Source organism: Nicotiana sylvestris, chromosome 1, assembly GCF_000393655.2.
Source record: "Nicotiana sylvestris chromosome 1, ASM39365v2, whole genome shotgun sequence".
Classification (NCBI taxonomy): Eukaryota; Viridiplantae; Streptophyta; class Magnoliopsida; order Solanales; family Solanaceae; genus Nicotiana; species Nicotiana sylvestris.
This window is the reverse complement of record NC_091057.1, coordinates 89,052,269-89,124,357: the sequence shown is the minus strand read 5'-3', so window position 1 is coordinate 89,124,357 and position 72,089 is coordinate 89,052,269. Positions and strand designations below refer to the sequence as shown.

General features: G+C 40.1%; 1 protein-coding gene across 1 annotated transcript; it reads left to right on the top strand.

The window, feature by feature from the left end:
- Positions 1–30,061: 30,061 nt before the first annotated feature.
- Positions 30,062–41,231, top strand: LOC138872124 (uncharacterized). Its single transcript, XM_070150169.1, has 3 exons — positions 30,062–30,515; positions 40,675–41,016; positions 41,143–41,231. The coding sequence occupies exons 1-3, from the start codon at positions 30,062–30,064 to the stop codon at positions 41,229–41,231; spliced, it is 885 nt and encodes a 294-aa protein (XP_070006270.1).
- The last annotated feature ends 30,858 nt before the right edge of the window (positions 41,232–72,089 follow it).

Here is a 72,089-nt window from a genome sequence, read left to right as displayed (position 1 = left end):
TCTTGTGATAATTGCATGCATCTTGTTTGCTCATTAGCTTGTCCAAACTACACTGCTTGATTACTGTCTCACCCAGCATGTCTAAACTCTGCTTGTTCTATATGTGATTCGTATCTCTAAACTATGAATGTAGTGCTTGCCTAGTTTGTTCATTTAAGTCTTACCTACTCTACTTTACTAATGAGATCTTGCTAAGTCATCTAACCCTTCAAGGTAACTCTAGTTTTGTGTTTGGTCATGTCTAAGGTATATGTGTTCTCAACATGTATTTGCTGTAATCTTTGTAACTAACTTATCAATTCTACAAATTCTTGAGAAGTTTGTGCATTTGTTTGCTTATACACTAGGGTGTATTCTATGTGTCCCCAGCCCCTCCCTCCATGTGTGGAATCTGTTTGCCCCAAAGTGTTTTTCTGAAGCTATTTGTTCTGTGACACTGGTTCTGATGTCAAAAAAGGTTTTTCATGCTTTTCTCAAACTGTTTTAGCCTTGGTTTTCAAAAAATCTTTTCACCTCTAAGAATCCTCTCTATACTATTTATCAAAACTCTTTCAAATCATGTCAAGCACCCTCACTCATTCTTAGGTTATCAAGTCTTGCCCCTCTGATATGTGTATTGCTTAGAGGTCCCTGAGATCTCTTTGAAATCTGGCATATCAGGGCTGACACTTCCACACTGCAGATGAATCAGTCCTTATTTGAGAAACGTCTGGGTGTGAGCACTGCCCGGGATCCTTGAGGTCCTTAGGGAACTCTGACACACCTGGACATGAAATTGGCTATGAAACCTCTGAGCATTTGAGATAACTAAAGGCCTGGTACATCAGGATTTGCTTTGGGCCTACTTCAGGCTCCCTATAGCTTAATTTATATTTTGTTTATGTAATTTTTATTCGATCATTGATCTATAATAATTAATTGTAAACAAATATTGGGGTGACTAGTGAAATGAGAGGGTAGTTATATAGTACTGTGGGTAAAGCTGGGTAGATAACATGCCTATAGGGTTCACTTTGGTTCAAATATGTTTTGTTAACATGCCTATAGGGTTTGCTTTGGTTGAAATGTATTTGCTAGATAACCTGTCTATAGGGTTTTCTTTGGTTGAAATGAGTTCTGCCTACTTTACATTACATGATTAGATGCCATGCCTATAGGGAATGAAATAACTAAGGTCCAGTCTTCGTTACAACATATATTCAAGTCTGTCTCTTTAGAAATCATGCATATAGGTTTAATTGGTTGTCACACTGGATCAATCAGTATGCGTGTCTAATAAATAAAAGTTTTACTTATTAGAGATAGAATTCATGTCTATAGGGTATTACCATGTGAATTAAGTGCTAAAACTGGAACATCATATAGTGGTTTGGTAAATGTCACTAGAAAGAATGCCTATAGGAAAAAGAATTTCAAAATATTTCCTAGAATTGTGACTGCATATATGCACTTAGGCAAGTCTTATGGCGTTAAATAATTGTGAAACCAGTTCAGTTTATATGTGAAATTATCCCGGTTTAACAAGTTGTAAAAACCAGTATGCACACTAGTTAGGATCCTTCCACTTCCATTAAAAACAAACGCTGCATGTTCTGTTTTGTGATGTTCGTCTCGATATCATGTTCTTAGGGTTTCTGAACTTCTTCAAAAATATGTGTTTTAGATGTGTTGTTTGCTTGCCTATATACTTGCGGAGGTAAATTAGGATCCCTCTAATTGTTTGTCCCTACTTGCTTGTCCTACATGTTATTTTCTTGTCGCCTAGATTTTACCTTTTAAAAACCTTAGGTTGTCTAAAAGTGTCAAGAATTAGAGGTCCTAAAATTTTTCAGGAGCATAAGGAAGGGACGGGTAGCAGAACGCTTAGAGGTTGTTAATTAAAACTCGCTCATATAACCACTAAGAGGAGGGTAATGGGTAGTAAAAGGATATGATGACATGCGCGTTAATGTCACGTGTAGCCCCTCTCATTAAGAAGTGATTACCGAGCATTGCATGGGTATGATCCTATAGTCTAATCAACTTAGGACTTCCCTTTTCCCAATTCCTATATGTGTTTAAATTGCCGAAACTTCCTTTTCTTTACATATACATGCGTAAGTTGTCCAAACCTCTTTATCTTCATTACCTGAACTTCCTTGATTATATGTGCATTTAGATGGGGAAAGCCACTTTATTTGCAAATACTTGCTTACTTGTTAATTGACTAATTCATATAGTTTAAGTTCGGTCGGGCCCCACTGTTGTGGACCGCGAAGGGTCCCTAACACCTTCTCCTCAAGGTTATTTCGTGCCCTTACCTTAATCTCTGGTGATGCAAACTAGTTACATGAGTTAATCGCTCTAGGTGCCCTAATGTACCATAATCCGTTAGGTGGAGACTCTTCAAAACACCCAATTGCCAAAAGGAAACGAGTTGTTCCCCAATGAATGTCGAAACTCTAACTTCCTCGCAAAGCGGAAAAAAGGGGGCGTGACAGTATGGCGACTCTGCTGGGGATATTCTAGGCTCTCACCATCACGAACTTATTTTTGTGAATTAGTCCAAGCATGCTCTATCCCACGTACCCTTTCCCCTTATTTGAATTTAACTGTCTATTTTCAAGCATTTTTGATTTCTTTATTTTCCTGAAACTGACTTGTCTCTTTGTTTTCTTTTCTGTAACTGTCTTTCAATTATTTAAGTACGGCATTTATTATTTTTCTTACGTGCAAATACTTGACAACATGCTATTCATTGCTGCATAAATCATTCTCAACATCATATTCCACTCGTGCTTAATTAATCCTATAGCAACACTTGATGAGTGTTTGCTCTTTTCTTATATATCACCCTTTAAATTCAGAAAGGTGTATTTGCAGTAAAATTAGTCGATCAGCGGTGCGTTCGATGGTTTCGTGCCTTTTCCCCTCAAGTTGTCCGCTTGAGGGTCCCAGTCTAGACCTCTATATCAGTCTTACTCTGATTAATTGTACATGCATCATGATCATACCTAGTTGGGTTAATATGTTGTCTACATAATAACCCTTTAAGACAAGCCTTGACCAACAGTCCATCGAGTTTTGCATAATCCCAACAGACATAACCACGATTATGTGCATTAATTTGGAGAAATAAGTGCCAATATGCTAATTATTACTATATAAATAGACGAACCTGGAGAGAGAAAGGGCCTAACTCTCTCTTGTTTGCAGAAAATGAGGCACGAAGTCCCCAGATTCGGTATGGTCGGTAGTATTCCTCCACGTTTGATAGATTGGTGGAGATATCATCCCTCAAGTGACCAAAATTATGTGAAGAGAGTCTTGGGTAGTTTGCCATCACTATTGGATCTACCAAACAAGATGTTAATCGAGGCTGCCACTCTGTTTTAGGATAAGGAAAGGGCTGTGTTCCATTTTGGAGACATAGAAATGACTCCCCTTCTAGAAGAAATATGGGGATTTGCTGGGTTGCCTTGGGATAACCCTGGTCTGCTAGCACCTGAAAATCGTACCACCAGAGGGTTCCTTAAGATGATGTAGCTAAAGAAAAATGATGATTTAGAATGCCTAAAAAACTCCTACATACCTTTTGATTTCCTTTATGAAAGATACGGTCACAGCAACTCTTACCATATTTTCGATGATGAGTTCTCAATCACTTCTTTGGGTTGGCTCCATCGCAGGGTCTTCATGTTTATTGTATGCTTCTTGGGGATGCTGGTATTCCCAATCCAAGGGGATAAAATCCGTACTAGGCTATCCATGGTGGCCAAAACTCTAATGGACGGGATAGAGGGGAAGACATATACTATTGTCCTTATGATCATTGCGGATATATACCGGGCCTTGGAACGCAGTTAGAAGGGGTCCAGATTCTTTGAGGGTTGCAACTTGTTGTTACAAGTTTGACTGTTAGAACATCTCCAAAGGGGCCAATACCGCCAAGAGTTTCCACGAAGGCCGTGTGATGACCATATAGCCTTCCATCACCCTAAAAGAATGACTTACATGCCAGACATGTTCGATCAACCTAAGGATGTTGTTGGATGAGTGCAATTTTTCAACAAGCTGATTGATGACCAGGTTCAGTGGATCTTCGAGTGGTTCCCCACCGACGAGTTCATCATAAGATCCAGAGATGTCCTACATTTGGTGCTGATCGGGTTAACAGGGATATACCATTATGCTTCCCTTAGAGTTGTGAGACAGGCAGGTAGGAGACAAGTCATACCACAAGATGCTAAGATGAGCCACTTTAGAGTCGATTTCTAGGGTGATGCCATCCCATATAAGAATGATGTGCAACATATGTGGACTTTAAAGATCATTGTGGAGAAGGATTCCATCAAGTCGGACAGGTACCATGCGGGCCACTCATTCTTTTACCCCTCATGGTTGGATGATAATCTATCAGGAGTTTTTGAGCCAAGGGTTGGTCCGGGAATTAAGGTCATAGATGAGTTTACCGAAGCAGAAGTGAAGTACAACAAGCTACGGAAAAGAGTTTGAGAGTCTAAAGCTGAGCATATGGCACAACATAAGGCTGACATGGAAATTACTAACAAGTGGAAAGAAAGAGCATTTAAATCGAGTGAGAGGCTGGAATATCTGGAGTACAGTTTGATGGAATTGGAGGGTAAGATGAGGAAGAGGGTCACTGACTGCCAGAACGCTGAAGGAAATGAAGGAGGGCATCTGGCAAGGGCATTCCTACTGCTGAACCTACGCGAACTGGGAGAGTTGATCGACAATAGCATCTGATCTGGAGAAGGTCCTTCTGGGACCAAGTGGATTAGATTTATTGGCTTTCCTTTCAAATGTAACAAGGCCAAGTGCCATTAGCAACGTTATCCTATTTAGTTTCGTTTTGAGTTGTTTACTTTTACATTAGTGAAATGAGGCAATTATTGGCACTACATTTCTCCAAATTTATTTGTCGATAGGCCTACCTCGGGCACAATAAGGTTCCCAAATTAGGACGCAGATTTACATTCCCACAATATATGTTTAAATACTGCAAACAATTAAGAATCCTTACTGACTTTCTTACCTTTTGTTTTTCTTTATACTTTATTCCCATCCCCTAAGATTTGTTCTCTCATACTAGCATCATCAGTATATCACACCAGATCTAGAGGCCCACCACCTCCTCCTCATCCATGTAATAGGAAAAGCAAAGGGAAAGCTAAAATGGACGACATAAGTGGTATTCGAAAGGAGAATGTTGAGAACGCAGAAACTTTAGACGGTCAAAGTACTCCTGCACCAAATGATCTAGTCTTTAGGTTGGAACAAAAGATACTGGAGCTACAGGGAGAGCTTGAGTAGGTCCGTAACTTGGTAAACCTATCACTCACCCTGAATGTCCCCGACATCAACCAACAAAACAAAAAGAACCCAATACCTCCCCAAAACACACCAAACCAACATCCACAAAACCCTCCTGCGCCGCATCAATATGCAATCCCACCAAAAAATCTCAATCCCTTACCAATACCAACTCCACCACAACATCACCATCAACCAATTCAGTCCCACCAACCACCACTTATCATACCTCCCAGAACACACCACACCCCATTCCCGATCCTTAAAACTCAACCAATGACCATTACAACACCCAAGACCCTGGCACTGACCAAAACAAACTTATATACGTGGAAACCATACCTCACTCTACTCAAACAACTTCCTATACACCAGAATCTGTTGAGAAGGACCTGCTCATCAAGAACATGGCCGAAGAACTCAAGAAATTGACATGTCAGGTTCAGGGTGTCGAAGGAGGCAATGGAATAGAAGGTTTGAACTATGAAGACATATGCATACAGCCAGATGTAGAACTGCTAGAGGGTTACAAGCCTCCCAAGTTCGAGATGTTTGACGGTATAGGTGATCCCAGGGTTCACGTAAGGACCTATTGTGGCAAGCTTGTTGGGTTTGAAAATTATGAAAGGATCCAGATGAAATTCTTTATGAGAAGTCTTACGGGAGATGCTTTGTCCTGGTACATCAGCAAGGATCCTAAGAAATGGTCCAATTGGGTGAGTATGGCGACAGATTTCATGGACCGATTCAGGTTCAACACAGAAAATTCACCAGATGTTTTCTACATTCAGAACCTTAAGAAGAAGCCCACCGAGACTTTCCACGAGTATGCCACCTGTTGGAGGTCAGAAGCAGCCAAGGTCAGACCATCTTTGGACGAGGAACAGATGAACAATTTCTTTGTCAGAGAATAGGATCCACAATATTTTGAAAGGTTGATGGTTATCAAAAATCATAAATTCTCTGATATCATCAAACTCGAGGAAAGAATTGAAGAAGGCATCAAGAGCGGGATGGTAACAAACTTTGAGGCACTACATGCCACAAACAAGGCCTTACAATCAGGTGGCATATCAAATAAGAGAGACCTTTGGGCAGTAATGGTGGCTCAAGGCCCGAAATCTCCACTTACATATCAAACACCTCCACCCACATATCAAACACTTCTGCCCACATACCAAGCACCACCACCCACATACTAACCCTCATCTCCCAGATACTCTCAACTAGCCACTGCCTATCATACCTATAATTCCCAAGCATCTCATTTTTAGTCACTACAAATTCGCCAAAATTATCCAAGACCACGACCCAATTTTGACCGCAAACACCCAGATAATACACCGCTATTGCTGAACCCATTGACTAGTTGTATAAAAGGTTGAAATCCGTTGGTTATGTCACCCCTATTCCCATTGTGGCATTAGAGAATTCATCGCTATGGGTCAACCAAACAAAACCTGTGCATATCATTCTGGTACGAAAGGGCACACCATTGACGAGTATCGAACATTGAAAGACAAAATCCAGACACTGATTGACAACAAGTTTATAAAGGTGAAAGAAGCTACACCCAATGTCTGCAACAACCCTCTCCCGGATCATAGGGGTAGCGAGATACATGTGATAGAGATGGATGAATAATGGGATCCTGAGGGGTCAATCAAGCTCATTCGAGAAGGCGATGATTTTAAACCTACAGTCACACTTACTCCTATTGTAGTGCAGACTCAGTCACCGATTGAATTTGAGGTAACTGCATTAGTTTTATTTGAGGTAGAGGTAGCTCCACCTGCGGCCACCACTGTTCCATTTGAAGTGGAAATGTCCACACCTTTCATGGTAACAGTATCAATCACACCTCCTTTCGACTCAAAAGAAATACCCTGGGATTATATTGTCGAAGCTAGGCAAAAAAGGAAAGGCAAATATGGAGGAATCTGATGATGTTAAAAACTAGGACCGGGAGAATCTATGCACCTAAAAACTTGGGATGACCAAGTAAGGATGCCACTACCAAGCATCCCGTTATTGAAACGGGACCAGATGAACTTTGTAGGAAAGTACAAGCAAGGGAATATTCCATCATTGATCATTTGAACAAAACCCTAGCTCAGATATACATCTTATTACTGTTGCAAAATTCAAAGGCGCACAAGAATGCTTTGATGAAGGTGTTGAGTGAAGCTTATGTACCCAACAATATCACCTGTAGAGAGATGGCCAATATGGTGGGGCAACTGCTGGAAATTCATAAGATTTTCTTCCATGAAGATGAGCTACCGCTTGAGGGGTTGAATCACAATCGAGCATTGCATGTCACAGAGCAATTTGAAGACAAATTCATTGCCAGGGCCTTGATTAATGGGGGTTCAAGCATCAACATGTGTCCTTTAGATACTCTAAAAAGAATGGGCAAAGGTTTCCATGAAATACGGGCAAGAAGCATGAACGTGCAAGCCTTCGATGGGTCTTAAAGGTCCACGATTGGGGAGATTAATATTTGTCTGCAGATAGGGCCAACTTGGTTTGACGTTGAATTCCAAGTGCTCGACATATCAGACTCATACAATCTTCTGTTGGGCCAACCATGGATACATGCCGCTTGGGCTGTGGCTTCCATGCTACATCAAGCCATGAAATTCGAATGGAACCACCTGGAGGTGATCATTCACGGAGGTGGGAGTAACCCTATTTACACCAGTCAAACCCTCCCGGTTATTGGAAACATAAGAAGGTTAGGGGAAACCTATCATCATATCAAGCGTGTCAATGCCGTTGAGAAAGACAAATGGTGGAGTAGCAAAATAGAAAGTATACTGGCATGGTCTTGGTATGAACCCGGTAAAGGGCTTGGGAAGAATCTCCAGGGTATTACTAAATCGATACAGCTGAAACGTCATGGTAATACCTTCAGTCTCGGATACCAGTATATATGGAAAGAGTATAATGATTGGTCGCCTCCATAGCGTGGACCGTATTACCTTCTCAAGCAACCAGTGCCATATCTGGATCAAGCTTTTCACCAAACTGATACAATATGGGGAACTGCAGAAGAAGAAGCATTAGCTAGGCTGAGGAATTTGTTCCTGAAGGACGAAGACATGGATTTCAGTGCAATAATTGAGAAGGAGGAAGAATAAGGCCTCACTATTCAGACTGTGGAAAAGGGAGCTATTCTCAAGAAATAGACCACCACACCATCTCGGGTCCGCCGAGTCTCTGGGTAGCTTGGCAGATTAATTTTTATAGCCATTTTAAGCATCTAAAATTTGCAGTAATTTTATTTTTAAAGACTCACTTGTTTCAAAATAAATGTTCGATTCATCGAGTCGTACTCGTTTGGATGTTTTAAGTCTTAATCAAATGCATTGCTCTTTATTATTCATTATTATCTTCTACAATTTTTCTTTCTACAATGTTATTATTACTTTTCCTGATGAACCGGTGACTGTGACATTTAGTGAGGCAATGCAACATGAGGATAGTGATTCCGATGGAGAAGATGAGATACCTGAGGAAGTTGTCAGGGAGGTTGAAAACTTTGAGAATAAGCCTAAGTCCAATCTGCACGAAACCGAAGAAGTAAATTTGGGGAATGACGAGACTGTCAAGGAGACTCGCATCAACATTCACTTATCACCGATAGAGAAAGAGGAATACATTCGTTTCTAAAAGGAGTATGAGGAAATTTTTGCATGGTCATATGATGACATGACCAGTCTGAGCATGTCCATAGTGGCTCACAAGTTGCCTACCAATCCCATGTATCTGCCAATGGAGCAGAAACTCAGAAAGTTCAAACCAAATATGAGCCTGAAAATCTAGGAGGAAGTTACTAAGCAGATTAGAGCCAAAGTTCTCAGGGTTGTTGAGTACCCAACCTAGTTAGCCAACATTGTGCCAGTTCTGAAAAAAATTTGGAAAGTCAGAGTATGTGTTGACTATCGAAATTTAAACAAAGCAAGTCCTAAGGTTGACTTTCCACTACCAAACATACACATACTGATTGACAATTGCGCCAAGCATGAACTCCAATCCTTTGTGGATTGCTTCACAGGTTATCACCAGATTTGGATGGATGAAGAAGACGCAGATAACCATGGAGAGTATACTGTTACAAAAATGATGTCATTTAGTCTAATGAATGCTAGGGATAATTACATGAGGGCCATGACAATTATCTTGCATGATATGATACAAAAAGAAATAGATGTTGATGTGGACGACATCATTATCAAATCTAAAAGGGCCACGGATCACATAACGGACTTGAGAAAGTTCTTTGACAGATTAAGGAGGTACAACTTGAAGCTGAACCCCGCAAAGTGTGCATTCGGGGTTCTCGAAGGAAAGCTACTGGGATTCATTGTCAGTCACCGAGGAATCGAGCTGGACCCGTCTAAAGTTAAGGCTATTCAGGAGTTACCGCCACCTAGGAACAAAAGGGACGTGATGAGCTTCATAGGACGTCTCAACTATATCAGTCACTTCATAGCACAGTCCACAGTCATATGTGAACCCATATTCAAGATGCTGAGGAAGGATGCCGAAACAAGCTGGACTGAGGATTGTTAGAAGGCTTTTAACAAAATCAAGGAGTACCTGTCCACACCACCAGTCCTAGTCCCGCCGGAACCTAGGTGACCTTTTCTACTCTATCTATATGTATTAGATGAAGCTTTCGGATGTGTTTTGGGATAACATGCCAAGACAGGGAGAAAATAGAAAGTCATATATTACTTGAGTAAGAAGTTCACGCCTTACAAAGCACATTACTTTCTGTTGGAACGCACTTGTTGTGCTTTGACCTGGACGGCCCAAAAGTTGAGGCATTACTTTTGTGACTATACCACATGCCTCATATCCAGGATGGACCCTCTGAAGTACATATCTCAGAAACCCATGCCAACTGGAAAGTTAGCCAAATGGAAGATACTGTTAAGTAAGTTCAATATCGTCTATGTAACTCTAAAAGCGGTCAAAGGACAAGAATTAGCATATCATCTTGATGAAAATCTGGTGGGAGGAGAATACGAACCCTTGAAAAATATATTTTTCTGATGAAGAGGTGGCATTCGTAGGAGAGGATATTACCGAGGCATTCAACGGTTGGATGATGTTCTTCGACGAAGCTGCAAATTTCAAAGGAATGGGCATCAGAGTGGTTTTGGTATCAGAATCGGGTCAATATTATCCGGTATCTGCTAAACTCAGATTTCCCCACACCAACAATATGGAAAAGTGTGAAGCCTGCATACTAGGACTCAACATGACAATCAATATGAATATTCAGGAGCTGCTAGTAATCGGTGATTCAGATTTGCTTGTACACCAGGTATAAGGAGAGTGGGCCACCAAGAATTCCAAGATATTGCCATAGCTGCACAACGTATAGGAGTTGAGAAAGATGTTCACAAAGATAGAGTTCCGACATGTGCCCTGAATTCAAAATGAGTTTGCCGATGCATTGGCCACTTTGTCATCCATGATACATCATCCAGATAAGAATTTCATTGATCCTATCCCAGAGAGAATTCATATTTAGCAGGCATATTGTGCCCATGTTGAAGAAGAAATAGATGAAAAACCTTGGTTCCATGAAATCAAGGAGTATTTGGTGAAAAGGAGAATATCCGGAACATGCAAACCACACGCAAAAAGGCACACTCTGAAGATTGTCCAATCACTTCTTCTACAACGGATGAAACTTGTACAGAAGAACTCCTGATTTGGGATTGCTAAGATGTGTCGACACAAAAGAAGCTTCTAACCTACGTGAGGATATATATGCTGGGACCTGTGGCCCGCATATGAATGGTTTTGTCTTGGCCAAGAAGATACTCAGGGCCAGTTACTTTTGGATGACCATGGAGATGGATTGCGTCCAGTATGTCCGCAAATGCTACCAATGCCAATTGCATGCCGATATAATAAAAGTTCTGCCAAATGTGCTTAATGCAACAAGCTCACCTTGGCCTTTTGTCGCCTGGGGAATGGATGTCATCAGGCCTATCGATCACATTGCTTCCAATGGGCACAGGTTTGTTCTAGTAGCTATTAATTACTTCACAAAATGGGTATAGGCTACATTTTACAAAGCTGTAACCAAGAGAGTCGTCACAGAGTTTGTCAAAGATCGTATTGTTTGCCGATTCGAAGTTCCCGAGTCTATTGTAACTGATAATGTCGCCAATCTCAACAATTATCTGATGAAAGCCATGTGTGAGACTTTCAAAATCAAGAATAAGAATTCCACAGCCTACAGACCTCAAATGAATGGAGCCATAGAAGCTGCCAACAAAAACATCAAGAAGATACTAAGGAAGATGGTAGAAAACCACAAACAATGGCACGAGAAGCTACCATTTGATTTATTGGGATACTGCACTATAGTTCGCACATCAATCGGGGCAACTCCTTACATGCTGGCTTATGGTACTGAAGCTAGCATCCAAGCCGAGGTATAGATTCTTTCTTTAAGGATCATACAGGAAGCCAAACCCAAAGATGCAGAATAGATAAGGAACTGCTATGAACAATTGGCCCTTATAGATGGGAAAAAAATGAATGCAGTATGTCACGGTCAGCTTTATTAGAACAAAATGTCCAGAGCTTTCAACAAAAGGGTCAAACCAAGACAATTTGCACCAGGATAACTGGTGCTGAAGAAGATCTTCCCACATCAAGATAAAGCCAAAGGGAAATTCTCTCCCAACTGGCAAGGTCCTTACATGGTTCACAGGGTACTAACAAGAGGAGCACTCATACTTGCAGAAATAGATGGAGAAATTTGGCTAAAACCAATCAATTCGGACGCAGCCAAGAGATAGTATGCTTAGACTGTTTACATTTCCTCGTTTGATGTAATTGAACTATGCTTGACCTGATTCCCATTTAAGAGGGGATACGTAGGCACGCTATGGGTTCGGTCATATCATAATAATATTTCCATTTCCCCCAAGATTAGAAATGTGGGAAGATTTTTTATGAGGACCCTCAAAATTCTAAAGCAAGTCCAGCCGATGCCAACATATGCCAGACAGTCAGAAATCAGTTAAGAAACTTGGGCAGAATTTTGAGAAGGATTCTCAAAATTCTAAAGAACGTTCAACAAAACTCGTTACTCGCAAACGGTGGAAGAATCATCTACCAAACTGTGGCAGAATTTTGAGGAGGGACCTCAAAATTCTAACACGAGAAGCTGTGATGTCTTTGAAATATGTTACAGTCACTAGTTCATCTGAAATTACTTGATATTTCAATATATTTCTAAACAACTCTATTTTATCAATAATTGCATATTTTCGAAAACTCGGTTGCCATAATAGTCAGGTGTTACCCTAGGGACACTCAAACTAGGCCTCTAAAACGGAGCATAGCAAGGACAGCAGACAAAGACGCGAACCAACCTCTCCCATACAAAACTTACAATTTTTCATCGAGCATAGGTACATCTGACGTAATGGTATCATCCGTAACTATATACACGTAACAAGATCACTATCAATCGGGCCGCTAGACACCGAACGTATCCCTAGCTAAGAAATAACCTACCCTTATTTGCCATTTGTTCTTTGCATGGGACTAAGCCCTGTCCTGCGTCCTGCATGAGGCTAATCTCTGCCTCCAAATCTACATGAGGCTAATCCCTGTCTCCATATTTGCATGAGGCTAATCCATGTCTCTATATTTGCATGAGGCTAATCCCTGCCTCCATATTTACATGAGGATAATCCCTACCTCCATATTTGCATGAGGATAATCCTTGTCTCCATATCTCCAAGAGGCTAATCCTTGCCTCCATATCTACATGAGGCTAATCCCTGCCTCCATACTTGCACGAGGCTAATTCTTGCCTCTATACTTGCATGAGGCTAATCCTTGCCTCCATACTTGCATGAGGTTAATCCCTGCCTCCATATTTGCATGAGGCTAATCCCTGCCTCCATATTTGCATGAGGCTAATCCCTGCCTCCATCCTGCATGAGGCTAATCCCTGCCTCCATATTTGCATGAGGCTAATCCCTGCCTCCATATTTGCATGAGGCTAATCCCTGCCTCCATACTTGCATGAGGCTAATCCCTGCCTCCATATTTGTATGAGACTAATCCATGCCTCCATTCTTGCATGAGGCTAATTCCTGCCTACATACTTGCATGAGGCTAATCCCTACCTCCATATCGGCACGAGGCTAATTCCTGCCTCTACATTTGCATGGGACTAAGCATTGTCCCTCCTTGCATAAATATTGCTCTATTCCGATGTTATCTATTTGCTTTTCAATCGGGCTAAGCTCTACCCTTCATTTCACAAGTCTAAGACTTGTCTTGTTGACATCATATTATTTCATCTCGTGGGCTGAAATATCGCCAATCTATCCAAAGGTGTCATAGTCTAAAGGCATCATTCTCGTAGCCGAGAGACACCATTCCATGGCCTGAGGATCTCTCAAATTTGCATATCATTATTCAAAGGCGTCATAGTTCGGAGGCACCATCTTCATGTCCCGAGAACATCATCTCATGGCCTTAGAATCCCTCGCTGAATAATTCATGTACGAGGACATCGTAGTCTAAGGACGTCATCCTCAACCGTCCGACGACAATTTTCATCGTCCGAAGGGAATCTGTATCATGTTTAACTTTTTGCACAAATACATGTTTGTAGCATATCTTTATCTGTAGGTGACCAGTAAGCAACCGCTATCCCAACAGGAGCAACCTCGCTTCAGTTCCTTCAACTATTTCAAACCTGACCGTTCACCATAACCACCCATCCCGAAATCTCGTGTCCGTTCTTGTAATGAATTCATCGGTACATTTCGCGGATGGATCTGAAACTACACATGGCCTGATTTCTATAAAACTAGGGATATGTAGGCAGCTTAAAGACCACAGTCCGGCCTCTATCTTTCAAAACATCCCATCTGGTCAAAATTGGCCATTATTTCCTTACCCGAAAACTCTTTCATCCTTCCTAGGTAAAGAGGGGCAGCTCTTGATACTCAATTTTTCACATAATATTTTTCAAAACTATGCCTGGGCATCAATTAGTATTTTTCATACAATTTCTGTATTTTTAAAATATTTTAATTAATTTCTCCTTGCATCTTATTTATAAAACAATCATTGATTGTATCACAAATATTTTTGTGGCTTAATTTCATCATTTGCATTTTTACTAAGTTTTAATTATTACAGAAATAGCCACATTTGTATTTTTAGGATGCAATTGCAATTACTTTGCAATTATAGTCTATGCATACATTATTACATTATTTAACTAGAAAATAGCCTTTTATATTTTTAAAATATTAAGTAATTATCTTAAAACATTTCCAGGCATGGAAATTATTTTTATAATTTATTAACTATTTTTAAAAATTATTTTAGCGATTAAATATGTATTTAACATATAGCCATTTCTAATTTGGACCTAGCCTAATTAAATGCCCAAATTCAACCACACACCAACTCAAATTTACCCAGGCCCAAATCCCATCTAGCCTGACCCAATTTAAGTCTACCCAACCCAAAACCCCATCAAATCATGGTTGTTAATACTTTAGATCAACGGTCCACATTAAAACCTTCCTTTTTTAGTCCCAATGACACCCAAACCCTAGTCATTTGCTTACACCTGCCGCCCCTAAACCTTCTCCTCTCTAATTCTCTCTAAGACCAAACTTAACCCTATCCACCACCACCCAAAACCAGCCCTAATCCCTTTGATTCCTACTCGATCTATGGCTTCTCATGGTTGTACGAGGCCTCTACTTGTCTCATATTTCCCTTGGTTGCTCGATTGTATGGTTTTGTGGAAGGACCTCGAAGAGACCTCGTCCAGATCTCATTTAAAACTCTTCAAATGTCTTTCTATGGTTTGTGAGTGATTTTTATCAAAGTTTCACGGCTCATATCTTTGATTCAAAGGCCAGATTCTCTTTACCCTTTCTATTTTCTTCAAAACATAGCATTTGGACTTGAATCGGTCCATATCCTTGTAGATCTTGAACGATTTGAGTTCGCCATTGCTTTTTTCCTTAAGACTCCTTTATTTCTTTACAGATTAATCGATTTTTGAACATTTTTGTTATATTAGTGTTTGTTTTTCTTGATGTTTGCTAGTCGAACCTCTAGGTATCTGAAGTATTTTCAAACTTCCATGGCTATTCTATTAGGTTTTTACTTCTCTACTACTAACCAGTTTTTAAACACTACGCTACTTCAGGTTTCGATTTCTATGATTTTTGTTGTTTGAATCTCTGTGTGTTGACGTGCTTTCAAGTTTTCCATGGTTATTTTCCTTCTTTAAGTGTTTTCATATTAAGGTTTTTTGAATTAATTTCCGTTTAATTTCTCTATGTTCCTAAAAGTTTTACTTAACCTATTTTGTTTATGGGAATTGATATGTTCTTTCCAGTTGTTGAGTGATTTGTTTTATTAAAAAACTCGTGTGCATTATTCTTGATTATTTCCGTGATTATGACCTTAATTAGTCATTCCTGCCTTATTTGATTTGTTGTATATTTACTGACTCTTTACATGATTCTTTCCTTAATTAAGCCCTTGACTATTTTATTCTAAAGTTCTTTATTTGGTTTGATTTGAACTCCTTTCCTTAATAAGGCCTCCGATTATTCACTTCTTTACTCAATCTTATTTGAACCTATTGCCTTAACTAGTTTCTGTCAGTACTGTTGGCTAATTGCACTTAATTAAGGGAAAGACTATGGTGAACCTCTTTGTGTGATTGATTTTGAGATCCCTTAATTGCTGATTATTGATTACTTTACCTTATTTGCTCTACTCTTGAACTACTATATAAACTCTCTTATTTAACTTCTTACACAAGAACATTGGTTCAAAAAAAAAATTCTCTCACACTCTTAAAAGCTCTCTCTATTCTTCTCTGTTACTTGCAATCCTCGCTGACCTAGCCAGTTGCAAGCCAAGGCTAGCTATTTGCACCATATCTTCTCTATACTCTGTATTCTCTCTCCTTAACTGGTATGTCATGATTCAATTCAAATTCCAAAACTATGTGTTTCTTTATTGTATGACTTCCAATCTTGTTTATTATTTTTTGTCATGTAGCTCAATATGTAACCAGCATGCTTAGATCACACTGCCTGACTACTGTCTCACTTAGCATGTTGGAGTTTATTCTGTTATAATCTATGACTAGTTTATTTACCCACAATGATCTGCTTACTGTTTTGTTTAGCATGCCCAATCTTGTCTTGTGATAATTGCATGCATCTTGTTTGCTCATTAGCATGTCCAAACTATATTGCTTGATTACTGTCTCACTCAGCATGTCTAAAATCTGCTTGTTCTATATGAGATTAGTATCTCTAAACTATGAATGTAGTGCTTGCTTAGTTTGTTCATTTAAGTCTTGCCTACTCTGCTTTACTAATGAAATCCTGCTAAGTCATCTAGCCCTTCAAGGCAACTCTAGTTGTGTGTTTGGTCATGTCTAAGGTCTATGTGTTCTCAACATGTCTTTGCTATAATCTTTGTAACTAACTTATCAATTCTACAAATTCTTGAGAAGTTTGTGCATCTGTTTGCTTATACACTAGGGTGTATTCTATGTGTCCCCAACCCCTCTCTCCATATGTGGAATCTGTTTGCCCCTACGTGTTTTTCTTAAGCTGTTGTTCTGTGACTTGGGTTCTGATGTCAAAAAAGGTTTTTCATGCTTTTCTCAAACTTTTTAGCCTTGGGTTTCAGAAAATCTTTTCACCTCTAAGAATCCTCTCTATACCGTTTATCAAAACCCTTTCAAATCATGTCAATCACCCTCACTCATTCTTAGGTTATTAAGTTCTGCCCCTCTGATATGTGTACTGCTTAGAGGTCCCTGAGATCTCTCTTAACTCTGGCATATCAGGGCTGGCACTTCCACACTGCACATGAATCAGTTCTTATTTGAGAAAGGTTTGGGTGTGAGCGCTGCCCGAGATCCTTGAGGTCCTTAGGGAACTCTGACACACCTGGACATGAAATTGGCTATGAAACCTTTGAGCATTTGAGATCACTGAAGGTCTGGTACATAAGGATTTGCTTTCGGCCTACTTCAGGCTCCATATAACTTAATTTATATTTTATGTAATTTTTATTCGATCATTGGTCTGTAATAATTAATTGTAAACAAATATTGAGGTGACTAGTGAAAAGGGAGGGTAGTTATATAGTACTGTGGGTAAAACTGGGTAGATAACATACCTATAGGGTTCACTTTGGTTCAAATGTGTTTTATTAAATAACATGCCTATAGGGTTTGCTTTGGTTGAAATGTATTTTCTAGATAACCTGCCTATAGGGTGTGGTTTGGTTAAAATGAGATATGCCTACTTTACTTTACATGATTAGACGTCATGCCTATAGGGAATAAAATAACTAAGGTCCAGTCTTCGTTACAACATATATTCAAGTCTGTCTCTTCAGAAATCATGCATGTAGGTTGAATTGGTTATCACACTGGATCAATTAGTATACGTGCCTAATAAATAACAATTTTACTTATTAGATATAGAATTAATGTCCATAGTTTATTACCATGTGCATTATGTGCTAAAACTGGAACATCATATAGTGTTTTGGTAAATGTCACTAGAAAGAATGCATATAGGATAAAGAATTTCAAAATGTTTCCCAGAATTGTTACTGCATATATGCACTTAGGCAAGTCTTAGGGCATTAAATAATTGTGAAACCAGTTCTGTTTATATGTGAAATTTTCTAGGTTTTAAAAGCTGTAAAAACCAGTAGGCAAACTAGTTAGGATCCTGCCACTTCCATTAAAAAACAAACGCTGCATGTTCTGTTTTGTGATGTTCGTCTCGATATCATGTTCTTAAGGTTTCTGAACTTCTTCAAAAATATGTGTTTTAGATGTGTTGTTTGCTTGCCTATATACTTGCGGAGGTAAATTATGATCCCTCTAATTATTTGTCCCTACTTGCTTGTCCTACATGTTATTTGCTTGTCGCATAGATTTTACCTTTTAAAAACCTTAGGTTGTCTAGAACTGTCAAGAATTATAGGTCCTAAAATCCTCCAGGACCATAAGGAAGGGACGGGTAGCAGCACGCTTAAAGGTTGTTAATTAAAACTCGCTCATATAACCACTAACGGGAGGGTAATGGTTAGCGAAAGGATATGATGACCTGCGCGTTAATGACATGTGTAGCCCCTCTCATTGAGGAGTGATTACCAGACATTACATGGGTATGATCCTGTAGGCTAATCAATTTAGGACTTCCCTTTTCATAATTCCTATATGTGTTTAAATTGTCGAAACTTCCTTTTCTTTACATATACATGCGTAAGCTGTCCAGACCTCATTAACTTCATTATCTGAACTTCCTTGATTATATGTGCATTTAGATAGGGAAAGCTACTTTATTTGCAAATACTTTATTACTTGTTACTTGACTAATTCATAGAGTTTAAGTTCGGTCGGGACCCACCATTGTGGACCGCGAGGGGTGTCTAACACCTTCTCCTCAAGGTTATTTCGAGCCCTTACCCTAATCTCTGGTGATGCAAACTAGTTACATGAGTTATTCTCTCTAGGTGACCTAACGCAACATAATCCGTTAGGTGGAGACTCTTCAAAACACCCAATTCCCAAAAGGAAATGAGTTGTTCCCCAATGAATGTCGAAACCCGAACTTCCTCACGAAGGGGAAAAAAGGGGGCACGGCAGTCTCAGTCTCTATTATTGTTATTTGGTAGATCATATGGTTGTTTCGGGCTAGTTTCTTGGTATTGTGAGCCCGTGTGTGTGAGACTAGAGATTTATAATTGAGTGAGGCCGAGAGCCTGATTATGAGTAATAGTATGGATCGGGCTGCGCACCACAGTGGAGTATTGATTATGCCTTCATTGGCTTGTGATAGCGCTTGGGCTGAAAGGAGCACATCTGGAGTCTACACACACCAGTGAGCGCAATTAATATTGTTGAGGGATGGGTCTTCCCTAGACAAGGATCTTGTCCTAGGTATTTATACCTGGAGATGTATCTTCTCCATAGGGCTGGAATGGCCTTCCTCGGTACTGAAAGACTGCGTTCAGTGATGTGTATATATTCCGGGATGGATCTTCCCTGGGCCGGATGGCCATATACAGTACCGAGTGGTTGATAACTTGAGAGTGGAGGTACATGGTACACTTTTCATGCTTTCTCTACATTAGTACATAGAGGTTTGCTGAGATTTATACTCCACATTATTCAAAGTGTATTTATTTACTATTGAGGTGAATACTTGAACTACAAGCATGCCTATTTTACTGTACAATTTAATTGTATTACCTGTTGAGGTTTGGTTCGTCACTACCTCTCAGTCCATAGTTTGGACTTGTTACTTACTGAGTTGGTGTACTTACGTTACCCCATGCACCTTGTGTGTAGATTCAGGTATCTCAGGGCATGATAGCGGTCGTTGACTATTTCGGTCGCGAACTTTACGGAGATAACGAGGTAGCTTCTTAGCGATCGCAGTTCCGCTTTTCTCCTTCTCTATCTTAAAATTAGTACATTGTTGCTATTTCCAAATTATTTTGGTCTTTTCGTGTTTAGGAAATATTGTAGCGTTGCTCATGACTTAGTGACACCCGAGGTTGGGCTTTTACTTTCCGCTTTTATTTCAATTTTGACTTTATATCTTTTATTGGATTTCAGTTGACAAATGGTTTAAACTTAAGTTGTAATTGAAATGTGGATCATTTTGGAAATGTATCGGCTGGCCTAGTTTCTTAAAGATGCCATCATGACCGGATCGGTTTTGGGGTCCTGACAAGTTGGTATCAGAGCCTAGGTTACATAGGTCTTGCGGGTTATGAGCAGGTTTAGTAGAGTCATGCGGATCAGTACAGAGACATCTGTACTTATCTTCGAAAGGCTGCAGAACCTTTAGAAAAACTTTACATTCTTGAATTCTTGTCGTGCGAATCTATTGATTCTGGTTACTAAAGTTCTATTATTTTATTCTATCACAGATTGTGAGGACACGTGCTACCGGTCAGGGCGAATGACCACCAACACCACCAGTTGGGGCCACTAGAGGCCGAGGCTGAGGTCGAGGCCATGGTAGGGGTAGAGGTGTAACCCACGCAGAATCTAGGGCAACACATGTAGACCTACCAGCCACCTCAGTTCATGATCAGTTTCTAGTGGGGGATGCTACAGCAGGACCGGCTCAGGCACCGATTGTGCCTATTATTATTCTGGGTCTTCAGGAGACCTTGGCTCAGGTCTTGACTGTGTGCGCTATTCTTGCTCAGGCAATCATAGTTTCTACTATAGTAGCTACTTCTCAGATCAAGGGAGCCACTCAAACTCCTACCGTTCGTACACTCGAGCGGGTTGCTTAGGGACATCAGACACCGGAAGCACCACCAGCCCAGCTGGTTGCACCTGCTCAGGATTTTGTGGTAACAATTATGCCTGATGACAAGAAGCATCGATTGGAGAGGTTTGGTTGACTTCAGCCTCTGACTTTTAGTGGCACAGAAGGCGAGGATGCCCAGGGTTTCTTGGACAAGTGTTAGAGGATGCTACGTACAGTGGGTATTCTAGAGACTAGTGGGGTCTCATTTACTACTTTTCAGTTTTTTGAGCTGCCTTCACTTGGTGGGAGGCGTATAAGAGACATAGGCCTGTTGGCGCAATGCCCCTTACCTAGAATCAATTCTCCATTCTCTTCCTGTAGAGGTATGTACCGCATTCTCGTAGGGAGGAGCTACGCAGGCAGTTCGAGCAGTCGTGTCAGTAGGATATGACCGTGATGCAATATGAGATGAGATTCTCTGAGTTGGCCCGTCATGTTATCTAGCTAGTTCCCACGGATAGGTAGAGGATCAGGAGGTTCGTTGATGTCCTCACTTATCCGCTATGGATTTTTCTAACCATAGAGAGGGTATCTGGTGCTTCTTTTAAGGAGGTGGTTAACATTTCTAGAAAGATAGAGTCAGTTCGCTGCCAGGAGCGAGTTAAGAGGGAGGTCAAGAGGCCTCAGGGATCTGGTAGTTTTGGTGGCGTTCCTTTTGGAGGTTAGTTTCAACACGGTAGAGGCCGTCCATTCAGACATGCTCAGCCAACTCATTCGGGTCACCATAGTGTGTCATCGGTCCATGGTTCTCATACTTCACATCAGGGCCACTCATCTCTCAGTGCCCTTCCAGCTTAGAGTTCGACTCATGCACCATCGGCTCAGGATTCATCTATTCCTGGTTCTTCTAGTGGATATCCTGGCGCTCGAGGCTCCCTTCAGTCCCCACCACCATTTGACAGGAGAGGTTTCTTCGAGTGTGGAGATTTGGGTCATATCAAGAGGTTTTGTCCCCGTCTTATGGGACATTCTTCCTAGTAGAGGAGTCAACCTTTGGCTTCAGCACCAGTTACTTCCCCACCTGCTCAGCCAACTCGGGGTGAATGTCAGTTAGCTAGGAGGATGGGAGGTCGATCAGGTGGTGGTCAAGCCCGTTTTTATGCACTCCCAGCTAGACCAGATGCTATCGCTTCTGATGTCGTGATTGCAGGTATTGTCTCAGTCTGTCATAGAGATGCCTCCGTATTATTTGATCCTGGTTCAACTTTTTCATACGTGTCATCATATTTTTCTCATTATTTGGATATGCCCCGTGAGTCTCTTATTTCATCTATTCGTATATCTACTCCGGTGGGTGATATTGTTATTGTGGACCACATATATCAGTCTTGTGTGGTTACTACTGGGGATTTGGAGACCCGAGTGGACCTTCTGTTGCTTTGTATGGTGGATTTTGATGTGATATTGGGTATGGATTAGTTATCTTCGTGTCGCGCTATTTTGGACTGTCATGCTAAGACAATGACATTGGCTATGCCGGGTGTGCCACAGATTGAGTGGCAAGGTTTGTTAGATTATGTTCCTAGTAGGGTGATTTCATTCTTGAAGGCCCAGCGGATGAATGGGAAGGGTTGTCTTTCTTATTTGGATTTTGTGAGGTATGTCAGTACAAAGACTCCTAGCATCGATTCTGTTCCTGTGGTGAGGGACTTTCTAGATGTGTTTCCTACAGACCTGTCGGACATGCCGCCAGACAGGTATATTGACTTCGATATTGATTTGGCGCCGGGCACTCAGCCCATTTCTATTCCATCGTATCGTATGGCACCGACAGAATTGAAGGAGTTGAAGGAACTGCTTCAGGAACACCTTGATAAGGGTTTATTCGGCCTAGCGTGTCGCTATGGGGTGCACATATTTTATTCGTGAAGAAAAAGGATGGCACTATGAGGTTGTGCATTGATTAAAGGAAGTTGAATAAAGTCACAATCAAGAACAAGTATCCTTTGCCTTGTATTTATTCGACCAGCTTTAGGGGGCGAGAGTGTTCTCCAAGATTGACCTCAAGTCAAGGTATCACCAGTTGAAGATCAGGGACTCGGACATTCATAAGACAACTCTTAGGACCCGATATGGTCATTATGAGTTCCTTGTAATGTGTTTTGGGCTGACCAATGCCCCAGAAGCGTTCATGCATTTGATGAACATCGTGTTTCAGCCCTATTTCTATTCATTGATGATATTCTAGTATACTCGCGTAGTCAGGAGGAGCACGCTGAGCATCTGAGAGTTGTATTGCAGCAGTTGAGGGAGGAGAAGCTTTATACAAAGTTTTCAAAGTGTAAGTTTTCGCTTAGTTCAGTGGCTTTAATGGGACAAGTGGTGTCTAGTGAGGGTATTTAGGTTGATTAGAAGAAGATAGAGGCGGTTTAGAGTTGGCCCAGACTGTCCTCAAACGCAGAGATTAGCATCTTTCTTGGTTTGGTGGGTTATTACTGTTCGGTTCGTTCAAGGACTCTCATCCATAACATCACTCTTGACCAAATTGATTCAAAAGGGTGCTCCTTTCATGTGGTCAGATGAGTGTCAGGCGAGCTTCTAGAAGCTCAAGATTGCCTTCATCACGGCTCCAGTGTTAGCTTTGCCATCAACTTCAGATTCATATACACTATATTGTGATGCTTCTATAGTTTGTATTGGGTGTGTGTTGATGTGGGAGGTGTTGATACCCAATTTTTTCCTATGTATTTTTATATACAAAATACTTTCAAAATAGCATGTACATACATATATAAGCATGCCCAAGAGTTTTGGTATTTTTTCCTAATTTGTAAAGATTTTTAAAATCAATTTATTGTCTATTTTAGCAGTATAAAGACCAATAATGACTTCCAAAATCATCAATTTTGGTGAATAACTTATTTTATTCTCATATTTACACCAAAATATATTTAAGATGATTTTTGTATATTTTTTACAAATCTATTTGGTATTTTAAAGCTAAATTGCATGTAATTGCAATTATAGCCTATTTCACGATTAGTAGCATTTTATAATTATAAAATACCAGTATTTTTAAATTAATATTTATATAGTATTTGTTGGCTCGGTGTTTTAAATTACTTTTAAAATTATTATTACTATTTTTATAAAATAAAAAGGGAAAATAGGCTATTTAACACTTAGCCCATTTCTATTTCAATTACAGCCCTTTCACTTTTCAATTTTGGCCCTCAATTTGACCCAATTCCGCCCCCAAATTAAACCAGCCCAATCCCCCAAATTACCCGACCCCTGACCCGATTTAAAAACCCACCCGACTCCCTTTTGATCCAGGCCGTTGATCATTTTGATCAACGACCATAAACTCCCCTTCCCTTTTTTAATTCCCAAACCACCCTTAACCTAATTCATTTCACCGAGACACCGCCTTTGAACCCTCTTCGTCTCTCAAACTCTCTCGAACCTCTCCGAAACCCTAATCGTTTCCCACCTTATCTCACCATGTTTCCACTGGAATCCATGGCGTTTCGGGCCATGGACGGTCTGTACTCATCCTTTCGTACCATCAGACCTAAGCTATTCAAGTTTTGAAGCCAGACTTCCATGACCTTTTTCGGATCCTTCTCAGATCTGTAGATCTATGGCTTCTCCGGCCATTATTCCGGCATGTTCAAGCAATATGAGTCTTATCGACTCAGGATCTGACTTTCCTCAAGACCTTTGTCATTGCTAGGATTTTCTCTGCAACTTTAAGCCGTTTGAGGTTATGTACCCACCTATTTTCTTAGATCTGTGATATGTCTGGGCTTTATTTGACATTTTAAAGGTTTTCCCCAAATTTCCTTTTTAAAATCGTTCAATTTCGAATTTAAGGTTTCTGAAAAAGTTTCTTCAAATATCTTTCTGATTCTTTCCATTCTTTCTTTATGTGTGTTTATCTATGTTAGGCTCGTATGTTTTCTTTTCTACTATGCATGACTTTGCTCTTTTGTTTCTTTTCTATTATGCGAGATTGTTCTATTTTGCTGTCACTATTATGCTCTCATATTAATCTGTGTTGTTAATCCTTATTCTTTGCTATATGTGTTTATGGTTGAGTTCTTTGATTTTGTTCACTTTACTGAGTTCTGTTTGTGTTCTTGCTAAGCATATTTCATCTACTTCTGTTTAAAGCTCGTATCATCTCTTTCTTCTGAACTTGTTTAAGCTCCAAGTTTTTTCGAGCATGTTCTCATGACTTTGAATCACTGTTCTTTCTATCGTGTGTGTTTGTCTCTCATAAGTCCTTGGAAAAGACTTTTGAGCCCCTCTCAAGTGGCCTGCCTTCTCATCTCCATTGTCTGACTCAATTTGAAACCCTAGGATTTGGGGGTTTCTTTGGCAAGTTGTATTAGGGACCCTAGGCTTTCAAACTCACTATGAGTCTGTAACTGAACTCGAATCCCTTTTGCTTGTGGATCTAATACTTTCAATGTTAGACTCTTTTTCTAAGAAACCTGACGATTCCTTTTACTTGATTTGTGTGCTTTATATATGAGAAATTCCTCTTTCAAAAGTTTTCACCAATTAAGTGATTGATTCTTAAATCCCTTTAATAAGGCTGATGAATTGTCATTGATTTTTCTTCGATTGAACCTCTTTTACCTTTCTTGACTTGGTTCATTTGAATTGAACTTGTAATTTTGGTTTCCTGGCTGTTTGATTGATTCCCTTACCATATTTGGCACAAACCGTATGCCATTGATTGTTTTCCTTAAATAGCTTCTATGTACTTACCCCTTTTGTACTACTTTGAAAAGGTTTTAATTAAAACTTCTTTCCTTAACTAATTTTTACCCGTTGAAATCAGAATCCCTTAACCAAAGGGAGGTTGATTTCAATGATATCTCCTTGCCTTTCTTACTTGCTTTCTGCGCTATAAAAGGGACTGCTTCTACACTTTTAAGACACCTTACACCTTCAATTCACATGACCTACACACTACCAGTCCTTAACTCCAATTCAACACTTGCACACTTGCAATATTGCTTTGAATTTAATACTTGGCCTTTTCTAAGGCTACTGTTTTTACTTGTTTTCCCCTGAAACTGGTATGTACTGTTTTTACTGCTCATGTTCAATGTTTTATGCTAAGTATGTTCTTTCCCTGCACCTGTTTCTATTGTGAATCCCTACCCCTATTTCCTTCTATGTGTTTGAGTTAAGGCTCATGGACTAGCAGTATTCAAACTGCTGCTCAGGTCATAACCTAATCCACAATGGATCCTAACTTTAAAGATTTGGCTAACAGGCTGGTCGGGGGTGTGCCAGCATTCCCAATTGTTGAGCATGACCACCAGCCTGCCATGGCTTTCCCCTAATTCCTCTATGCACTTACACTTATTCTTAGACTCTTAAGTTCTGCCCCCCCCCCCTCTTATGAGGGTTGGCCCTTCCACACTGCACTATGATCTCAATTCTGCAATGTGTTTGGGGTGTAAGCACTGCCTGGGGCCCTTTGAGACTCTTGGGAACTTTGACACATCCCAAACATGAGAAAGGCTTTTGGAAATCTAATCTTGGAAGTTGGTTTATCTCGTATTGTTGGAGTTTGAGTCTGAATTAGGCTATTTGGTTGTAGCTGGAATTTCGGATGTAATTTTACTTTTTTTTTTATTCAATCGGGTCTGTAATAATTTGTAATAACTATTGGGGTTGGCTAGTGAAAAGTGATGGGGGTGAATGTATGCAAAGGGTAAAAAACTTGACTATAGGATTTTTTGATTTCTGCATTCTCATCTTAGAACGCTTGCCTATAGGATTTGTTTTTTATTTCTGCATTCTCATCTTAAAACTCATGCCTATAAGATTTTCTAATTTCTGTATTCTCATATCAGAAACCATGCCTATAAGTTTTTCTGCACTTCTGAATTTTCATCTTAGAAACCATGCCTATAAGTTTTTCTGCATTTCTGCATTCTCATCTTAGATACCATGCCTATAGGACTCTACCATCTATGTAATCGTTTAAAACCAATAACTCTGAGATAACTTTCCTATATGAGTAATCAATTGAATCAGCTTCGTCTATTTCATCTATGAGTCTAAAATCAGTCTTAAGGTCGTTTAAAATCTGCAGATCTTTTGTTTATAGAACCAGTAACCCTCTCTTTAAAATCAGTACGATCTGTTAGATATCATGCCTATAGGTCTCACTTAGGAAAACCATTAGGTCATTAATTAACTGTGTCAGTTTTGATAACTATAACCAGATAAGGCTAATTCGGACTCCTAATTTGAGAAATATGTAATAAATCAGCCTGTCCTAACGCTTTAAATTTAATTCAGACCATAACCAGTATTTGAAGTCATGCTAAATAATTTGCTCCTTCAAGTGAGGAGGCCTGTTTGAGCCCTTAAACTGCTATTTGTTTCCCCCTACTTATTTATGTGTTTTTTTTATCGCATTAGAATTTTGTCCTTTTAAAACTCTAAAAAAAAACCAACCTCCCTCCCTTTAGGACTAGTAGTCCCAAATGCCTCCGGGACTGATAGGATCGGGATGGGTAATGGCATGCAGTAAGCAACGACACTATTCCGCATTTAATACCTTAACAGGGTGGGAAAGGGTAGATATGAACATGATGGCCGGTGCGCTAATACCACGTGCGACCCCTCTTTGAGGAGTGATTGTCGGGTATTGCATTGATGTGATCCATATTGTTTGTAAACCTAGGAACCCTTCCCCTTGATATCCCTTTTTTTAACTGTCCAGACTATTTGCTTAAGATTTCTGTTTTCTTTATCTTTCTTCAAACTTTTAATTCACTTGCAACATTATGTGTAAATCCCCTTATATTTGAGACCTTTATTTGCTTACTTGTTAGTTAAAGTCACAATTGTAACTTGGCCGGGAACCACACTTGTGGATCTTGGGGGGGTGCCTAACACCTTCCCCTCGAGATAATTTCTAGCCCTTCCCCGAACTCTGGTTTTCCAACTCGAACTCTTCTTTAGTGTCCTAATGCACTTTAATCATTAGGTGGCGACTCTTCAAAAAATCCAATTCCTAAGAGGGAACGAGTTGTCCTCCCAAATGTCATGAACCCGATTTTGCTTTTTAGAAAAAGGGGGCGTGACAGCATGGCGACTCTGCTGGGGAATTCTTTAGGATTTTACCATCTCATGTTACTTGTGACTTCACTGCTTCTTTATTACCTTTATTTAATGTCTTTACCTCTTTTCTGCTATGAAACTGACTTGGCTCTTTGTTTCTTTTCTTTAATGCTTTCTTTTACCGCTTTCCTTCAATACCGTTGTTATTATGAGCAATTATTGTAATCATTACTTTATCAACGTGCAAAAACGTGACAACTTGTTTCATTCTTGTAATTGCATATTCAACATCATATTCCACTCATGCCAAACAAAATACCATAGCAACGCTTATAATGAGTGGTTGCGCCCTTCCAATATTACACCCCCTATATTTGGCAAAGGCGTATTTGCGGTAAAACCAGTCGATCAACGGTGCAGTCGAAGGTTCCGTGTCTTTCCCTCTTGAGTTGTTCGCTCAAGGGTACCGGTCTAATACCCATAGAAATCTTACTCTATTCAATTGTGCATGCATCACTGTCAAACCTAGCCGAGTCAGTTATGCTGTTCGCATAATGACTTTTTAAGATAGCCTTGTCCAAAGTCCATTGGGTTCCCTTGGAACCCAAACGGACGTTACCACGTCTGTGCATTTATTTGGAGAACTAAATGCTGCTCATGCTAATTGTTGATATTTAATAGTTGAATCTGTCAGAAGTATGGCCTCACCTTTTGTTTTGCAAAAATGAATGACAAAGTTCCCAACTTTGGTATGGCCAACATACCCTTACTCTTGCTGGCCTGGTGGAGGAACCTCCCATCAAGTAACCAAATCAACGAATGGAAAGAGAGAGTCACCAGGGCTAGTGAGAAGATGAAATATCTGGAATATAGTCTGCTGGAGTTGGAAGGGAAAGTGAGGAAAAGAGTCACCGACTGTCAAAACACTAAGGAAGGCAAAGGAGGGCGCCTGGCGAAGGCATTTTTACTAGAAAATCTACGCGAGCTGGAGGATCTGATCAATGAAAACATTCAACCTTCTGGGACCAAGTAGCTAGGAATATTTTCTTTTGCTTTAAGAATGTAATAAGGCCAATGGCCATTAGTAACATTTTATTTTCTGCTATTTTTAGTGTCGTTTTGGGATTCGTCTTATTTTTATCAATAAAATGAGGCATTTAGCATTATAAGTTTTCCAAATCAACTTGTCGCTAGGCCTACCTCGAGCACAGTGAGGCTCCCAAATTAAGACACGAATTATATTCTCGCACTATGTGTTTAGCTATCGCAACCTCTTTTTCTTACAACCCGCACTAACTTTCTACCTTTTCATTTTTACTTTTGTTTTATTCCCCTCCCCAAGGGTTAGTTCGTGCACTCTCGCATCATCATTTAACTTCACAAGGCCCTTCCATACAGGCCGTAAGCCGAGGAGCACGCCTCAACACATGGTCCATCAGAACCACCAGGGCCCGGAAAGCTTCGGGGTAGCAAGGCTGAACAAAGCACCATGCATTATCTTTATTTTTCGCTAGTTGACTTTCTTTCTGCATTTTTAATATTGAAATAAGAGCTCCAATGTTCAAAACAATTATGAAATTTATCATAGCATTTCAGTTTCTTATAAATCTTGATCTTATTGCTTTTTATCGTTTACTTTATTTACACAGCATTACTATTACTTATTTTGATGAACTGACGATTGTGACATGCAACGAGGCAATGCAACAAACGGATATAGACTCAGAAGAAGATGATATACCGGAAGATGTCGTTAAAGAGGTTGAGGATTTTGAGAACAGACCTGAGTCTAACCTGGACGAAACTGAGATTGTCAACCTGGGAGATGCAGAAAATATCAAAGAAATGCGCATCAATGTTCATCTGTCACCATTAGAAAATAAAGAGTACACGGAATTTCTAAGGGAATATGAGGACATATTCGCCTGGTCTTATGATGACATGACTGGTCTCAATACATCTATTGTAGCTCACAAACTGCCAACCGATCTGACATGTCCACCAATAAAACAGAAGCTCAGGAAGTTCAAACCCGACATGAGTTTGAAAATCAAGGAAGAAGTCACCAAGCAAGTAAAAGCCAAGGTTCTCAGGGTAGCAGAGTATCCAACATGGTTAGCCAATATTGTGCTAGTGCCTAAGAAGGACGGGAAGGTTAGAGTCTATGTCGACTACCGGGATCTCAACTGGGCCAGTCCGAAAGATGACTTCCCGTTGCCAAACATACATATTCTAATTGATAATTGTGCCAAGATGAACTGCAGTCGTTCATTGATTGTTTTGCTGGGTATCATCAAATATGGATGGATGAGGAAGACGCGGAGAAAACGGCTTTCATTACACCGTGGGGGATGTATTGTTACAAGATAATGCTGTTTGGGTTAAAGGATGCTGGGGACACCTACATGAGGGTCATGACTACTATTTTCCATGACATGATACACAAAGAGATCGAGGTGTATCTAGACGATATCATCATCAAATCCAAGAGAGCCACTAACCACATGGAAGATCTGAGGAAGTTCTTCAACAGACTAAGAAGGTACGACTTGAAGCTGAATCCCGCCAAGTGTGCATTCGGGTTTCCTTCCAGAAAACTACTCGGGTTCATTGTGAATCGCCGAGGAATAGAACTGGATCCGTCAAAGGTCAAAGCCATCCAAGAATTGCCACCACCGAAGAACAAGAAAGAGGTTATGAGTTTCTTGGGAAAATTCAACTACACCAGTCGGTTCATAGCTCAATCCACTATCATTTGTGAGCCAAACTTTAAGATGTTGAAGAAGGACGCCGCTACCAAATGGACTGATGGTTGTCAAAAAGCCTTTGACAAAATCAAGGAATACTTGTCAACGCCACCAGTTTTGGTCCTGCCCGAGCCGGGTAGACCTCTATTACTCTACCTTGCAGTATTGGATGGAGCTTTCGGTTGTGTTCTGGGGCAGCATGATGAAACAGGAAGAAAGGAGCAGGCCATCTATTATCTCAGCAAGAAGTTCACCCCGTATGAGGCCCGATATTCTCTATTGGAATGCACCTGTTATGCTCTGACTTGGGTAGCTCAGAAGTTGAGGCACTATTTCTGTGCCTATACTACTTATCTCATATCAAGAATGGATCCTTTGAAGTACATCTTTCAGAAGCCCATGCCCACTGGTAAGCTAGCCAAGTGGCAAATCCTGCTGAGTGAATTTGACATTGTTTACGTGACTTAGAAGGCAATCAAAGGACAAGCACTAGCAGATCATCTTGCTGAAAATCCCGTGGAGAGAGAATACGAGCCTTTAAAGACGTATTTTCCTGATGAAGAGGTATCTTTCATAGGGGAAGATATTGCAGAATCCTATGATGGTTGGAGAATGTTTTTTGACGGAGCAGCAAATTTCAAAGGAGTTGGCATAGGAGCAGTCCTAGTATCAGAAACCGGTCAGCATTATCCGGTATCTGTCAAGCTCAGGTTCCCGTGTACCAATAATATGGCCGAGTATGAAGCCTGCATCTTAGGGATCAAGCTGGCCATTGACATGAACATTCAGGAATTACTAGTGATCGGAGATTCAGACCTGCTTATACATCAGGTCCGAGAAGAATGGGCAACCACGAACTCCAAGATACTCCCTTATCTGCATCATGTACAGGAGTTGAGGAAGAGGTTCACAAAGACAGAGTTCCAATATGTTCCCAGAGTTCAGAATGAGTTTGCCGATGCATTGGCTACCCTATCGTCCATGATATAGCACCCAGACAAGAACTTCATTGATCCTATTTCGGTAAAGATCTATGATCAGCCAGCTTACTATGCTCATGTAGAAGAAGAAGCAGACGAAAAACCTTGGTTTCATGATATCAAGGAATATTTGACGATGGGAGAATATCCAGAACTCGCAAATCCTACTCAGAAGCGCACACTTCGGAGACTATCTAACTTCTTTCATAGTGGAGGAATCCTGTATAGGAGGACCCCTGATTTGGGATTACTAAGGTGTGTCAATGCAAAGGAAGCATCCATATTATTGGAGGAAATTCATGTGGGGACCTACGAACCACATATGAACGACTTTGTCTTAGCCAAGAAAATACTCTGAGCTAGTTATTTTTGGATGACTATGGAAACGGACTGCATCCAGTATGTCCAAAAATGCCATCACTGTCAGATACATGCAGACGTGATAAAGGTGCCTCCAAACGAGCTTACTGCAACAAGCTCGCCATGGCCGTTCGCCGCTTGGGTAATGGATGTTATCGGACCTATTAAGCCTTCCGCATCAAACGAGCACATGTTCATTCTAGTGGCAATTGATTATTTCACCAAATGGGTTGAAGCAGCATCGTACAAAGTAGTGACTAAGAAAGTGGTAGCAGATTTTGTTCACGACCGTATTGTTTGTCGGTTCGGAATTCCAGAGTCAATCATCACTGATAATGGTTCCAATCTCAACGGCAACCTGATGAAATCCCTGTGTGAAACCTTCAAGATTAAACACAAGAATTCTACAGCTTACAGACCTCAGATGAACGGAGTTGTAGAAGCCGCCAATAAGAATATCAAGAAGATACTAAGGAAGATGATAGAGAAACATATGCAGTGGCATGAGAAGTTATCATTTGCTTTATTGGGATACCGCACCACAGTCCGCACATCAACTAGGGCAACTCCCTATATGTTAGTTTATGGTACAGAAGCAGTCATTCCCGCCGAGGTAGAAATTCCCTCCTTGAGAATCATACAAGAAGCAGAACTTGACGATGCAGAATGGGTAAGGAGTCGCTACGAGAAGTTAGCTCTTATAGATGGGAAAAGAATGAATGCAGTTTGCCATGGTCAACTTTATCAGAACATAATGTCCAGAGCCTTCAACAAAAGAGAAGCCGAGACAGTTTACACTGGGGCAGCTGGTGTTAAAGAAGATTTTTCCGCATCCAGATGAAGCTAAAGGGAAGTTCTCTCCCAACTGGTAGGGTCCATACATAGTTCACCGGGTTCTAACCGGAGGAGACTTCATACTTGCATAAATGGACGGTAAAGTTTGGTAGAAGCCGATCAATTCAAATGCAGTGAAGCGATACTATGTGTAACTCTTACGATTTCCTGTATAATGTATTTGAACTACGCCTGACCTAATTCCCGTTTAAGAGGGGATATGTAGACAGCCCTATGAGTTCGGTCACAATTCAATAAAAAATTTATTTTCCCCCGCTATTGGAAACTGGGGCAAAATTTTGAGGAGGACCCTCAAAATTCCGAAGTTGATTTCAGCCATTTGTCGCACGCAGCCGTCAGAAGCACCAACCCAGTAAACTGGGGAAGAATTTTAAGGAGGACCCTCAAAATTCTGGAGGGAGAGAGGTTGCAATGTCTTGAACCGCGTCGCATTCGTCGGTTCATCTAAAGAAAACTATTTTAAATTATGTATTTATGTGAAATTGTTTCTAAATCATGCATGTCTGGTATCAAAATTGCTTTGTTTAGGAACGCTACCTCAATGATACACAACGCCAAGCAGGACAAGCGAAGCTCATGAGGAAACGAACTAACCTCCCCCCCTACAAAACTCACGATTTTTCTTTGGATGCAGGCACTCAAGTCGTAAAATCAACAGATATATCTATGTACTCATACTTCCTGGGAATACAACTCTCGGAATCATCACCTATTTATAGTTGCTATCAGTACACGACATCCACAGCAGCCACAATATAGCAATCAACTATCAGCTATCATCTATCAGCTAAGAGATTTCATTACTATTCGCCTTTTATTTTCTACATTGCATAAGGATACCTTTCTGCCTTCCGAGACTAAGCTCTGTCTCCATCTGCATTTTCTACATTGCATAAGGCTACCTTTCTGCCTTCCGAGACTAAGCTCTGTCTCCATCTAAATTTTCTGCAATGCATAAGGCTACCTTTCTGCCTTCTGAGGTTAAGCTCTACCTCTATCTGCATCTTCTGCATTGCATAAGGCTACCTTTCTGCCTTCCGAGATTAAGCTCTGTCTCCATCTGCATTTTCTTCATTGCATAAGGCTACCTTTTTACCTTCCGAGGTTAAGCTCTACCTCCATCTGCATCTCCTACATTGCATAAGGCTACCTTTCTGCCTTCCGAGGTTAAGCTCTACCTCCATCTGCATCTCCTGCATTGCATAAGGCTACCTTTCTGCCTTCCGAGGTTAAGTTGTACCTCCATCTGCATGGCTGAAATACTGCCACCTTATTTCTCTTGCATGGCTAAAATATTGCCACTCTTATTTCTCTTGCCTGGCTGAAATACCGTCACCCTTTATTTACATCTTGCATCGGCTGAAAGATCGCCACCTTCTGCATTTTCATGGGCTGAAAGATCGCCAAATTGTCCAAAGGCATCATTGTTCGGAGGCACCATTTCCATAGCCCGAGAACGCCATACCATGGCCTGAGGACCCCATTTTATCTTTTGCATATCATTATTCAATGGCATCATGGTTCCGAGGCATCATCCTCATAGCCCGAGAACATTATTTCATAGCCTGCGAATCCTTTATCATACGCTTCATGGCCCAGGACATCATGGTCCAAGGACATCATCCTAACCGTCCAAAGACAGCATTCACGGTCCAATGGGAACTTGCATCACATTTAAATTTATGCGCAATATATATATGCTAGTATTGTTCATTCGCAGGTACACCGGCTAGCAATGGTCGTCTCAGCAGGAGTGATCCCGCTCCAGTTCTCGCAGCCTGTCAGACTCTGACCATCCTTTCTCAACCTGAACATCGCGTCCGCTTTCCGAAAATCCCCATCAGCATACTCCGCCTGACTCATGTAATACCAGGGATATGTAGGCATCTCAGAAACCGGAGCTCGATCAAAACTCTTCAAAATCGTTTCATTCGGTCAAAATTGGCCATCATATCTTTACCCAACAACTCTTTCATCCTTCCCGGTTAAAGAGGGGCAGTTGTTGATACCCAATTTGTACCTATGTATTTTTATATACAACATACTTTCAAAATAACATGTACATATATATATAAGCATGCCCAAGAGTTTTGGTATTTTTTCCTAATTTTTAAAATCAATTTATTGTCTATTTTAGCAGTATAAAGACCAATAATTACTTCCAAAATCATCAATTTTGGTGAATAACTTATTTTATTCTCATATTTACACCAAAATATAATTAAGGTTATTTTGGTATATTTTTACAAATCTATTTGGTATTTTAAGCTAAATTGCATGTAATTGCAATTAAAGCCCATTTCACGATTAGTAGCATTTTATAATTATAAAATTATTTCCGGAATTTTTAAATTAATATTTATATAGTATTTGTTGTCTCAGTGTTTTAATTTACTTTTAAAATTATTATTACTATTTTTATAAAATAGAAAGGGAAAATAGGCTATTTAACACTTAGCCCATTTCTATTTCAATTACAGCCCTTTCACCTTTCAATTTTGGCCCTCAATTTGACCCAATTCCTCCCCAAATTAAACCAGCCCAATCCCCCAAATTATCCGACCCCTGACCCGATTTAAAAACCCACCCGACTCCCTTTTGATCCAGGCCGTTGATCATTTTGATCAATGGCCATAAACTCCCCTTTCCTTTTTTTAATTCCCAAACCACCCTTAACCTAATTCATTTCACCGAGATGCCGCCTTTGAACCCTCTTCGTCTCTCAAACTCTCTCGAACCTCTCCGAAACCTTAATCGTTTCCCACCTTATCTCACCATGTTTCTACCGAAATCCATGGCGTTTCCGGCCATGGACGGTCTATACTCATCCTTTCTCACCATCAGACCTAAGCTATTCAAGGTTTGAAGCCTGACTTCAATGGCCTTCTTCAGATCCTTCTCAGATCTGTAGATCTATGGCTTCTCCGGCCATTATTCCGGCATGTTCTAGCAATATAAGTCCATTTGACTTAGGATCTAACTTTCCTCAAGACATTTCTCATTGCTAGGGTTTTCTCTGCAACCCTAAGCCGTCTAAGGTTCTGTACCCGCCTATTTTCTTAGAGATGTGATATGTCTGGGCTTTATTTGACATTTTAAAGGTTTTCCCCAAATTTCCTTTTTAAAATCGTACAATTTCGATTTTAAGTTTTCAGAAAAAGTTTTTTCAAATGTCTTTCTGATTCTTTTCGTTCTTTCTTTATGTGTGTTTATCTATGTTAGGCTCGTATGTTTTTTTTCTACTACGCATGAGTTTGTTCTCTTGTTTCTTTTCTATTATGCGAGACTCTTCTATTTTGCTGTCACTCTTATGCTCTCATGTTAATCCGTGTTGTTAATCCTTATTTTTTGCTATATGTGTTTATGGTTGAGTTCTTTGATTTTGTTCACTTTACTGAATTCTGTTTGTGTCCTGCTAAGCATATTTCATCTACTTTTGTTTAAATCTCGTATCATCTCTTTCTTCTAAACTTGTTTAAGGTCCAAGTTTTCTCGAGCATGTTCTCATGACTTTGAATTAGTGTTCTTTCTATCGTGTGTGTTTGTCTCTCATAAGTCTTTGGAAAAGACTTCTGAGCCCCTCTCAAGTGGCCTGCCTTCTCATCTCCATTGTCTGACTCAATTTGAAACCCTAGGATTTGGGGTTTTCTTTGGCAAGTGGTATTAGGGACCCTAGGCTTTCAGACTCACTATAAGCCTGTAACTGAACTTGAATCCCTTTTGCTTGTGGCTCTAAGACTTTCAATGTTAGAATCTTTTTCTTAGAAACCTGACGATTCGTTTTGCTTGATCTGTGTACTTTATATATGAGAAATTCCTCTTTCAAAGGTTTTCACCAATTAAGTGATTGATTCTGAAATCCCTTTAATAAGGCTGATGAATTGTCATTGATATTTCTTCGATTGAACCTCTTTTACCTTTCTTGACTTGGTTCATTCGAATTGAACTTGTACTTTTGGTTTCCTGGCTATTTGATTGATTACCTTGCCATATTTGGCACAAACTGTATGCCATTGATTGTTTTCCTTAAATAACTTCTATGTACTTACCCCTTTTGTGCTACTTTGAAAAGGTTTTATTTAAAACTTCTTTTCTTAACTAATTTTTACCCGTTGAAATCAGAATCCCTTAACCAAAGGGAGGTTGATTTCAATGGTATCTCCTTGCCTTTCTTACTTGCTTTCTGCACTATAAAAGGGACTGCCCTTCTGCACTTTTAAGACACCTTACACCTTCAATTCACACGACCTACACACTACCGGTCCTTAACTCCAATTCAACACTTGCACACTTGCAATATTGCTTTGAATTCAATACTCTTTCAACACTCTGCTTTTTCTTGAGATCTTTGGAATTGTTAGGCTTGCAACTTGGCCTTTTCTAAGGCTACTGTTTTTACTTGTTTTCCCCTGAAACCGGTATTTTCTGATTTAACATTTTTGCCTCACCCCTATGTGCATATTTATAGTCTTCTGCAATCCTGTTTACGTTACTGCTCATGTTCAATGATATATGCTAAGTATGTTCTTTCCCTGCACTTTTTTCTATTGTGAATCCCTACCCCATATTCCCTTCTATATGTTTGAGTTAAGGCTCATGGCCTAGCAATATTCAAATTGCTGCTCAGGTCATAACCTGATCCACAATGGATCCTAACTCTTAAGATTTGGCTAACAGGCTGGTTAGGGGTGTGCCAGCATTCCCAATTGCTGAGCATGACCACCAGCTTGCCATGGCTTTCCCCTAATTCCTCTATGCACTTACACTTATTCTTAGACAATTAAGTTCTGCCCCCCCCCCCCTTTTATGAGCCTTGCTTTGGGACCTTGAGTTCCCTATGAACTTGGACATCTGAGGGTTGTCCGTTCCACACTGCACTATGATCTCAATTCTACAATGTGTTTGGGGTATATACACTGCCCGAGGCCCTTCGAGACTCTTGGGAACTTTGACACATCCCAAACATGAGAAAGGCTTTTGGAAATCTGATCCTGGAAGTTGGTTTATCTCGTATTGTTGGACTTTCAGCTTGAATTAGGCTGTTTGGTTGTCGCTGGAATTTCGGATGTAATTTTACTCTTTTCTGATTCAATCGGTCTATAATAATTTGTAATAACTATTGGGGTTGGCTAGTGAAAAGGGATGGGGTGAATGTACGCAAAGAGTAGAAAACTTGCCTATAGGATTTTTTGATTTCTGCATTCTCATCTTAGAACGCTTGCCTATAGGATTTTTTTTTATTTCTGCATTCTCATCTTAAAACTCATGCCTATAAGATTTTTTGATTTCTGCATTCTCATCTTAGAAACCATGCCTATAAGTTTTTCTGCACTTCTGCATTCTCATCTTAGAAACCATGCCTATAAGTTTTTCTGCACTTCTGCATTCTCATCTTAGATACCATGCCTATAGGTCTCTTGCATCTATGTAATCATTTAAAACCAATAACGCTTAGATATATTGCCTATAGGAGTAATAATCAGCTTCATCTATTTTGTCTATGAGTCTAAAATCAGTCATAAAGTCGTTTAAAATTTGCAGATCTTTTGTTTATAGAACCAGTAACCCTCTCTTTAAATCAGTACGCTCCGTTAGATATCATGCATAAAGGTCTAATTTGGTTTTGATAAACAATTCGGACATGGCTAATTCGGACTCTTCATCTGAGAAATATGTGATAAATCAACATGTCCTAACACTTTTAAATTTAATTCAGACCATAACCAGTATTTGAAGTCATGCTAAATAATTTTCTCCTTCAAGTGAGGAGACCTGTTTGAGCCCTTAAACTGCTATTTGTTTCCCCCTACTTGTTTATGTATTTTGTTTGTCGCATTAGAATTTTGTCCTTTTAAAACTCTAAAAAAAACAACCTCTATCCCTTTAGAACTACTAGTCCAAAATGCCTCCGGGACTGATAGGATCGGACGGGCAATGTCATGCAGTAAGCAACGACATTATTCCGTGTTTAATATCTTAACAGGGTGGGAAAGGGTAGATATGGACATGATGATCGGTGCGCTAATACCACGTGCGACCCCTCTTCTGAGGAGTGATTGTCGTGTATTGCGTTGATGTGATCCATATTGTTTGTAAATCTAGGACCCCTTCCCTTTTACTTGTTATCCCTTTTTTAACTGTCCAGACTATTCGCTTAAGATTTCTGTTTTCTTTATCTTTCTTCAAACTTTTAATTCACTTGCAACATTATGTGTAAATCCCCTTCTATTTGAGATCTTTATTTGCTTACTTGTTAGTTAAAGTCACAATTATAACATGGTCGGGAACCACACTAGTGGATCTTGGGGGGTGCCTAACACCTTCCCCTTGAGATAATTTCTAGCCCCTACCCAAACTCTTGTTTTCCAACTCGAACTCTTATTTAGTGTCCTAATGCACGTTAATCATTAGGTGGAGACTCTTCAAAAAACCCAATTCCCAAGAGGGAACGAGTTGTCCTCCCAAATGTCATGAACCCGATTTCGCTTTTTAGAAAAAAGGGGCACGACAGGAGGGTAGAATGATTGCTTATGCTTCTCGTCAATTGAAGCCCCATGAGAAGAACTGTCATGTTCATGATTTGGAGTTGGCTGCCATTGTTAACACGTTGAAGATTTGGAAGCATTATCTCTATGGTGTGTCTTGTGAGGTGTTTACTGATCATCGTAGCCTCCAGCACTTGTTCAAGTAGAAGGATCTCAATTTGAGGCAGTGGAGATGGTTGGAGCTGCTAAAGGACTATGATATTACTATCTTGTATCACCTGGGGAAGGCCAATGTGGTGGCCGATGCTTTTAGTAGGAAGGTGGTGAGTATGGGCAGTTTGGCATATATTCCTATTAGGGAGCGACCTCTTGCAATTGATGTTCAGGCCTTGGCCTATCGGTTTGTGAGGCTGGATATTCAGAGCCCATTCGGGTCTTAGCTTGTGTGGTTTCTCGATCTTCCTTGTTAGCTTTGGCATATATTCTTATCAGAGATCGCAAGCATGATGATCCTCATTTACTTGTCCTCAAGGACAAAGTTTAGCATGACGATGCCTAAGATGTGACTATTGGTGATGACAGAGTATTGAGGATGCAGGGCAAGATATGTGTGCCCAACGTTGATGGGCTTCGGGAGTTGATTCTTGAGGAGGCCCATAGCTCGCGGTATTCTATCTATCCGGGTGCTACGAAGATGTATCAGGATTTGAGACAGCACTACTGGTGGAGGAGGATGAAGAAAGAAATAGTGGGATTTGTATCTCGGTGTCTCAATTATCAGTAGGTGAAATACGATCATCAGAGACCGGGAGGCTTACTTCAGCAGATGAATATTCCAGAGTGAAAGTGGGAGCGGATCACCATGTATTTTGAAGTTGGACTCCTATGAACCTTGAGGAAGTTTGACGCTATTTGGGTAACTGTGGATCGGCTGACCAAGTCCGCGCACTTCATTCTTGTGTCAACTACCGATTCTTCAAAGCAATTAGCTGAGATTTATATTCGAGAGATTGTTCGCTTGCATGTTGTCCCCATTTCCATTATTTCAGATAGAGGTACTCAGTTCACTTTGCAGTTTGGGAGAGCCGTGCAGCGAGAGTTGGGTACTCAGGTTGAGTTGAGCACAACTTTTCACCCTCGAATGGATGGACAGTCTGAGTGCACTATTTAGATACTAGAGGACATGTTGCATGCTTGTGTCATTGATTTTGGAGGGTCATGGGATTAGTTTCTACCGCTCACGGAGTTTGCATAAAACAATAGTTATCAGTCGAGTATTAAGATGGCTTCATATGAGGATTTGTATGGGAGACGGTGTAGATCTCCAGTAGGATAGTTTCAGTCGGGCGAGGCTAGGCTTTTGGACTTGCTACAGGATGCTTTGGACACGGTGAAAGTGATTCAGGAGCTGCTTCGTACGGCGCAATCAAGACAAAAGAGTTATGTTGACAGGAAGGTTTGTGATGTGTCTTACATGGTTGGGGAGAAGGTTTTCTGAAGGTTCTATCCATGAAGGGTGTTAAGAGATTTGGGAAGAAAGGTAAATTGAGTCCTCGGTGCATTGGAACTTTTGAGGTGCTTAGGAGGATTGGGGATGTGGCTTATGAGCTTGCTCTGCCTCATGTTTTGGATTTCAGCATGGTTCAGTTAGACGGTGATTTGACCTATGATGTGGAGCCAGTGGCTATTTTGGAGCAGCAGGTGCGAAAGTTTAGATCAAAGGATATAACTTCAGTGAAAGTGCAGTGGAGAGGTCGACACGCGGAGGGGGATACTCAGGATACCGAGTGTGAGATGCAGAGCAGATATCCACACCTGTTTGAGGCTTATGGTATGTTTCTAAACTCGTTCGAAGACGAACTTTTGTTTAAGGGGGGGAGGATGTAACGACCCGGTCGGTCATTTCATGAGTTACAGTCTTGTTTTCCCCATTTCTACTTTTTTATGAATTGTTCAGCTATATTTCGTCGTATCGTGTTGGTTGGCTCGGATTCAGAGTGGTCATGGAGTGGAATGAGACACTTAGTCTATTATTTAGAAGCTTAAGTTGGAAAAGTCAACCGAATGTCAACTTATGAGTAGAAGGTCTCGGATGTGAATTTTGATCGGATAGCCCGTTAGGTGATTTTGGACTTAGGAGCGTGTTCGGAATGTAACTCGGGGGTTCGTGGTAGAATTAGTCTTGAATTGGCAAAATTGGAAATTTGAAGTTTCCGGTCGGTAGTGGAAATCTTGATATCGGGGTCGGAATAGAATTTAAGAAATTGGATCAGGTCCGTAGTGTCATTTGTGACGTGTGTGCAAACTCTCAGGTCATTCGGAGGTGATTTGATTGGTTTCGCCGTTGTTTGTGGAATTTAAAAGTTTCTAAGTTTTTAGGCTTGAATCTAAGATTGATTTAGTGTTTTGGTGTTGTTTGGAGTGTTTCGAAGATTTGAATAAGTTTGAATAGTGCTATATGACTTGTTGGTTGGTTTGGTTGAGGTCCCGAGGGTCTCGGGATGATTTCGAATGGTTATCAGAGAGTTAGAAAATTGTAATTGCAGCTGAAGCTACTATTTTCTGTCATAACTGCACCTGCGAATTGGGGACCGCAGGTGCGAGCCGCAGAAGCAGAAAAGAGACCGCATAAGCGGCATTGGTTGCAGAATCGGAGGGTTGGACCGCATTTGCGAGCTCGCGGGTGCGAGATCTAGGGCGTAGGTGCAACGTCTGAGGACTAAAGTGATTTCTGCAAGTGCGGATTTTTGGGCGCAGAAGCGGCCCATAGGTGCGAGATATTGTCCACAGATGCGGAAAGCGCTGGGCGGAAAGTATAAAAGGTCCCCTTCGTGAATTTCTGCAATTTTTTCACCATTTTTGGACGAGTTTGAGCTTGGGGGCTGCGATTTCATGAGGGAATCAAGGGATTTCAGTAAGGTAAGCTACTTGAGCTTTGTATCTTGTGTTTCTGGCAATCATTCCATTGTTTAATCCTGATAATAGTGGAGAATTAGGGAAGAAATTTGGAGATTAAGGCTTCAAATTGGAGAGTTTAAATTGGGGATTTGAGGGGCCATTTGAGGTCTGATTTTGATGGTTTTGGTATGTATAGACTCGAGAGTGAAAGAAGTTTCTAGTTTTGCAATTTTTGTTGGATTCCGAGACATGGGCCCGGGAGGCCGAGTTTGAGCAAATTCGGGATTTTGGGTCTAATTTGATATTTTTCGTGTGGGTTTCATTCCTTTAGCATGTATTGATGATAATATACTGATTTTTGTCAGATTCTAAGCATTTGGAGGCTGGATCGAGAGGCAAGGGCATCGCGGGTTAGAGTTTTGGCTTGGTTGAGGTAAGTAACGCTTCCAAACTTGGTTCTGAGGGTTCGAAACCCCGAACTATGTGTTCTATGATTAATATTGAAGTGACACAAATGCCAAGTGACGGGCGTATGGGCGTGCACCGCAAGAATTGTGGCCTAGATCATTCCATGGCACCGCTTAATGACTCTTTCTTGCTGATACCTGTGTAGTGATTATGTGATTAAGTTAATCAGCTGTAAATCATGTTATTTATCATGTTAAGGCTTCACGCCGATAACTATTGAGACCCGAGAGGTCATTTCTTGCTATCATATCATTAGCTCCATTGATATTCTGTACTCAGTCTTGTTCATGCATATTATTTCATGTCTCATTCTCAGTTATTGTTATTTGGTAGATTATATTGTTGTTTCGGGCTAGTATCATGGTATTGTGAGCCCGTGTGTGTGAGACTGGAGAGTTATTATTGAGTGTGGCCGAGAGTCTGATTATGACTGATAGATTGGATCCGGCTGCATGGCGCAGTGGAATATTGATTATGCCTTCGTTGGCTTTTGATAGCGCTTGGGATGAAAGGAGCCCCTTCGGAGTCTACACACTCCCAGTGAGTGTAGTTGATATTATTGAGGGATGGATGTTCCCTGGACATGGATCTTGTGAAAAGTATTTATACATAGAGATGGATCTTCTCCATAGGGCTGGAATGGCCTTCCTCGGTACTGGATGACTATGACCAGTGACGTATATGTATTCCGGGATGGATCTTCCCTGGGCCGGATGGCCATATACAGTACCGAGTGGTTGAGCACTTGAGAGTAGAGGTACATGGTACACTTTTCATCCTTTCTATGCATTGGAACATAGACATTTGCTTAGCTTTATACTCCACACTGTTCAGACTGTATTTATTTACTGTTGAGTTGAATACTGGAACTGCAAGCATGCCTACTTTATTGTACAGTTTAATTGTATTACCTGTGAGGTTTGGTTCGTCACTACCTGTCAGTCCATAGTTTGGACTTGTTACTTACTGAGTTGGTGTACTCACGTTACCCTCTGCACCTTGTGTGCAGATTCAGGTATCTCAAGGCATAGTAGCGACTGTTGACTATTCCGGTCGCGGACTTTACGGTTATAGCGCGGTAGCTGCTTGGCGATCACAATTTTGCTTTTCTCCTTCTCTATACTCCTATTAGTACATTGTTGCTATTTCTAGATTATTTTGGTTTTGTCCTATTTTGGAACTATTGTAGCATTGCTCATATTGCTCATAACTTAGTGACACCCGAGGTCTGGTTTTTTCTTTCCGCTTTTATTTCAATTTTGACTTTATATCTTTTATTGGATATCAGTTGAAAATTGGTTTTAACTTATGTTTTAAATGAAATGTGGATCATTTTGGAAATTTGTCGACTGACCTAGTTTCACGATAAGCGTCATCACGACCGGGTCGGTTTTGGGGTCGTGATAGTATCAGAGTTGTTTTGGTGTCAGATATAGGTCAATATTATCTGGTATCCACGAAACTCATATTTCCGTGTACCAGCAATATGGAAGAATACGAGGCGTGTATCTTGGGGCTTAATTTGGCTATTGACATGAATATGCAACAATTGCTGGTAATTGGTGATTCAGACCTTCTGGTACATCAGGTTCTAGGAGAGTGGGTTACTAAGATGTCACGCTCCAAACCTGGAGAGGCGTGGATGGCACTCGAAGCCGCACTGGCCCGAGCGAACCACTCTGCAACTCTTTTATTTTCTTTGTAACTATCATGGCCCAACATGGCCACAACTCATAATGTACAACTATAAGTGGAAAACACTGTATCCCTGAATCATTTTTCTTAAAACACGAATACATATGGGTCGTCAAGGCCTCTGACGTACTATACAAAATGAACCTCTGTCTACAAACCTCCAATATTAACTGACATCAAATGAGATAGGGCACCGGCCTACCCGTAAATCTTTTGCAAAACTCTGACACGATGACTCATAGACTAGGATGCACTCCGAATGAGGTGGAGTCTTTCCGATCCTTCACTGAATACCAATCTCGTCTACTATGAGGGCTCGTCAACTGATTATCTATACCTGTAGGCATGAATGCAGCTTCCCCAAGAAAAGGACGTCAGTACGAATAATGTACTGAGTATGTAAGGCATGTAAATAAGTACATAAAGTACATGGAATAAACATAGAGAAAGGGACTCAACCTATAAATCTGTATCGCTCCATAAATCATGAAATATTTATAAGCTCATGCATATGCGTATAAATGTCATGTAATGCAGAGGTCTATACGTACATAATATCATCAAGTCTTTGAGGGCATCCTATCATATCATCTCGGCCACTGTGGGCAAATCATCAACGTATACCAGCTGATCAGGTGGTTGTGCGTATATAACGTCGTAACCTTTTCCCATATCCCATATACTTATATATACATATATACGCGTATATAACGCCGTCTGAGTCATGGGTGAATGCACATATAAATGAATGCAATGCATGAGAAGTACGTTGATAAAATCTTTCGGAATATCATAAGACCATTATGTCTTTGAATAATATCATGAAATAATTTTTTTTTTCAACTTACGTATTTTTCTGAGACCCAAGAACAGATGATAATAATAATTAATATGGGGAATCAAAAATATAAATACCCCTAGTATTTCTATGAATAGACTAATTTATGGAAACTGTGTGTTTGCTCATTTCTTCGGTATAATTTGGACCATGCCAAAAGAAAGAAGAAATGGCCTAAACATACCTGAGTCAAGAGTCTAAACTTCTTCAATCACTTTGACATAACAAGATAAAGCTTGTGAGGTCAGTATCTCCTCAAGAAGGGAGATTACCTTTTTATCCCATTCCTATAAAAATCAATATACCATCTGCAGCCCCTCGAAATATTTTGCATAAAATACGAGTCACTTGTTCTATAATTCCCTTCATCTTTTCTAGACTGAAACTATCTTTCTGATATGGAATCAGCAAGTCTTCTATCAACGCTTACCTTCCTCAGTCTACCTTTTTCTTAATTCTGTACGAAAATCAATTGTTTCGCTCTCAAAGCTTCTAAAGGAAACCTCTAAACTGCACGTAATGTCTATACAAGAATCCTTACTTATCTAGATGTACTGTATATGTGCATCTGTACAAACACAAACACAGTTAATTTTCACAAAAAGGTTCCTTTTATTTAGCCAGATTGTTAGTATTTATTTTTTATGTGGTAACGAGAGGAAAACCATTCTAATTGCATACAATCTAAGGAAAGGTTGTATCGTTTTTAGATGGTGTTGCTTATGAAAATTATATGGAGAAGATGTGAACCCGAATTGTAAACCAATTCTTAATGGGTCAATAAATGACTAATGAGTCATCTCTAAATCAAGAGGGGGCTGCCACGTGGGGTTCGGTAGGTAAGTTTAATCTTTTTTCAATTATTAGGTAACTAGGAAATATCTAGTTACTTGGTAATTAACCAATTATCCATGTAATTAAAAATTATCTCAAATTACTTAAAATACTACTCACTTTTACTATACTTTATACACCTTACTATAATATACTTTACTATCGTGGTCATGTGGTACAATATAAAATTAACACATACATTATTATTTTATTAAAACATCTATGTAAAAATACATATATTTTCTCAACTTTTAATTTTTCTAATCTCAAATAAAGAGTAAAAATTTCTCGTACGCTAAATTCTTCAAATGGTAAAAAGATAACCTTCTTTTTTTGTGAGAAAATAATTTTTATCTTCACAATAAAGAAAATCTACTTTATAAACTTTCTCATATTAATAGTATAATTTAAAACATATTCGAAAGTAGTAATATTAATAAAATCGCATTTTTCAAACCATTTTTTTTTCTTTACAAAAATGTTCCACTCAAAATACCATATCATATATACATATAACGGTATCAAGATTGTTAAACTTACGGAGTGTAACAAAAGAATACCAAAATATTACCATATCTATATCATGTGCAGGAGTTGATGAAGAGGTTCACAAAGATAGAGTTCAAACATGTTCCGAGAATCTAGAATCAGTTCGCAGATGCATTAGCCAGTTTCTCCTCCATGATACAGCACACAGACAAGAATTTCATCGACTCTGTTCCAGTAAGAATCCATAATCAGCCAGCTTATCGCGCTCATGTTGAAGAAGAAACTGATGGGATTCCATGGTTCCATGATATCAAGGAATACTCGGCAAAAGGAGAATACCCAGAGCATGCAAATCATATCAGAACTGCACACTCCGGAGATTATCCAACCATTTATTCCCAAGTGGAGGAATTCTATACAGAAGGACTCCAGACCTAGGATTATTATGGCACGTTGACAACAAGGAAGCTTCCAAACTGCTCGAAGAGATACATGCCGGAACTTGCAAACCACACATGTACGGTTTCATTTTACCCAAGAAAATATTGAAAGCAGGATATTTTTGGAGGACTATGGAAACGGACTGTATCAGGTCTGTCCAAAAGTGTCACCAGTGTCAAATACATGCAGATATGATACGGGTACCACCAAAAAAAACTCAATGCAACAAGTGCAACTTGGCCTTTTGCCGCTTGGTGAATGGATATCATCGGTCCGATTGAGACTACTACATCGAACGGTCACAGGTTCATTTTAGTGGACATAGACTACTTCACAAAATGGGTTGAGGTAGTATCTTTACAAGGCCGTAACTAAGAAAGTCATCGCAGATTTTGTCAGGGATCATATTATTTGCCGATTCGGGGTAGCAAAATCTATCATCACCGACAATGTCACCAACCTCAACAGTGACTTAATGAAAGCTATGTGAGAAACCTTCAAAATCAAGCATAAGAATTCCACAACTTATAGGGCTCAAATCAATGGAGCTATGGAGGCCGCGAACAAGACTATCAAGAGAAATATTGAGAAAGATGGTAGACAACCACAAGCAATGGCACGAGAAATTACCATTTGCCTTATTGGGGTACCGTACCACAAACCGCGCATCAACCGAGGCAACCCCCTACTTGCTGGCCTACGGTACTGAAGCTATCATTCCCACTGAAGTCGAAATTCCTTCTTTGAGAATTATTCAAGAAGCAGAACTCAATGGTGCAGATTGGATATGGAGTCGCTATGAAAAATTGGCTCTTATTGACGGGAAAAAGAATGAATGCGATATGTCATTGTCAACTTTATCAGAATAGAATGTACAGAGCTTTCAACAAAACGATCAGACCCAGACACTTCACACCGGGGCAGCTGGTACTGAAACGAATCTTTCCATATCAGGATGAAGCCAAAGGGAAGTTTTCACCCAACTAGAAAGGTCCTTACATGGTTCATCGAGTACTAACAGAAGGAGCACTCATACTTGCTGAAATGGACGGAGAAATTTTGCCAAAACCTATCAACTTAGACGCAGTCAAAAAGTACTATGTTAACGATTTTTTACATTTCTTCACATGATGTAACTGAACTACTCTTAACAAGATTCCCATTTAAGAGGGGATATGTATGCAGCCTTGTGGGTTTGGTCGCATCATTAATAAAATCTTAATTTTTCCATGGTCAAAAACTGGGGCATAATTTTGAGGAGGCCCCTCAAAATTATGAAGCAATTCCAGCCGATTTCTTCATACGAAGAACAGTCAAAGATTTGCTTTCAAACTGGGGCAAAATTTTGAGGAGGACCCTCAAAATTCTATTGCAAAGAAGTCGCAATATCTCTAAAGTGTCCCAGTCATTCGTTTATTTAATTTACTTGATATTGCATACTACTATGTTCTAAATAACTACATTCAGCAAATGCACGCATATTTTTTTGAAAACTTTATTCCTATGACAGCCAGATGTTACCCATGGTAACTCAAACATAATCTCAAGATAGGAGCATGGGCAAGAAGAAAACAAAAGCACGGACCAACCTTCCCCGCAAAACTTACGATTTTTCTTTGGATGCAGGCACAATGATCATAACAGGAGTATTCACAAATACACATATATCAAAATCACTATCTTAGTAACGACAAAATTGTCAAACGCAAACATGTCTCCAGATAAGAAATACTCTGCTATCACTCATTGGTTTTTTCTTTGCATGAGACTAAGCCCTATCTCCTATTTTCCAAGAGGCTAAGCATTGCCTCCCCAACTACATAAGGCTAAACATTGCCTTTCCTTATATAAGACTAAGCAATGTCTCCTATTTTGCATGAGACTAAGCTCTGCCTCCCCAACTACATAAGGCTAAGCTTTGCTTTTCCTTGCATGAGACTAAGCCATGTATCCTATTTGCATGAGGCTAAACCTTGCCTCCCCAACTGCATAAGGATAAGAATTGCCTTTTCTTGCATAAGACAAAGTCCTGTCTCCTATTTTGCATGAGGCTAAGCATTGTCTCCCTAACTGCATAAGGCTAAGCATTGTCTTTCCTTGTATGAGACTAAGCACAGTCTCTTATTTTGTATGAGGCTAAGCCCTGCCTCCCTAATAGCATAAGGCTAAGCATTGCCTTTCCTTGCATCGAGACTAAGCATTGTTTCCTCTTCCTGCATGAGGCTAAGCATTGCCTCCCTAATTGCATAAGGATAAGTATTGACTTTCCCTGATGAGACTAAACATTGTCTCCTCTTCTCGCACGAGGCTAAGCATTTCCTCCGTAATTGCATAAGGCTAAGCATTGCCTTTTATTTCCATAAGACTAAATACTATCTCTACGCTACCTAAGACCTAGCATTATCCCTTTGTTCACCTAGGGCTAAGCATTTCCCTCATTTTACACAAAACTAAGCCTTGTCTTGTCTCTTCCTCGTGTATGACCAAGTATAATATCTTTGCATTTCATGGGCTGAAAAATCGCCATTTTATCCAAAGGCGTCATAGTCCGATGGCATCATCCTCATAGCCTGAAGATACCATGTCATAGCCTGAGGATCTCTCAATATTGCACATCATAATTTAAAGGCGTCATAGTTTAGAGGCACCATTTTCATGATCCGAGAATACAATTTCATAGTCTACGAATCTCTTATCACTCGATTCATGGCCCAGGACATCATGGTCTAAGGACATGATCCTCATTGTCCAAGGACAAATTTTCATGGTCCAAAGGGAATTTGCATCACGTTTAAATTGTTGCAATAACCCATATATATTTGCATGCATCGTGTTTTAAGTTTTGCAGGTAATCCAGAAATTAACCGTTATTCAAACGGGAGCAGTCTTCTCTCCGGTTTCTGTTCATAACGTTCACATCTTAAAATTATTTAAAAACGTAACCGACCATCATCAATTCCCGCTTCTTACTTTACGACCGTTGAAATATTTGCTCATTGATATAGACATAACATTTCAAATTCATATTCATGATTTCACATAAATTCATCCGATATTGTCCTATCACGTCCCAAAGTGATGGTCCGCGACGGGTACCCGGTACCTCACGTACCCTTGCGTACCAACTTGCAACGAAGGGACTCTAAACATATGATGTCATACTTTGGCCATGGGCCACATTGCAAGACGACTGTGAATGCTAATTAAATGTCAACATAAAACTGGGCCAACAAGACCGTTATAATAATTACAACTGACAAACCAACCAAAAATACATACAAGGCCTGAAAGCCCGACATACTGCACTAACTGACAGGATATGTCTACAAGCCTCTACTAATGGATATACTGTGATCGGAAAGGCTATCCGACATACCCATGACATATATACGTATATATATAAGATATACATAAGGCTCTAGACCCGGAAACTCCGAAAGGCATGGAGCTTACCGATCAAACTGAGCTCGGGCAACACTTATTGAAAAGGCCTACACGCCTGTCTGTCTGACCTGCACGCATGAAATGCAGCGCCCCCAGAAAAGGGACGTCAGTACGAAATAATGTACTAAGTATGTAAGGCAATATACTGAAAGCTGAAACTGAACTGATAATATAATAACTGCAAGTAGCTGGAAGTCAAACATAATCTGAAGATATGCTTACCTGATGATACTGACTCAATTCTCTCAATATAGTAAGTAAAATAGTTGTCCGGCCCTATAAGGCTCGGTATACATATATGTCTGCTCTGTCGTAGTAGGCTCGCTCATAAGCGCTCTGCCATACTAGGCTCTGTATCTCGACCAACTGGGCTCGCTCATAAGCGCTTGGCCATAGTAGGCTCGGTATATATATAACTGCTCTGTCGTAGTAGGTTCGCTCATAAGTGCTCGGCCATACTAGGCTCTGTATCTCGACAAACTCGGCTCGCTCATATGCGCTTAGCCACAGTAGAATCGTCATATAACTTACCATCTGATCAGAGGTTGCCTAATAGGGGCCTGCCCATCGATTATAGCTCGATGGTAATGAAAATACTTTTAATACTGTATATATATAAACTCTCTGCTCTCTTGACTGGAAGAAGGAAATACTCAACTGAATATGAAATCCCGATAAGGAAAATATTATAACTTACAATGCTAGAAAAATATACGCAATTTGCGAGACTAGCAAAATATACGTAAATTCCGAGATGTGAATGTAATGACGAGATCATGCCAAATGAAAGAAGAGCTTAGCCTTAACCTACCTGAACCGATTCTCTTTTGCGGAAACACGTAACGACGGATTAAAGTGGGAAAAAGTTCGTATAATATTCTTGAAAAAAATTGTACCGGGCTTTCTTTGAATTAACGTTTCATGTTGGACCTTGTAGTATTTCAGAGAATTTCACATTTGGACATTGTAACAATTCAAATAGCTTTCACGTTTGGTCATTGTAAAGTTTAAAGGGCTTCAACGTTTGGACATTGTGAAGTTTCAAAGGCTTTAACGTTAGGACATTGTAAAGTTTCAAGGCTTTAACATTTGGATATTATAAAGCTTCAAAGGCTTTAACGTTTGGATTTTGTAAGATTCAGAGAGCTTTCATGTTTTTTGTAAGGTTTTAGACTTTGGTTTTGTATTTAAGGTCTTTAGGAATTAATATAAAAGGTCTTTAGAAAGAGATATGTCTTGAATTAAGTTGCCACCTACTCTTAAATGAGCCTTAGTCATTTGATCAGATTGTGGCTTGTTGCCACGTCACTCTTCCCATGTTTATCCAAAGTTTTTTTTAAATTAATTTAATTAGGTAATATCCCGCTATCCAGTAATTAATCAATTACCCGTATAATTAAGAACTGTCTCAAATTACTTAAAATTTTACTTATTTTTAATACATTTTATATATATCCCACTATCATGGTCATATGGTACTTTGTATGGTACAAGTCCGTAAATATCGGGTATTAACGCTCAGCCCGTATTTTATCCCCACATGCCAAACTTGGATAAAAATTTATTTTTTGACTTGCTTCCCCTTTCACCTTCACGAATTTACTCATCACTTGTGAAATAGCATAATCCTTATAATCTCCAAATAATCTTTTCCTTGGACTGATGTCAATTACCTTACGACAAATTCAACGTGCAATACTACAGGGTGCAACATCGTCGTAATTTAATATTGCGAATCGTAACATCATCATAATATAATACTGCAGGACATAATATCGACGTAATATTGTGGGGCGTAACATCATTCTACCCTTTGGAACATTCGTCCCCGAATATTGACAGATGCTCTTATCATTCTCATAACCTATAGGTCTTGCAAATACTTTTGTACTTGTCTTTCCATCTAGGCGACTATTTTGTGAATGAATCCTAGAGGCCAGGGCAATCCCCCCTTTAAGCCTCTTTCTCACACCACGACTTGTAGTCGGAATCTTCTAATCTCATAACTATTGCTACCTTCTATCATGCAGCCTTTACGACTCTAACTTTGTATGTGCGCCCGACTCTCCTCTTCTCTTCCATCTTTTAGCCAATCTCTAGGCTTCATTTTGTGAATATATACGAAGTTATGTCAAGTTCTCCCCCTAAGCGTCATTAGCTTTACTATATCTAAGTAGGCCATACTATACTAAAATTCTTACTTCGATTTATCATTACTGAGGTCTGCTACCGAACTCCAGGTTACTCCCGTTGCTTATCCTTTATGCAAAAAGCTAAATCCTTTAACATTTCTTCATTACTATTTATCTTAAGACTGATGGCCTAATCTTATCGCGTACTTTTAAGCTTTTACCCATCCATTGTTGATTCACCTCAATGTTGATCTACAATTATCCATTGATAACTTGAAATTTCTTACGTAATATATTGCCACTAGGGCTTATGCTGTATCGAGGAATATTTGAGGTGATTTTCCTGATCCATATAGGGGCGATACTGTATTTCAATAGTCGTATTTTATAGCATCCCAATGTGATTCACCTTATGTTTTTAATTTCATACAATCCATGAAATCCTCTTCAAATCATGGCTCAGTCGAGGGCCCAAACGTCAACCTTTATCTATCACAATTTCACCCTCATTCCACTACCAAGGAAGCATTCTATTTTTTTCTAGATATTATTAGTCTTATACTGCTTTGAGTTCATTCAGGCTATAATAAACTTTCTATAATTTAGAGAAACCATTAACTTTCTTGTTTTCATGGGTTTAATCCTGAGGACTTATCCGTTCTTGTCACATTCTCACTCGCCCTTTCTCGTTCTTACTCCTGTCATAAAACTTTGTCTCTTTATTGGGACCTATAGATATCTATTTATACTATTCGCGGCCTTCCTTCAACTTGTTTTCACCATAGATTTCCTTATGTTGTTCTGGAACATCGAGCGAGACATCACATCATCTCTAACTCTTATTTACACACTTGACTAGATCTCTCAGTACTTAGAGACCATAGGCTTGAAGGTACGCCACTGACGACACTCCTATCATTCCTGGATATTGAATCCTAGTGCTTCTAGCCTTCTATTCGAAGCGTGGACTATTCGTGATCTTCTGCCCTTGAGTATCTTGTACGGTGTTCACCTTTACCTTACTTACATGAAAATCTCACATCGTGTCTTTTATCACTTTCATGAACTCCCTTTCACATAGGTATAATTCACGTCCTTAACTTGGAGCTCTATTATAATACTTGCACCTCTGGTCCGGTGGGAGCTCCATAATGAATTCTTATGAGGCTAGTACTCTTCAGTTGGTTTCATCGTAGAGCCGTTATAAACTATGGCTACTGCACTATCTCTCTTATGCCTCTGCTACTTAAGAGTGATCCCGAGGCCTATAATTCTCTTGGTCCCTCCTATTTTGCTTAGTCGATGTAACTCTTTAGTTTCCTCTCTCTTTTTTTTATCAGCCTTTTTGTAGGCTTAAGCTATCTTCGGATATGCGACTCCTGGTATTAGTTATTACTTTATCCTTTCATAGGCATTGAGGGATATCCATGATAAAATCTTTTAACAATTCAATCCTTCGTCTATGACTTGGGATCAATTCTTTCTTTTAACGTATACCAGAATCTTCTACGACTGTATATGCTGCAGGTATAGAACTCCAATCTCTTAAGTGCGTTCATAACGTCATCAACTCGGGATCATTGATTGAATAATTCCTTTCGTTCCTTCTTCGCTTCCTTTAACGTAAGCTATTAGTTTTCCTGGTCTTTTAGCCCCTTTGTTACGTGCATACTTAGATTATCTTAGTTCCCAAGCATGCCAGAGTTTTTGTGCAACTCATATGATCTCGAATATTACTTTTAATTTTACTTCTTGTTCATTAATCATGGTTGGTACCCCTTTCTTTTGGAGTGCATACAATGTTGTTGTGAGACTTGTTGTTACACAATCATTTCCTCTTTAGGTCATTGTGCTTAGGTTGAAGCCTTATTCCTTATTTTCTCAGCTAGTCTTTCGTTGTAGTACTTAGGGAGGACCCTTGGCTCTTGTAAAGCTGTGATCTTATTACGGACCTTGTGATGTCCTTCCTTTCATATAATCATCTGTAGTTGCCTGCCTCTGTGCCCTTATGCTTGTAGGGTTGCTTCTGAACTGATATTTTGATTGCCTTCCCAGTGGTACTTTCTTTTATCCCCTGACTCCTATTTGAATATATTCCAAGTATTATAATGACATTACTGTGAGGCTGAATTCTCCATGTTGGGGTTTACTACATTTATCTTGAATGATCTGTTGATTTGTCTGTAACTTCTTGTCTAGCCATGACAAGGCTCTTCCTGAATCAACTACTAACTACTCGTCGACCCATTCTCATATCCATATTCTGTGTAACCTCTCTTAGGTTATTTCATTTGTCTAACTTACCTAACTTACCTCTTGTACTGGTTCCTTATTTATAATTAACCTTCCGGGCAGGAGCCCTTACTTCCTTTTTCTAACATCGTGCTTACGTAATGTTATGGAATCATAGCATATCTGTAGGATTCAGATAAGTGCAACATCCCTTTTTCATTTTTATCGCATTCTCCCTTTATCATTCCCTATTCCCCCCTTTAGGGGAGTACTAAGACTTGGAGCTACGACGACCTGCCTATAGATGTTTTTCCTCTCCATCTTTGGCGTCAATTCGCATCATCAATGACCCTTACTCGCCTTGCGTTAATCCTTATGTACCAAGGATAACAAAATTCCCCTCTCGCAATGGTGGAACTTAGTGTTAGTGTCACATATAGTCCCTTAAGCTTAACTTTGCTCACATTGCTTGCTTTAGGGAAGTGTTTTCCTGAATGATCATCCTCTGAATTCATCATGGATCTTCTTCTGTTGTCCATTCTATTATTGCCGGAACACAATTTGAAATTCTCATGATGCTGACTTTTATCAAATCACTTAGTTCCTAATTTATGTTTAGTTTATCTTGTTCACCAGTCCATATTGATTTCCATTACTGTGGGGTCTAACTTTCCCTTCTGTTAATCACATTAGAGTCGCGAACTTATTTCTTGGAATGAGGACGTGACTGTATGGCCTATATTCTTTTGTTGTCTTAAGGCCCATCACCCCTCGTATCTTTCTTTATTTAACTATAGATCCTATAATACTGTCATCTTTTTGACCTCCCGTTGTCATCCAGGTATCACATCTTACTCTTAATGCTTCATCAACTCTCTTCTTATTTCCTGCTAACATTTTTGTCTACATTTTATTCTGAAACTCTCAAAAAGATATATATTTTTTTCTCTTTTATCTCTCCTTGCTTCATTCATTGGCTCTTCGGGTTGCTCAACCCCCTCGCTCTACTAAGGATGAGAGTCACACTAAAGTAATATTTATCCCTTAGGATTTCAGTGTCTATCTTAGGAATTTTATGATCACTCTAGTTTTCTCATCTAATTGTAATATTCTAGAGTGCACCACATTGCTTCTTTTACTTGCTGCAACTTATACCTAACTTCTGATTCCGTTATTACTTTTTACCACAAGAGTGGATAAATATTCTTTCCTAAAAGCTCATTATTAAGAACTGTGCACCTTTTAGTACACGCATGATCTACTGAAGACCTCGTATTTACTCATCATACGCAAGATGCAAAATCGAATTTCTTTAATTCAACACTTTCACAACTATATCTCTTATCGATCATCTTTCTGAACGTAGGAATCGTCTTTTTACGAATAAAAATAGAAGCTCGGGACTTGAATTCTTATAAGTGAGCTCTACCACACGATCTAGAGTAAGAAGAAAGAGTGACAATCTTAAATGCCCTGTAGCCTCCTGCGTATAAGTGTGGTGCACGACACACCCATAAACAAGACACTACTAGACACAGCTTGTAGACTCCCTAGGACAGAACTGCTTTGATACCACTTTTGTCACAACCCAAACTGATGGGTCGCGACGGGCACCCGATACCTCACCTACCCTTGCGTACCAACTTGCAACGAAGGGACTCTGAACATATAATGTCATACTTTGGCCATGGGCCACATTGCAAGACGACTGCGAATGCTGATTAAATGTCAACATAAAACTGGGCCGACAAGGCCATCATAATTATTAAAGCTGACAAACCAACCAAAAATACATACAAGGCCTGAAAGTCCGACATACTGCACTAACTGACAGGATATGTCTACAAGCCTCTACTAATGGATATACTGTGATCGGAATAGCTATCCGACCTACTCATAACATATATACGTATATATATAATATATACATAAGGCTATAGACTCGGAAACTCCGAAAGGCATGGAGCTTACTGATCAAGCTGAGATCGGGCAACACTTATTGAAGAGCCCTACACGTCTGTCTGTCTAACCTCCACGCATGAAATGCAGCACCCCCAGAAAAGAGACGTCAGTACAAAATAATGTACTGAGTATGTAAGGCAATATACTGAAAGCTGAAACTGAACTGATAATATAATAACTGCAAGTAGCTGGAAGTCAAACATAATCTGAAGATATGCTTACCTGATGATACTGACTCAATTCTCTCAATATAGTAAGTAAAATAGTTGTCCGGCCCTATAAGGCTCGGTATACATATATATTTGCTCTGTCGTAGTAGGCTCGCTCATAAGCGCTCGGTCATACTAGGCTCTGTATATCGACCAACTAGGCTCGCTCATAAGCGCTCGGCCACAGTAGGCTCGGTATATATATAATTGCTCTGTCGTAGTAGGCTCGCTCATAAGCGCTCAGCCATACTAGGCTCTGTATCTCGACCAACTGGGCTTGCTCATATGCGCTCAGCACAGTAAGATCGTCATATAACTTACCATCTAATCAGAGGTTGCCCAATAGGGGTCTACTCATCGATTATAGCTCGATGGTAATGAAAATACTTTTAATATTGTATATATATAAACTCTATGCTCTCTTGACTGGAAGAAGGAAATACTCGACTGAATATGAAATCCCGATAAGAAAAATATTATAACTTACAACACTAGAAAAACATATGCAATTTGCGAGACTAGCAAAATATACGTAAATTCCGGGATGTGAATTAAATGATGAGATCATGCCAAATGAAAGAAGAGCTTAGCCTTAACATACCTGAACCGATTCTCTTTTGCGAAAACACGTAACGGCGGATTAAAGTGGGAAAAAGTCCATATAATATTCTTGAGAAAAATTGTACCGGGCTTTCTTTGAATTAGCGTTTCATGTTGGACCTTGTAGTATTTAAGAGAATTTCACATTTGGACATTGTAACAATTCAGTGAGCTTTCACGTTTGGACATTGTAAAGTTTAAAGGGCTTCAATGTTTGGACATTGTGAAGTTTCAAAGGCTTTAACGTTTGGACATTGTAAAGTTTCAAGGCTTTAACATTTGGATATTATAAAGCTTCAAAGTCTTTAACCTTTGGATTTTGTAAAATTCAGAGAGCTTTCATGTTTTGTGTAAGGTTTTAGACTTTGGTTTTGTATTCAAGGTTTTAGGAATTAATATAAAAGGTCATTAGAAAGAGATATGTATTGAATTAAGTTGCCACCTACTCTTACATGATCCTTAGTCATTTGATCAGATTTTGGCTTGTTGCCACGTCACTCTTCCCATGTTTATCCAAAGTTTTTTTTAAAAAATAATTTAATTAGGTAATATCCCGCTATCCGGTAATTAATCAATTATTCGTATAATTAAGAATTTTCTCAAATTACTTAAAATTCTACTTATTTTTAATAAACTTTATACATATCCCATTATCATGGTCATATGGTGCTTTGTATGGTACAAGTCCGTAAATATCGGGTATTAACGCTCAGCCCGTATTTTATCCCCATATGCCAAACTTGGATAAAAATTTATTTTTTGACTTGCTTCCCCTTTCACCTTCACGAATTTACTCATCACTTGTGAAATAGCATAATCCTTATAATCTCCAAATAATCTTTTTCTTGGACTAATGTCAATTACCTTACGACAAATTCAACGTGCAATACTACAGGGTGCAACATCGTTGTAATTTAATATTGCGAATCGTAACATCATCGTATTATAATACTACAGAACATAATATCGACGTAATATTGCGGGGCGTAACATGTCCTACCCAAAAGAACCATTTCCGAAACATACGACCATTCCTTTAACAACTCTATTGGTTTTGTTCTCCGTTGGATCCAGAACTACACACGGCCTGATTTCCGTAACACTAGGGATATGTAGGAAACTCAGAAACAAGAGTTCGGCCTCCATTTTTTTCAAATCATCCCATTCGATCAAAATCGGTCATCATTTGTTTACCCGACAAGTCTTTCATCATTCCCGGGTAAGGAGGGGCAGTTGTTGATACCTAATTTTTCTATAATATTTTTAAGTTGTATATATGTACTTTCAAAATAGTATATTTGCATCATCATTTAGTTTATTAACCTATTTTCCATAATTTTTCATAAATTTTAGAGCTTTTAAATTGATTTTTCTGCATTCAAATTACTTCAATAATTATTAATTACTCCTTCAAATTATTTTATGGTTATTCAGTTACCTAAAATTATTATTAGCATCTATAATATATGTTTCAAATATTTTTACCTCATTTTATATAATTACATTAGTACTTTTAGGCTATTTGCCCAATCTTAATAATAGCCTGTATTTTATAACTGTATTACATTTGTTATCTTATTCAAAGTCAAAATAATAGCTTGCATTTGTAAAATCTTCTACTATTATTTTAAAGTGTTAATTTGCATAAATAGCATTTGTATATCTTATTTAACAATTTTTATTTAAATTATTTTCCCCAATTATCTATTTTAAAATTTGGCCCGATATTTGGGATTAATTTCAGACCATAATGGTCCAAATAAATCCCTACCCAACAACTCATCAGCCCAAACCCCAACCCATTCCAAAGAATCGACCCAAGCCTGTTTTAATCCCAACCGTTGATCAAAGTTGATCAAAATTAATCAACGGCTCATAATACTTCTGTTTACCTTGAAAATGGTAACTACAATTATATTTGATTTTATGGTTCTAAAAATACGTGATTTATTTTAATACTAGTTGTAGGACAAAAGATGCTAAGTGTAAGTAAAGAAGATAAGAAATGCAAACCAATAGGGTCACAATGATGGGTCTTGAGCTGGCTGGAGCAGAGCCTCGAGGTCTAGATGGGGCTAATAGCAACAAACAATTGATGAGGAATTAATGATAATGGGGGCCTCAAAGATGGCCTTTTACAGTTAATAATGAGCGATAAATGAAGAACAATAAATGAACAATGAAAGAATAAACAATAAATGTGAAGAACAATTGTGTTAGCAAAGAGTAGGGAATGTTGTATTTTATTCAATATGTTGTATAATAATCCAAATCCTCTACAAGATGACCATGTTCCCCTTTATATAGGAGGGGGAGGGATCCTCACACGGTATATGTCTAATCATGATGGGGAAATGCTATTGGTACAGTTGTATAATAGCTCAGTAAAGATTTGTACTATTCTTTGCAGACTCTATCAGTCCTCATCACGTGCCCTCGACAGTCTTCCGCCTTTTCATAATAATCGTCGATTTTCATGCTGCCTCGAGGTACGTCATGATGAGTCTTTGATACTCCCTACCGAGGTATGTGCTTCGAGGGCGAACCTCGGGTTGTGCTTTGATCCCATCGAGGCCAGGCTCGTAAACGCCATGAAAGCCTTAAAATTGGCCTTCCCTGATTTTCACCGCATACAGATAGTCCCCGCGTTTCTTGGAATGAAATAACAAGGAACAATTTGAATTCTTCAACACTTTAATACATCCATCATTATGTTATTTATGTCACGTGATCGGTTGATGTGACAAAAAAAGGGATTTTCAAAAGTCACATTCGCACGGCTCTCGAAAAGCCTCAAACTGGTTACGACGGTTGGATGTCCGTTGGGTTCCCCCAGTGCACACTACTTGCCCCTATAAATACCCCAATCCTTCACTCCTTACTCTTCATCATTTCTCTGAACATTCAACAACTTTACTTACTTCTTTCCTGCGCTTGTTTCTCACGCAGTTTTTCTATTCTCCTCTGAAATATTTCAATAGACATGGCAAAGATCTCTAAAACCGTTCCCCGAGGTGATAAAGCTTCTTCGTCTTCACGGTCATCTAAGGGCAAGTCCATAACGCCTCTTAGTCTTGAAGAATGTATGCTCGGACCCTGTGAGACATCCTCCGATTTTATGGTTGACAAGCCTTCTTCGCAACTGGTGCAGTGCAAACCCATGTCCCGATACATTAGTCTAATAACCAACATTGGGAAGGTGAAAATTGACTACCGCTGGGGAGAGGCGGTGCAAGTAGAGGTGCCCTCTTGGGAGGAAGATATGACGATACACAAGCACGGTTTCCTTAGTGTATATACATATCCTTTTACCCTAGGTCAGGCAGAACCACTTTTGCCGTTGATAGACCCCGTAATCCTTGATTTCTTTGGACAATATCGGGTGATGCTCGGTCAAATTCATCCATAATTCTGGCGCAATGTCTACATGATCAGGCATTTTGCAAACATGGCTGAGGGGGTACCTTTTACCATTGACGATCTAATTAGGATGTTTATCCCCCGACTTTATCGAGGCGGCCTGATTAAGCTTCAGCGTCGAGCTCCGAAGGCTTTCTTTTCCTATACTGACGAAGACAAGGATAGGGGGTGGATGAATAGCTTTGTCAAAGTTAGGACTTCAGATATAATTTCTATTGAAAGGATGCCATTCCCCAAGGAATGGAATGTGAATCGTAAGTGAATATGTCAATTAAATATTTTTTCTTTCCTTTGGACTATTTTCCCTTTTGAACTAACTTCCTTCGTTGATGCAGCTGTTGAGTGGTACCCTAGTGCGGTTAAGGATCTTTCAGGTTGGGTTTGCCAGCTCGATTCGACTTACCCTTATGCTTAGTGTGTATGGAACAATCTGGCCAATGGCCGATAGGAAGCTAAAAACCACGGTGAGGTTTCTCTTCTGCCATACTTGAGCTCGTTACATGAGGTACCCCTTAATCGTATTCTCAACTTTCATAACTACCTTTTGCATTTGTGCAGGCCTGGGAGATTCCTCTTTGATGAGGAAAGATTCCTCGGGGGAGGTGGATACCTCAAGTCTTGCCAAGGAGAAGAAGAGAAAAAAAAAATCTCCGACTAAGTCCTCGAAACCGAAGAAGGCTAAAGCTCAAAAGCCTAAGGTCGATTAAGTAGCCTTAACTTTGGAAGTAGCGGAGAGTCCCCGAGTTGGGGGAAAACAGAGAGACGACTCCCCCTAGCACCCGAGGGAAAAAGAAGCGCAGTTGCTTCAGATTTTGCTGAGCCGATGGTTGTTGAGCCGAAGGCTTCTAACCAGAAGTTACCGATGTTATCCCATCTCGGGCCGAAGAGGCTCGTGAGGGTCATGTCCCTGAGTCGATCGATGGCCAAAACATTCCCCGAGCCAAGGGGCGTTCGGTAGATGAGTTAGGGGAACCCAGCTCTGAGGCTCTTTGGAGGCAAGAGAAGGCCCCGATCGATCCAGCCGGGGTTATTGATGTGAGTGATTCTCCACCGGGTTCGGCATCCTTTCCGAAGGAGATACGGGATGCCCGTAATAGAGAGACTTCTGATGCGGGGGCGTCGCTCAAGGGGAATGACGTATTTAAAGGATTCTTCACTGGGGTCAAAGAAAACCCCGAGCTTAATGCCTCACTCATTTTAGAGGAAGCCGAGAGGCTGCGCAAACATGTAATTCTTTGCCGACTCTGCTCTAAGCTTTGATCCTCATCTTCCTGATTTTGTTTTTTCATGCATTCAGGCTATAACTCTTTACAATCGGGCCTTAGCTAAGTCCCAAACTAAATCGACCCGCTATGAGGAAGAGTGTGGGAGGCTCTCATCAGAGGCCGACAAGCTCAGAGCTCTTTTTACCAAAAAGGATGAAGAACTCAATGACGTTCGGGCTTGTTTTGAGACGGTGTCTCGAGAGCAGATCGATCTTGCTAAGTAGGTAATACAGTATTCTCATGTTTTTGTTTCCATGCTTGTTTGACCTTAGTATTTAACAACTTTGGGTAATCTTTGCAGCCTTAGAAGAAAGAGGTCCTGATGAGGGAGGGGCTCAAGGCCAAGGATATTGAGATTCTTGGACTTAAGCAGCATGTGGACGAGATGGCCTCCGAGAGAGATACCCTCTTGGGAAATTTGACTTCAGTTGAGCATTGCCTTCAGGAGGCGAGAGTGGATACTGGTAAGTATAAGGATCTCCATGGTAAATCGGTTGTCGCGCTATCCGCAGCCAAGTCCAAAGCTGATGCGCTCACATCCTCATACCGAAAAGATGCTGTTGTTGCAAATGCTCAGGCCAGGAATGTCTCTGAAGATGCCGAGTTTGAACTAGCCCAAGCCTTGGAGCATGCCCGGTTAGGATCTCAAAGACAGGTTCTCGAGGATGTATATGAAAAGGGCATTGCTTTGTCTGCTAAGATTGAGAGGGTGAAGGCCCTAGATGAGGAATCGGCAGCTCTGCTTTCTTCTAACGATGGTTCAGCCCGTGGTTCGGCCAGTGGGTTCGGGGAAGATGAAGGTGAAGGTGAAGTCCCTAAGGAGGCCATTGATGCACCGAGTGTCAAGGGACAAGCCATTGAAGGCACATCTTTTGAGGGGGCTCCGTCCGGTCAAGTGACCCCAGCGATAGATTAGGCTTTTATTTGTCCCCCTTTAGGCGTGAGCCTTGTAAATACGTCTTTTATAAATATAAGAATTTCTTTATTTTGCCTTTGATTCGTGTTGAATCCAAGTGTATGACTCTAACAATTAGCTATGGTACCGAACCCTAAACATAATAAACCCTTGGGTTTTTAAATTGATTGATATGATGCTTTTTAAAGTCCTTTGTTATCCCTCAGACTATGTTTCTGATGCATACATAGGTCATCGGGACTTCTGAGTCCAAGTTAAGTGAGAGCTGGGTTTCGATTTTTGAAATAAAGCTAGCCTTTCTATGCTTCGATGACAATCCTCGAGTGAGAGTTTTCTTGAACTCAGGTAGCCTTTGGACTTAATAGTCGACTGAGCGTTTGCTCGAACTTAGGATAAATATAGCCCTGAAGCTTTATTAATAGTCCCCTATTGAGAGCTTGCTCGAACTCGGGTAGCCCTTAGGCTTTCTAGGCTGGCCCTTAGGCTCTTACGCATTGGCCCTTAAGCTCTTTTCATATTGGGTCGATGCGACCTCTAATATGGCTAAAGTTTTCCCTCATTTTGTCTAAAGACATTTGAAATTTTGATTATGTCTTGGCATGTTTTATGTTCGCCTGAATCTTCGATAGCTCAAACGAGAACCTCGATTATGAGTTGAAATATGACGATAACTGTGTACCTTGGGAGGTTCACTCGAAGGTTGAGTTTTTGAAACCTTTTCATCGAAGGATGATTGTTTTCGAAGCCCTTTTATTGTTTGGAGCTGATATTATCAAAGCTCCTTTGCATATGCCGAGGGTATCCTAATTAACCAGTTCTTTTCGAATTACTTTTGAAGTATTTGGAGGCCTTTAGTTTTTTGGTGGCGATCGGACGTCTCTGAGCCGCGTTATTTCGGCCGGAGCCTTTTGATATGACCGTAGTCTTTTTGTTCGGTCGTAGTCTATAATCCCCGAGTGCAGTGACCTTAGCATCCATATCAAGGGTATGCCTTTTTAGGGGTCTTACAAGTTCAAATATATAGCTTTGGCCTTCATATTGGAGTTATGCCCTTTTAAGGTCTTATAAATTTAAGTACACCTTGTTGAGGTCGTATAAGCTCGGTATTGCCTCATTTAGGTCTTATAAATTTGGGCATGCCTTGTTGAGGACCTACAAATTTGATGCGGCCTCACTAAGGTCTTACGAGCTCGAAATTTCCTTATTGAGATCATACGAATTTGAGTTTTCGATGGCTTCGACAAGCTGACTATCGATGACAGTCCCCCAGTGTTTGAGAGTTTTTGGCCTTTGAGCCATCTTATGAGAAAGTATTGAACTTCTTTGAGACAAAAAGTGCTTTGATAAGAAAAAGGCTTCCTCAATTACTTGATATATGTGTACATGTTTTTTGCCTTTGAAGACTCGATTATTCTATATGGACACGGTTCATTTTACCGTTTGGCCCAATACAACATTCTCCTATTGAGATCCTCCTAGGCGTAGTTTGGTTTTTTCCAAGAGGTGACTTCCTCCCGGGGTGATCCCCTCTAGTATTTGAGGTTGATAGAAGAGAAACCTTGAATATTTGATGAGTTCTCCTTGGGTAGCATATGGATGTTGCCTTGTTAAAAATCTCACCGGTAAAATCCGTACGGGATAAAATCCGGTCTAAGGGAAAAAGAGTGCAACACATGCTTTATAACCCAGGGTTTTCGACTTGAAGGGTGCTTCAGTGTCTTTCGTCGGACACCTGTAAAAAATCGGTGTGAGTCATAGAGCGAAAAAAGGCAGGAGGTTATATCTTAGCAATAATAGCATTTGAGCATCGATATGTTCCAATTGCTCGGAAGCTGTTTGCCTTCCATGGTGCCAAGTTTGTAGGATCCCTTGCCTACTATTCTGAGGACGTGGTACAGTCCTTCCCAGCTAATGCCTAGCTTCCCTTCATTTGGGTTTCGAGTGTTGAGGGTGACTTTCCTTAGGACTAAGTCACCGATTTCGAAGTGTCGGAGATTTGTTCTCTTGTTACAATATCTCTCGATCCTGTATTTTGGGTGGCCATTCGGACTAGTATATCCTCTCGCTTTTCATCTAGCAGCTCGAGGGCTATAGTCATGGCCTCAGTGTTCGAATCCTCAGTGGCATGCTGAAATCTGGCACTTGGCTCTCCGACCTCGATTAGTATCACAGTCTCGGACCTATTTACCAAAGAGAACGGTGTCTCTCCAATGCTTGACTTTGAAGTTGTTCGTATGCCCATAGTACTTCGGGCAATACCTCTCTCTATTTTCCCTTCGCATTTTCTAACCTCTTTTTCAAGTTTTTAATGATGGTATTGTTTGTTGACTCGGCCTGTCTATTGGCACATGGGTGATAGGCTGTTGACAGGATTCTCTTGATCTTTTGATCTTTGAGGAATTTTGTCACCTTGCTGCCTATGAACTGCTTCCTATTATCGAATGCAATATCGGAAAGGATCCCGAATCGGCATATGATGTGATCCCAGATGAAGTCAATGAATTCTCTTTCTCATATCTTCTCGAAGGCCTGTTCTTCCACCCATTTTGAGAAATAGTCAGTCATAAATAGAATAAATCTGGCTTTACCTGGTGCCGTTGGTAAGGGGTCAATGATGTCCATTCCCTATTTCATGAACAGCCATGGTGATAAGACTAAATATAGCTATTCACAAGGTTGGTGAATCATCGGTGCAAACCTTTGGCATTTGTCATATCTTCGAACGAATTCCTTGGTGTCCTTCTCCATGTTGTCCCAATAGTAGCCTGCCTTGATCACCTTTCGAACTAACGAATCACTTCCGTAATGATTTCCACAAGCTCCCTTGTGTATTTCTCGAAGCACATAATCAGTGTATCCCGGTCCCAAGCATACTTATAGAGGTCCATCAAAGATCCTTCTATATAGTGTTCCATTTTCGTCGAGTGAAAATCGAGCTGCTTTGGCTCGGAAGGCCCTCGATTCTTTTGGATCCGTGGGCAGCTTCCCGCTTTTCAAATAGTCGATATATTTATTCCTCCAATCCCACGTTAGACTTGTCGAGTTGATCTCGGCATGGCCTTTCTCGATCACCGATTTGGACAATTGTACAACATCCGCTGGGAGTATGTCATCTTCTTCGACGAACAACCCCAAGTTTGCGAGTGCATCGGCCTCGCTGTTCTGATCTCGAGGAATGTTGACCAGAGTCCATTCTTTGAAACGATGCAATATGACCTAAAGTTTGTCTAAGTATCTTTGCATCTTGTCTTCTTGAACCTCGAAGCTCCCATTCATTTGGTTAACTACAATGAGGGAGTCACATTTTGCTTCGACGACATCTGCTCCTAGGCTCTTGGCGAACTCGAGACCTATAATCATAGCCTCATACTCGGCTTCGTTGTTTGTGAATTTCGAAGTTTTTATAGATTGCCTAATCATGCCGCACGTAGGTGGTTTCAGAATGATGCCGAGCCCGAACCCTTTTACGTTCGAGGAACCGTCGGTGGATAGGGTCTATACCCCCGATGATGTGCCCGTTTCTAGCAAGAGTTCTTTCTCTACCTCGGGCTTGAGGGAGGGCGTAAAATCAATCATGAAGTCCCCAAAAATTTGGGACTTGATAGCCATCCAAGGTTGTACATGATATCATACCCTCCGAGTTCGATGGCCCATTTAGCCAATGTGCCCGACAGTTCAGGCTTGTGCAAGATGTTTCGAAGAGGGTATGTTGTTAAAACACATATATGATTGCATTGAAGATAAGGTTTTAATTTCTGAGATGCACTTATTTATGCAAGAGCTGATTTTTCTAAGTCGGGATACCTAGTTTCAGCATCTCCTAGAGTCCAACTTACGTAATAAACAGGGAATTGCGTACCTTGTTCTTCCCAAACCAACACACCACTTACCGCTACCTCATATATGGCCAGATATAAGTACAACATTTCATCTTCTTTCGGGGTGTGGAGCAAAGGCTGGCTCGAGAGATATCGCTTTAGCTCCTCTAAAGCGTGTTGGTATTTCAGAGTCTATTCAAAGTTGTTTTTTGTTTTTGAGCAAGGATAAAAAATGATGACTCCGATTTGATGACCTTGAGACGAATTGGCCTAAGGCCGCTATCTGCCCGGTCAGCCGCTGTGCGGCCTTCACATTGTTCACTACTGTGATTTCTTCAATGACCTTGATTTTGTCGGGGTTAATCTCGATCCCCCTTTTCGACACCATGAAGCCTAAAAATTTGCTCGATCCTGCTCCAAAGGCACATTTCTCGGGGTTGAGTTTCATGTTGTAACTTCTAAGGATATCGAATGTTTCCTGGATATGAGTCAAATGGTCATCTGCGCATAGGGACATAACTAGCATGTCATCAATGTAAACTTCCATAGCTGGCCTATTTCATGTTCGAACATCTTATTAACTAGGCGTTGGTACGTAGCTCCTACGTTTTTTTAGTCTGAAGGGCATTACGTTATAGTAGTATGTACCATACTTCGTGATAAACAAATTCTTTTCCATGTCCTCTAGGTTCATTTGAATTTGATTATACCCGGAATAGGCATCGAGAAAAGTGAGGAACTCATGGCCTGCCGTGGCATCAATCAAGCGATCGATGTTGGGCAATGGGAATGAGCCTTTAGGGCATGCTTTATTCAAGTCTTTATAATCTACGCACATTCTTAATTTATTTCCTTTCTGGGAGACTACTACTACATTAGCCAACCATTAGTGGTATTTTACCTCCCTAATCGACCCTATTTTGAGGAGTTTTGGTACCTTATCTTTGATGAACGCGTGTTTTACCTCGGATTGAGGCCTCCTTTTTTGCTTCACTGGTTTTAACCTGGGATCGATGCTTAGTCGATGGGTGGCTAATGGGACCAAGCAAAGCAATCAATGTTGTTAACAAGAAATTGTATAAGTTTCTTCCTGAGTTCGGGGGTTAATCTCGTTCCTAGGTATACCTTTCGATTTGGAAGATGCTTGATCATGACGGCCTGTTCGAGTTCTTCGACCATTGATTTCATTGCATCCGATTCCTCGGGGTCAATGATAGTTCGAGGAGTGAGGAAGTTTTCTTTGTCATCTTCGTTCGAATACTCACAGATCACTTGTTCCTCGGGTGTCGGTCCGTTTCCTGACCCGTCCTAGACAGGGGGAGTCGATGTTGGTGCCACATCGTTTACCATGAACATCTCCTTTGCTACACGTTGTTATCCGTACACCATTATTATACCGTATTTTGTTGGGAATTTCATCATCTGGTGAAGAGTTTATGGTACCGCCCTCATGTTGTGTATCCACGGTCTTCCAAGTAAGGCATTGTACACCATGTCACCATCGATAACATGAAAATTGGTGTCTTGAGCTGTACCGGACACGGTGATTGGAAGGATGACTTCTACCTTCGTTGTCTTGCTTGCCATGTTGAATCCATGAAGGATTCGAGAGGTGGGTACGATCTGGTCGAGCAGTACAAGCTGCTCCACCACCTTTGACATGATTATGTTGGCCGAGCTTCCTGGATTCACGAGCACACGTTTAATTCGAACGTTATTCAAAAGAAAAGAAATTACCATCGCATCATCATGTGGTTGGGGAAAGGCCTCGATGTCTTCTTCTCTAAATATAAGGGTGTCCTCGGGTATACAGCTCTAAGTTTGCCTTTCTGCTGCGATGGACACTTTGGCCCGTTTGAACATGGGTCCCTGTGGGATGTCGGTTCCTCCAATGATCATATGAATGATATGCTGAGGTTCTTCTGGTCCGTTCTTTCCGTGAAGCCCAATACCATTATTTTTGTGTGCATTTGCTGAGTTAGACGTTTTTTGACCTGAAATCAAAAATTCTTGGACAAGAAAAGTGCGAAGCATAACTTGTGTTTTCAGAAAACTAGTACCAAAACAATCACTATTATTCTTATCCCCACGGTGGGCGCCAAACTGTTTACCTTGAAAATTGTAACTACAAATATATTTGATTTTGTGGTTCTAAAAATACATAATTTATTGTAATACTAGTTGTAGTGCAATAGATACTAAGTGTAAGTAAAAAAGATAAGAAATACAAACCAATAGGGTCACAAGGTTTGGCCTCGAGCTGGATGGAGCAGAGCCTCGAGGTCTAAATGAGGCTAATAGCAACGAACAATTGATGAGGGATTAATGATAATGGGGGCCTCAAAGATGGCCTTTTGTGGTTAATAATGGCAATAAATGAAGAACAATAAATGAACAATGAAATAATAAGCAATAAATGTGAAGAACAATTGTGTTAGGAAAGAGCAAAAAATGTTGTATTGTATTCAATATGTTGTGTATTAATCTGAATCCTCTACAAGATGACCAGGGTCCCCTTTATATAGGAGGGAGGTCCACACACAGTACATGTCTAATCATGATGGGGAAATGCTATTGGTATAGTTGTGTAATGGCTCAGTAAGGATTTGTACTATACTTTGCAGACTCTGTCAGTCCTCATCATGTGCCCTCGACAGTCTTCCGCCTTTTCATCATAGTTGTCGATTTTCATGCTACCTCGAGGTACATTATGACGAGCCTTCGATATGCCATGCTGAGGAGAGTGCTTTGAGGACAAATCTCGAGCTGTGCTTCGATCCCATCGAGGTCGGGCTCGAAAATGCCATGGAAGCCTTAAAATTGGCCTTCCCTGATTTTAATCGTATACAACTTCCCCCCATTCTACTTATATCCCCTCACCCAAACCCTAATCCCCATTATCTGTTCACCAGCCACCTACAAACCCTCCTCTCTCCCTCAAAAACCCTAGCGCCCTCTCAATCTTCTCTTAATCTGTTTCAATCATAGATCCCTTCCATGATTTCCTTGCCTTTTATGTGTTATCTCGGTATACTTGCAAGACTATGGTATCACTTAGTACTTGCCTAAATATGGCAAGTACCATCTCTTAGATTTGGGTCCGTTCAACTTTAATCGCTTGAATCTGGACAAAATCTCGTCCATATACGTTTATATCAAGCTATATGGGTTCGATTATCCAAGATCTTCGGTTAATTTTCGATTTCTGTCAACTAGGGTTTACTTATTTTTTTCCTAAATCCAATTTTTATTTATTCAGCATGTTAATACATCCTTATTTATGTTTGATTTCACAACTTTCCTTGTTTACTTATTCAATTTTTGCTACTATATAAACCCCTCCCCATTCCCCTTTAAGACCGACCAGAATCGCTATAATCTTACTAAAATTTGAAGCTTTGTTCTATGGTTCCTTCATCATCTTGTTCTATGCTTTGTTTTGGCTGGCTAAAATCTAAGGCCACTGAGGGTCTACTATTTGAAACTTTCTCTTGGTGCGAGCATTGTCCGAGGTTCTTTTGAAGCTCTTTGGGAACTTTGACGCATTAAGGTTTTGGGTTCTTATAGATCTTTTGTTCTTTATTGTTGTCCGTTTAACTAGTAAGCCGCTTGGCTTTTGCAATTCCATCCTTATGTGTCGTTGATTTCCATGTGTCCTCACTTCTGAAATCCATGGTTTAATGTGTTTCTGGACTACTTTTATGCATGACTCTGTTAACTTTGTGTTTTTTTAAGTCTCTTTAGCGTTTAACCTTCGCCTAATGCTACTATTTCTGAGATTATCCAAGCCTAACTTGGATAATCTGACCCTCCTAAACTCGTTAAACCAGTGTATTAGTGCCTAAATACTCCTAAACATGCTTACTCGTTTTACCCTGAATGTTTGTAATGAATACTTCATGTTTGGAATGACCTATGATAGAACTTCCTTTGTTAACTATGACATGTTTCCCGACTGTTTTGTCATTTAGCATACCCCATTAATGATTGACTGAGATCTTAACAGCTACTTTAACTTGTTTTCCTTATCATGTTTGAGCTATTTTATTTCATGACATAACTTGGACCTTCTTTTAGTTAATTACTCTATTGTGACAATGGCAGAACACCTATATGTGCTATTTGACATGAGCTACTTTTCCAATTTGTTCTGAATCTCTATAATGTTTGTCTTGCATGTATAATGTGTTTTAATCTGTGATAAGAACTTTTCTATGATCTTGTTTCCCTACTAATATGTCCTTCAATATGTCTTTAGCTCGCCTAATCCCATGTTCCTTCAGTTACTACTTGATTGGTCATAATGTGTGCTCCATATCAAGTCTCTATGCAATCTTGCTTCCTAATGAAAGTTAACATGTCTGTCTTGTGACATTAAGATGTATACTTAGCATAATTTGGACCTCTTAGGTTTTCAACGTGTTTGGTATTATTTATTTGAGCATAATAACTTCTATCAATCTTGTAAACTTGTTTCTCCCCTAAGTCTTTCAATATATGGTTGTTATATTTTACTAAGTGTTGAATTCCTACTGAACCTGCTTCCGAGTCTTGCTGAACTTTCTTCTAAGTCTTGTGACCTGTTTGCTTAGTTGCTCTGTGTTATCAACTTATATGTCTTAATCATTGTCCACTCTCTCTCATTTGTTACCTATACTATTCTGAACCTAACAATCTTGGTCGGCTGAAAGACAAGGCCACCAAGGCTCTTACTACTAACCTCCATAGTGTGAGCACTACTCGGTGTCCACTCTGAGACCATTGTGAAGTCTGACACACTAGGGCCTAAGGTTCTTTGTATACCTTGTGCTAATTACTCAGTTTTGCCCCTCTATGCCTACGGAATAAGCCAATTGGCTTGCGTAAATTGTTGTTTTCTGGACCATTTGATTAACTATGGCTACTGGTTTTTTTCGAGTGATCTTGAGGTTTCTGGGCTATGCTGAAACCTGTATGGATACGAAATTGAAGACCTGGCTGGGCTGGGTAAACTTTGTTCCTGTCTTAGGCCCGCTATAGCTATTTCTATCACTTCGTAATTTATTTCATCACTGGGTCTGTAATAATTCTGTAATAACAATTCGGGTATTAGTAAAATTGGGAAAATGGGTTTATCCTAATGTTTGCATGAAAGGGTAGAAATCATGCCTATAGGTATTTAATTCATTCAGCATGTTCTGTTCCTATGTGTTTTCTAGATACCTTGCCTGTAGGACATGAGTGTTTAAATCGTTCAAGATGTT

Bases quoted from the DNA above. Each gene is read 5' to 3' on its own strand.
- LOC138872124 (XM_070150169.1), top strand. From the start codon at position 30,062: ATGGATGAGGAAGACGCGGAGAAAACGGCTTTCATTACACCGTGGGGG. The intron at 30,516-40,674 runs GTGAGCCAAACT...GTTGGGGAGAAG, and splicing joins AGCTCAATCCACTATCATTT to GTTTTCTGAAGGTTCTATCC. The intron at 41,017-41,142 runs GTATGTTTCTAA...TGAATTGTTCAG, and splicing joins ACACCTGTTTGAGGCTTATG to CTATATTTCGTCGTATCGTG.